The following is a 71,412-nucleotide window of genomic DNA, read 5'->3' as shown; positions in this document are numbered from 1 at the left end:
TAGTATTCTTCATGACACTTTGTAAAGCAAGAGTGGCCCATTTTCTGTAAGCAACAATTCAAACGTATCTATTGTATCAGTTCTTAAGATTATAGAAGAAAGTTCACTAGCGAAAAGGCCTAGAGAATTCCACCTTATAATTTGCAAACCTTAAAAATAATGGTCAGTTTGAATTAAAAATCAGTTTGCATTAAAAAGAGTGATCAGATCAAATTAAAAACAATGATCAGTTTGAATTAAAAATGACTAAATTAAAAAAATGAACATTTTGAATGTAAAATAAACGATCTGTTCGAACTAGAAACAACGATTAGTTTGAATTAAAAAAAAGAAAGAAAAAACCATTTCCAACAAATAGAAATGTGGAAGTGTGAAGTGCAAACAATGACGTGTCCGATGTTCCAAAAGGGATTGAATGCAAAAAATCGAGGAAGTTCAATAAACCCATGAAAATCCAAATGTTAAAAGTTCTAGTCGTACAATGAAAGAAGTCCAAAACATCATTGCAAAAATATCAATTCAATTTAAAAAATATCATTCACTTCAACGATATAAACCATGCAAGTTTGGGGACTATGGTACCATAAAATTACAAGAACCATATAAAAAACAAAATAAACTTTAGTACAAATACACACATATATCAGTATGAGTATTCTGTTTTTCAGACGGGAAAACACACTCAGTACAAAACCATATGGACATCAGTTCAAGTATTCTTTTCTTGGAATCTTTCAAAATTACTCTCCGAAGAATATATTAGTACAAACGCACACATAGATCAGTACAAGTACCCTGTTTTTTATGACGGAAAAACAGCACGATGAGTCTCACCGTAATCCAAATTACTCTTCAACGGTTGCGAATTTGAGAAAATGTTCAATATGACTAAGTTTCGTATTTTTGATATCTTTCTAATAGTATATTATTTGCCTCATTTCGACCAACTTTTAAAAAAAAATCGTGTTCGAAATCAAATTTGACCGTATTCAAATTCTTTTTTAAACCGTAAGGAATTGGAAAAACATTTCAATACGAAAAAGTTGCAATTTTTTCGTAGCTTTCCAACGCTGTATTATTTGTGTCAATCCGACAAACCGTTTGTAAAAAATCGCGAAAATACGTTTCGCCCAGAATTTTACCGTTTTTCAAATTACTTTTAAATCATATAGTATTAGACAAAACAATAGATATATGGAAGATGCGGATTTTCACAAGCTTTCCAACGCCATATCATTTGCTCAATTTCGACAAACCATTTGAAAATTAAGTCCAAAATACGATTCGCGTATTCGGTTTTGAAAAAAACGGTTTTTTCAAAACTTCTCCTAAATCATTTTTTTTTGCAAAAACAAATTATAAGATTGTAATGTGGATGTCAAGAGCTTTCCGACGATATATTACACGCCCCGTTTCGACAAAAAAAATTGCAAAAGAATTTGAACTAAAAAAACGATTTTTAACAGCAACACAAAGCATCAGTTCAACCGCTCGAATTTCATCAGTTCAACCGCTTAAATTCATCAGTTCAAGTAGGGTAACAGAATAATATTCTGTTACGCGTAACAGAATAGCCCAGATGTATATATATATATATATATATATATATATATATATATATATATATATATATATATATATATATATATATATATATATATATATAGAGAGAGAGAGAGAGAGAGAGAGAGAGAGAGTCTAGATTCACTCATTTTGGTCCGTATGTAGTTCATATTGGAATCTTTAAAAGGGCTTATATTTTTAGAAACGAAGAGAGTACTACTAGATTTTGATCACATAGTCCACACAACACTACTGGACAAAACTGATCAATCAATAATATTACCATATGTTTTTTTTGCCTTTCTTAAATTATAGTATATTGAGAAGAGGTATTGAATTGTAAAAAAGAAAGTAAAGAAGTGAGGGTTACCTACCTCTTTTGTGCACAACAGGAAGAAATCAGTTTAAGAAATTCTGCTTGCGAATGCAAACATATGTCAAACGCGCCTAGAACTATTGTTGGCCTGACAAATTAAATAGCACATGAATGTCATTGTTCACCCTATTATGAATTTTAGAATGACTAATGCATAATTTGTTGTTTTCGCTGTTTCTTAGGAACATGAAAATTGAATCCTAAAAACAATGGATTTTCCATGTTCTTTCTCCTGCGTAGTAATGTCTACTATGCAACTTTATTCTTGTAGACGCGTATTGGATCTCCAAGCGCAGAGTTTTATAGGACAGTAGCAATTTTCCCTCAAGTGGGTGACATAAGGTTTATCAATCCGTGAGAGGTGTAGGATGAAAATGGTCTCTCTCAAACAACCCTGCAACCGAATACAAGAAATCTCTTGTGTCCCCAACACACCCAATACAATGGCAAATTGTAAAGGTGCACTTGTTCGGCGAAAAGATGGTGATAAAAGTGTAATATGGATGGTAGAAATGTATTTTTATAATCTGAATAAATAAAAACAGCAAGGTAGCAAATAGTAAACGGGCACAAAAACGGTATTGCAATGCTTGAAAATGAGGCCTAGGGTCCGTACTTTCACCAGTGCAACCTCTCAACAATGCTAATATAATTGGATCATATGACCATCTCTCAACGTGCAACGAAGAATCACTCCAAAGTTCATATCTAGCGGAGAACATAAGACGGAATTATTTGTAGGGTACGAAACCACCTCAAAACTATTCTTTCCGATCAATCTATCCTAGAGATCGTACTAAAATAACACGAAGCTATTCTTTCCGATCGATCTAACCAAGAGTTCGTACTAAAATAACACCAAAGTAGATTTAGATTCATAATATTCAATCCAACACAAAGAACTTCAAAGAGTGCTCCAAGATTTCTACCAGAGAAACAAAGGCAAGAACATGCATCAACCCCTATGCATAAATTACCCCAATGTCACGTCGGGAATCCGCGAGTTGAGTGCCAAAACATATATCAAGTGAATCAATACGATACCCCATTGTCACCACGAGTATTCAATTGTAAGACATATATCAAGTGTTCTCAAATCCATAAAAATATTTAGTCCGCTAACAACAAAATCTCAAAGGGAAAAACTCAATTCATCACAACAAGATAGAGAGGGGAAAACACCATATGATCCGACTATATTAACAAAGCCAGCGATACATCAAGACCGTGACATCTCAAGAACACGAGAGAGAGAGAGAGAGAGAGAGAGAGATTAAACACATAGCTACTGGTACAAACCCTCAGCCCCGAGGGTGGACTACTCCCTCCTCATCGTGGTGGCCGCCGAGATGATGAAGATGGCCACTGAAGATGATTCCCCCCTCCGACAGTGTGCTGGAAAGGGTCTAGATTGGTTTTCGGTGGCTACAGAGCCTTGCGGCGGCGGAACTTCTGATCTAGGTTAACCCCGAGGGTTTTCAAAATATTTGTGAATTTATAGGGTAAAGAGGGGGTGCGAGAGGCCATCGAGGTGGGCACAACCCACCTAGGCGCGCCTGGGGGCCCAGGCGCGCCCTGGTGGGTTGTGCCCCCTCGGGGCACCCCCTAGGTGCTGCTCTGGCCCATCCTGGGTGTTCTAGTCCAAAAAACATTCTCTTAAAAGTTTCGCGGTGTTTGGACTCCGTTTGATATTGATTTTCTGCGATGTAAAAACAAGCAAAAAATAGCAACTGGCACTCGGCACTGGGTCAATAGGTTAGCCCCAAAAAATGATATAAAGTTGCTATAAAATGATTGTAAAGCATCCAAAAATGATAATATATGGACGCCGATAACGCCCACATGTGTGGGCGTTAAGGGGTCTGCCCACACGTTTTGTGTGGTGTCTAACAGAATCAGCCCACATGCCTGCGCGTGGGCAAAACAAGTAATGCCCACACGCCTCTTTTTTTTCCTCCCGATCGCTCTCACACGCCTACGTGTGGGAAAAATAGATAACGCCCACACGCCCGTACGTCAGCCCTCCTACCTCATGGTCCCGCACGCCCCGCGTGATGATACGTCTCCAACGTATCTATAATTTTTGATTGTTCCATGCTATATTATATCTTGTTTTGGACATTATTGGGCTTTATTATAAACTTTTATATTATTTTTAGGACTAACCTATTAACTGGAGGCCCAGCCCAGAATTGCTGTTTTTTGCCTATTTCAGAGTTTCGCAGAAAAGAATATCAAACGGAGTCCAAACAGAATGAAACCTTCGGGAACGTGATTTTCGAAACGAACATGATCCAGAGGACTTGGACCCTACGTCAAGAAAGCAACCAGGAGGGAATGAGGTAGGGGGCGCGCCTACCCCCCAGGCGCGCCCTCCACCCTCGTGGGGCCCACGTTGCTCCACCGACATACTTCTTCCTCCTATATATACCTACGTACCCCCAAACTACCAGATACGGAGCCAAAACCCTCTTGTCATCTTGCTTAAAGCATTACTCTGTTCTTTTGAACTTAATACGCTAGATGCATGCTGGATAGCGGTCGATGTGTGGAGTAATGGTAGTAGATGCAGGCAGGAGTCGGTCTACTTGTCTCGGACGTGATGCCTATATACATGATCATACCTAGATATTCTCATAACTATGCTCAATTCTGTCAATTGCTCAACAGTAATTTGTTTACCCACCATAATACTTATGCTCTCGAGAGAAGCCACTAGTGAAACCTATGGCCCCCGGGTCTATTTTCCATCATATTAATCTTCCGTCAACAAGTTATTTCCTTTTCCGTTTATTTTGCTTTATTTACTTTGCATCTTTATCATAAAAATACCAAAAATATTATCTTATCGTATCTATCAGATCTCACTTTCGTAAGTGACCGTGAAGGGATTGACAACCCCTTTATCTCGTTAGTTGCAAGGATTTTATTTGTTTGTGTAGGTGCGAGGGACTCGTGCATGGCCTCCTATTGGATTGATACCTTGGTTCTCAAAAACTGAGGGAAATACTTATGTTACTTTACTGCATCACCCTTTCCTCTTCAAGGGAAAACCAACACAGTGCTCAAGAGGTAGCAAGAAGGATTTCTGGCGCTGTTGCCGGGGAGTCTACGCAAAAGTCAACATACCAAGTACCCATCACAAACCCTTATCTCCCGCATTAAATAATTTGCCATTTGCCTCTCGTTTTCCTCTCCCCCACTTCACCCTTGCCGTTTTATTCGCCCCCTCTCTCCGTCCTCCTTCTCTTTCTCTATTTGCCTGTTTTTGCACGTCTCTTGTTTGCTTGTGTGTTGGATTGCTTGCTTGTCACGATGGCTCAAGATAATACCAAATTGTGTGACTTTACTAATACCAACAACAATGATTTTATTAGCACTCCGATTGCTCCTCTTACCAATGCTGAATCTTGTGAAATTAATGCTGCTTTGTTGAATCTTGTCATGAAAGATCCGTTTTCCGGCCTTCCTAGTGAAGATGCCGCTACCCATCTAAACAACTTTGTTGATTTGTGTGATATGCAAAAGAAGAAAGATGTGGACATTGATATTGTTAAATTGAAGCTATTTCCTTCTTCGCTTAGACATCGTGCTAAAGCTTGGTTTTCGTCTTTGCCTAAAAATAGTATTGATTCGTGGAATAAGTGCAAAGATGATTTTATCTCTAAGTATTTTCCTCCCGCAAAGATCATCTCTCTTAGAAACGATATCATGAATTTTAAGAAACTTGATCATGAACATGTTGCACAAGCTTGGGAGATGATGAAATTAATGACACGTAATTGCCCTACACATGGTTTGAATTTATGGATGATTATACAAAAATTTTATGCCGGATTGAATTTTGCTTCTAGAAATCTTTTAGATTCGGCTGCGGGAGGCACTTTTATGGAAATCACTTTAGGAGAAGCTACAAAACTCCTAGATAATATTATGGTTAATTATTCTCAATGGCGCACTAAAAGATCTACTAATAAGAAAGTGCATGCGATAGAAGAAATTAATGTTTTGAGTGGAAAGATGGATGAACTTATGAAATTATTTGCTAATAAAAGTGTTTCTTCTGATCTAATGATATGCCTTTGTATACTTTAATTGATAATAATAATGAATCTATGGATGTGAATTTTGTTGGTAGGAATAATTTTGGTAACAACGCGTATAGAGGAAACTTTAATCCTAGGTCGTATCCTAGTAATTCCTCTAATAATTATGGTAATTCCTACAACAATTCTTATGGAAATTTTAATGAGATACCCTATGATTTTGAATCTAATATTAAAGAATTTATTACTTCGCAAAAGAATTTCAATGCTTTGATTGAAGAAAAATTGCTTAAGATTGATGAGTTGGCTAGGAACATTGATATAATTTCTCTTGATATTGATTCTTTGAAACTTAGATCTATTCCACCTAAGCATGATATCAATGAGTCTCTCAAAGCCATGAGAATTTCCATTGATGAGTGCAAAGAAAGAACCGCTAAGATGCGTGCTAAGAAAGATTGCTTTATAAAAGCATGTTGTTCTAGTTTCCATGATAATAAAGATGAAGATCTAAAAGTTATTGATGTGTCCCCTATTAAATCTTTTGTTTTTCAATATGAATCTTGGTAATGATGGGACTAAATATGATCCACCTTTACCTAGAAGACGTTCCAAAAATTCGGTGTCTTTAGATCTGGATGCTAAAATTGTTAAAAGTGGGATTGAAGAAGTCAAAACTTTAAATATCAATGAACCCACTATTTTGGATCTCAAGGAATTGAATTATGATAATTGCTCTTTGATAGATTGTATTTCCTTGTTGCAATCCGTGCTAAATTCTCCTCATGCTTATAGTCAAAATAAAGTCATTACCAAACATATCGTTGATGCTTTGATGCAATCTTATGAAGAAAAATTTGAGTTGGAAGTTTCGATCCCTAGAAAACTTTATGATGAGTGGGAACATACTATTAAAATTAAAATTAAAGATCATGAATTCTATGCTTTGTGTGATTTGGGTGCTAGTGTTTCCACGATTCCAAAGACTTCGTGTGATTTGCTAGGTTTCCGTGATTTTGATGATTGCTCTTTAAACTTGCACCTTGCGGATTCCACTATTAAGAAACCTATGGGAAGAATTAACGATGTTCTTATTGTTGCAAATAGGAATTATGTGCCCATAGATTTTATTGTTCTTGACATAGATTGCAATCCTTCATGTCCTATTATTCTTCGTAGACCTTTCCTTAGAACGATTGGTGCAATTATTGATATGAAGGAAGGGAATATTAGATTCCAATTTCCGTGAAGGAAAGGCATGGAACACTTCCCTAGAAAGAAAATTAAATTACCATATGAATCTATTATGAGAGCCACTTATGGATTGCCTACCAAAGATGGCAATACCTAGATCTATCCTTCCTTTTATGCCTAGCTAGGGGCATTAAAAAATAGCGCTTGTTGGGAGGCAACCCAATTTTATTTTTATTCCTTGCTTTTTGCTCCTGTTTAGTAATAAACTAGTAGACTGCCCGTGCGTTTCCACGGGCATGTCAACTTTAACATGGATTTAAAAAATAGCCAATAACAAAAAATAATTATTAAAATCCACTTCACTTGCAATATATTTTGATAAAAAAATTGAAACATTGAACTCTTTATTGTGGACTTCATTACAAATGATAATAACACTTGAATGCCTTTATTATTTATGCTTAAGATTCGATCATCTCATGAAAGTGTGTATTGTTATTATCCATTAATTAAAGACAAACACATGGAGTACTGTGTTCCCTTTAAACAAATCTACAAACCCCCATACCTAGAACATAAGTGGGGACGTGTCCTGACAGCACATCATGCCAGACCAGAACTTTCAACTCTCATTGTGTGGCAATATAAAATGTCCGGAAAAAATACAGCTCTCTGAAATAATGCAAAGCAACCCCAAGATATCGAGGTTCTAAATTGCTAGGAGCTTAAATGCTTAATAATACAATCATATTTCTCCACTTTGAGCCAGTCCAACATGGACTACTTCATTAGTACTCCCTCTGTAAACTAATATAAGAGCGTTTAGATCACTACTTTAGTATTCTAAACGCTCTTATATTAGTTTACGGAGGGAGTACCTACCACCATTCCAGATAACCTGCAAAACCAGAGGTAAAAGACTATACAAATAAAAATTTCAGTTGAGTTGAAAGGCTGAAACTAAAAGCCAACAAATATATGCAGGGTCATTTCATACTGCTATTTTATTCAGCACCAATAACCTCCTTGTCAGCATCATAATATATCATCCAAAATCATATTACCAGTTTTGGGGCAACTTTATACTACTTACAAATATAAAGAATAATATTAACTAAAAAAACCTTGGATTGTAATAGATGTGAAAAATACTTCTATGTTTCAAGGAATCATATGGTGTGAGTATTGTCTGAAAGCTTTTAGGAGAAATAAGGATAGAGAGCTGGTTTGTTCAACGAAACAGATTGGCTCTCCTTACACAAGTCTAAGTTCATCATCATTCATCATTGTTACATGTATAAATCGGGATAACACGCAATGAATAAGAGGAATAAGGATAGAAAGTTGTTAACTTCATCACAATGTTCATTTGCTTATACTTGAAGAAATAACACAACATCTCCTGTGAAAAATTTATTTTTATTGACAAACGAATTCCCTCCATTTGTTAAAAAGATGCCTATTTGGTTCACCTGGAAGGCAAAGGAGAATTTCATAACATGTCTATGGTACCTTGCTAGAAGGAAAAAGATAACGGGTATACTTGGCTCAAAATCAGAATGGAGGATATAATTACAAAGAGTTGTTTGTCCTTTTCAAAGATACAACCTTTGTAAGCAACTGTGTCAACTAATTCGCACAGAAAATATATCATCTGATTCTGGTAATGTAATAGAGCACACTAAATCGTATTTATGAATGCGTAGGAATCTGGACTCTTTAGAAGAAATAGACAGAGCAAATGAGCATGGTCCAATGCAGGTTGTACAACTTCTATTGTACACATGTTTTTATACAAAATTTATTAGAAACACAGGAACAAAATATGTTTGAGTAGGTAACAAAATTTGTTTTAGAAGATGACGACTTCCTAATAATGAAGCAAGTAACTGAACTCTACTAGTTTGTGGGAGTTGAAACGGAGGTACAAGACAAGAATGAAGAAATAGGTTTTATTTCTGTTACTCACAAACTACATGTACAACATTGAGAAGCTCCTTATGAATCAAGCTTACAACAGTGAGCATTGAAAAATCATACTCTCTTCTTGCTAGCCAGTGGTGAGAACACCTTTGCAGCAATTAGTATTGAAATGTGCTCGTTGATAGGTTCATGAAGAATGCCAGCAATGAAAATCTCATCCAGTATATAGACCTGAATATTTCACCATTGGTACCCATGGGGTTAGTCAGTACTAAAAAGAATGGTAGCTCTTGCAAGAAATTTCATATAACTCGATTGCTGGTTCTTCGGTGTCAAAATTTCAGCATATATGTGTATATTAAATCGACCTCACATACCATGGTTATTAGGAAAAACACTCATCATGCATTTTATAATCAATAGAGGCTATCTTTACCAAAGCTGTATTATCATCATTGTAATATCCCAGATTTTCATTTGAATGTTCAAACTATTACTACAATAAAGATGACACAGAAAACCAATAGCCAAATACTTTTTAAAATATGTTTTATAACACAAAATAAACAATAAAAAACACAATTTTAACAGTAGCATAAACATATTGCGCCATGAAGCAAATGTAATCAGTGCATGCACATCACTTTGTTTTCTCTAGCCAAAAACTACGGGTTTTTTTCTGCCAAAAACAACCATACCTCAATTTATTTTGTGGCGCTTTTCCTTCTTATTTTTATGCCTTCTTTATAGTTTCCCCTCAACTTTAATGAATTGGCAGAGCTCTTGCCTTACCCATAAAAAAATGGGCACCATATGGAGAGCTAAACTGCACAACACTAATATATGTGAGTCTCTCGAAGATATCAAGTACAAGCAAAAGTATCAAAAGCTTTCAAGTTTGCGAGAAAACTGATAGCATTATCTGGAAGTTCACCTAGATGGCTAGATCCATGTTAACTTTTGAATTGTTTATATTGAATGTAAAAGGTCCAAGAATATACACAACTGGGCAATGTCACACATTGTCATTAGCTAAAAGGCCGAAAAGATAAACATCGTAGGAAGAAACATTGATGCAATCCTCGAAAAAATGGTTAACACCAAATTTCAGCGGATGCATGCTTGACAAGGAGACACCTCCATTTGAATATGTTGGCAATTAAAAAACAAAACTGCATAGTGGGAAGAATTGATCAGGCTAAGGCAGAAGGATGCAGATGCTGCTCAGGGATAAGTGATTCGGAAAAAACAATCCTCATCGAGGATCTTGCATAGTCTTGCATACATAACTGGAACACCTCTACATATTAAAGGCGATAAATTTTTTTGTATGACAACAAATTCAAATCTAGCCTGAGAGGACAGAGCACACACCAGTGAAAATAAAGATTAAGAACACAAATACTCAAATAAAATAAACCAAAGCACGAATAAGTTGGTGATGGCCCGCTCGTCTTGGCCCATCTATTCATGCAAGAAACTATTAACATAGTTAGACCCAGAAATTAAATTTGTTATAGTTCTGTAGATCTTAAGCACCTAATTTTATGACAACCACCTCCTATAAAATTCTATGTTGTAAGTTCACAATGGCATGGCCCAACTAAAGCTCCTTCTTGTTCTTGTTCTATTTCTTATCTAGCAAACTACCTCATGTCTCCCAAATACTGACTAACATCTACAAACATATGCATAACAAGTTATCACCACATCACACGGGCAGAAGAAAACACATACCTTAGTCCTAGTCGGTGAAGATGTTAGATCTTTGCACGAGTGCCCACGTACCTTGGTGTAGAGCGGACATTGTCATACTTGGAAGTGTTGCTTGGATGGTGTGCTCCCATCAGCCCACATAGCAGGGGCCACTGCTTGCGCCGCGCTCTCGGACACTGCTCTGCCACTGCCGCAACCACCAGCCACAAGCCCCGCCGCGAGCAACCAACCAAGATGCTGAATCTTTCCATTAGTGTTGCATTCAGGTGTGCAGTTCATCTAGTAAATTAAAGACATGGTATAAATTATCATTGAGCAATGCGTGGGCAAAAAACATCAGTTCGTGTACTTGCAATGAAGATTGGGAATTTACAAACTATCTTGCTACTTCACACTCACGACTGGCTTATCTTATTCTTATCACTCATTACTCCTGAATAATATATTGGCGGAAAACAATGAAATAGAAAGTCATTTGATCAGTAGATAGAAGCAGGTGCACATATGTAAAAACACCTCTAAAGCATGTTCGTTTGAAATAAGGAACAACCTTAATACAAACGATGCAAACCTTAAGGCGCGTTTTCTTACAATATTGTCTCGATCTGAGGACCCCAAATTATACAAAGTGCACCAATGCAATTTTCCTAGCTATTTCACGACATAAAGGGTTCCAGAACAACAACAGCAAAGCTACTGAACTCTTGCCCCAGTTTTGGTCCATAGGTTCCAGTCTGCCCGAGATCTCTTATACGTAAAAATTGTCCTAATGGCCCCTCCTCGCATTTCTGTCAAACAAATTCTCATTAAAATTTCTCAAACTCTAGAAGGAATCCATAAACCTGCAAATAAGTGTTCAGACCACACCCCAAGGCATAAACATGGAAGAAAACAATGAACATTCTAGTAATTCAGTTAATGGGCAGTGTGCATAGGGAATCATATTGACTATATGATGTTGTGTCATATGATGTACAAAAAAGCTTGGCAATACGATCAATGGCAGCATACTGATGCCGATGCCACATTTTCATAAAGTTGTCTAGTCTAAACGAACAAGCATACCATGTGAAATTTCTAGTGACACGATGATGTGAAACTGAATTGAAAACATAATTCTAGTACTAAACATAAATTTTAAAATACGTCTACTGAAAGATAAGCAACATCAGATCAATTATCTAAATTGTGATCAAACACTGAAGAGATATATGATATATGATATGATAACAACACTAAGAATGTGAATGTTGTGATGAACTTCAATGTGATTATGCAGTACCTACTGAAGAGCACCTTTGTGACATGGAAGTAACTACCATATATATGTGGCCATCCTTTTTCTTTGAGCAGATCCAAATCAAGCAAAGATATCTGAAAACCACTTGTGTATCTGTAGACATATTTGTAATCGACATATTTATTGTAACTTGATTCTTCACTTTTGATTCTCTTGAATCCATCAGAATGGTCTTCTTTGTGCGGACTTCGTCCTTCATCAACTAAAAACCTGACCAAAAAGATGAATCAGCTTGTACACAAACGTTACATCACTGACAAATTTCCAAGATGAATATATACTCCCATTGTGAAGAGTTAGAACATATCTAGTTAATCCTAACTGAGAAGAGTTAGAACATATCCAAACTTCCTAGAGAGACATGTATTTCTAGGAAGCTTAGGCCAGGTTACAATTATGTACATATGTAATGTCTCAGGAAAATCGAATGAAAATTAACCGCAAGGGAGCTAGCAACCCCACCCTTTGGCTCAACTATTGCACATTGTTGATGCCCGGGGAGGAACATGCTGCCCAGAAATGAAACCTATGTTTTCGTAGAAAAAAAACTTGTTCGTAAGCGTGACTGAAAGTATTACCATGGGTGCGGAATGTGCCAACGCGCTCGGCTCTAGCAACAGCTGGCGAGGTGGTTGCGTGGCTTGGGGGCTATAGCGAGGACATTGGCCAGGATGGCAGGCAAGCGTGTCGAGATCAAGGATGTGGGGCTTCAGCAGTGGCAAAAGGATGGACGTGTGGATTCTCTCTTAGCAGGCGTCACTGTCGACCTGCTAATCAACTTTTTTCTCTTGCTCTAGTTCTGCTATTATTCCGACATGTCATGCTTAGTTTAATTTCCATATCATTATTTGACTATGACTGATCAATTGACACCAGTCCTTTCTATCATCTACTACTTCGTAGTTATTTTTCTTGTTTCTCTGCATCGCTTGCTGCAAAAATTAAAACTTTCAGGTGTAGGTTCACGAGAATGTTAGTAAAATATTCAAAAAATAATTCTCTTGAGCAGTGGTCATACAAAATGTGACATTGTAGGCTGGATTGCTACCTCAAGGTGCTCCAGAGATCTAAAAAAATAAAAATGTCCAAGGATCTTTTACCCATGTGCACACAATTGGGCACACAATCAAAACTTATGACCTTTCATAGTCTGCTGGATAATGGACACGCTCAGATGCTGCAATTCTAACCATTAGCTACTTCTCCCAATCATGAATCTGTTGGTAAAGTAATTATGAGCTGCATAAGCTACTGGATACACAGAAATATAATGCACTTGTTCTTGGAGTAACCTGCAACCAAAACAACCATTCATGCCCATCTTCTTTGAAGTTTGAGGCAGCGGTTGCTCTACTTCAAGTACTGCGACAGTAGAAGGATTGAGATTCTCTATTCTTTTTGTCTAAAACCAAAAAGGAATAAGAAAAATAATATTTGTTCAAGGTTGTTGCAATTCCTCTACTTCAAGTACTTTTCCACATGAAGTTATTGATAAAAAAGGGACAACTTCAATGTTTATAAAGTTAAAAGTACACAATAATAAATAGCTAATTCTCATGCACACCTTTAGCTAAATAACTACACTGACGCAAAGTGGAACCATGTAGCACTGGTCTTACAAACAACTCAATTATAAACTTACCTGGGTCTGGAACTCTTGCTCTATTAATCTACCAACTTCAGCCTCCTCCTCTGCTACCATATTCAATATTTTAATCTCTCTCCAGCAGTTGTGTTAAGTCCATTATCAGACCCTCAACCTAAAGAATGCATCAAACACAGTTATGTCTTCCTCATTGACCCTAACCTTCTTAAGAGAAGCAGTATACTGAATTAATCAAGCACATGTTATGTTTAGTGTTTTCACAGCAAGCCATACACAAAGAGGAAGCATGGGATCATAGTAGGCATGCTTGAACACTTAATAATTTAGCAAGAACATGATTTATTAATCGTAAATAATTTTCTTTAGCCATGTAATCTACAGTTTGTCTTGAACTGCAGTGCAAAAAGCATCATCAATAAACATTAGTAAAATCCTGAAACAAAGCATCATTAATAAACATTAGTAAAATCCTACCCATCCAAATTTATCCGTTGACAATATCTAGCGCTTAGTTGTTAAATAGGTAAAAAAACAACTTGGCTAAGCCCCTAGTGGTGCTGGTCTGCATACCAAGAAGATGGTGTAGTGCTGGTCTGCATACCAAGAAGATGGTGTAGCACTTGAGGCCGCCGTCCATGTCGGCGTTCAAAGTCGGACATTGGTTCGCGCATTGTAGCCACATCAAGGATAAGCAGGCCGGCCACAAAGTCCGTGGTAGTGGTCGTGGGCATAATAAGTTCCGAAAAAAATTAAATGGATAGATCAAAAAATATACATGCCAACAGAGCTCTTTGCATGTTCCATGAGAACAACAATACTGAATTTGTTTCTTTTAGCAAGCCCAGCAGTAGTAGCAAGGAGTTCCACATATATATAATCCACATCTAATTCCTAGTGAAGTCACTTCTACCTAATCACTTAAAAGGTAAGATAGTAAGAAAAGGTGAAGCAAAAGAAAAGCACAGAATAATTAAACATGCAGATTGATTACCTAAAGGATGCAATGTATCTAAAAGTTTGTTGCCTATGCAACTTCTCCATTCTAATTTAGAGGCTTGCTTGAGTTTGGGGAGAAATAGCTTAAAACATGGACTTTTTGGGTTGGATAAAGACCTAAAGTATTGACTTCTCATGATTTAGCCATGTCAGTAAGTTATTCTTGCTCAACCCCTAGGTAGGTGTTTCTCTTTCTAATTTGCTTATGATTTGATAAATCGTGTCTCTTCTGAAGGTTGTAGGAACTCCCAGTTACATGTGCCCTGAACTTATTGCTGATATTCCGTATGGCTCCGAGTCCGACATATGTTTGCTAGGCAAGCATTCCTATCTAACATTCAGTTGCATGTCTTGCTCGCTTGCTCTCTTGGCTAAAAATCTGCAATTTTCAGGCTGCTTCATCTATGAGATGACTTCGCTGAAGCATGCATTCAAAGTATTTGGAAGTAGCTATGTTGACATGCTCTTTAAGTTAGAGCTCCTTCTTTCCAGCAAAAATATAAAAGAAAAAAAATATAGCTCCTTTCATCAAAAGTTGCATCTTAGATGATGTTTTTTCCTAATAGAATATGTAGACACTGGTAAACAAGATAAACGATTCTGTTGCCGCTCCTCACGCCACCCACCGGCCACCATCTCATCATGATGCCAGGTGAGGACATCGACCAAGTGCAGGGGCAGAGCCAGACAAGATAGCTCAATGTGTTGGGGTTTAGCAAGGTGCGGACATTAACTAACTAAAAAAGATTGTAATAAACTCTGATCCTACTGTCAAAACTACTTTCACTGAAAGAGATATATCATGGGGCGAAACATTAAACTGGAATTAATTACCTTCGGATGGTTGCATAATTTCTTAAGAGCAGTAATATATGCCAAAACTTTAGTACTCTTTGCTTCTTCAGATATCAAGCGCTTAACCTGACAGGGTCAACCACAGACTCCTGTAAATATAACTCCGACTACCTTACATGTGCCTACTAAATATTGCTTGAAACTCAGAACGGTACAGAATTTCCTTACATTTTTGGAGTGTGTGAAGTGGTTGTACAGTGTCATCCATAAGGGAGTCAGCTTGCAGCACACTACTTCAACAATCTATACATAAGCAGGGTTAAGTAATGTAGATGAGGCACAATTATATAATGTAAAAAGAAGGAGGTATCACTATAAAAGACAAAATGGATAGCAGGTACACAATTCTTTTTGTGTTTTCTGAATGTGCGATGAACATATCTGGCCAAATATACACCATACAGGACATACCTTTGGTGGCAAGTGATTGGACAGCAGGGCATTCGTTCGTCTCAATATAACTGAATATCATTGAGAAGCCATCAGAAGAATTCACAAGGTAATTAAGCCATCAGAAGAATTCAGAAGGTAAACAAAAACATCTTGGTCGCCATATAGAAAAACATCTTGGTTGCCTCCTCTCTATCTCGTCCCATCTTGTTGCCAGGCATGGAAGAGAGGAGGGAGAGCCGAGGAGCGTGGTGGCCTCTGGCTGTTGCCCGGGAAAAGGTAAAGGTCGCGGCACGATCGCCCGTCGCAATGCCGCTGCTGCTTGTGTGCTTGTTTCCCTCCCTACACCCCCACGTGCAACTCGATCTTCGGCTGCCGCAACCCCGTAGTTGACCAAGTCTAGCGCCCGCACCCGCCGCCCTCTTGTGAATGGCCAATTGATGGCCGAAGGTGGGGAAGGCTTCGATAGTATGATAGTATGATGTGTGTTAGCTGATTGTCAAGAAAAAAATGTGAGTTAGTTGAGACGGCATTATTCTTGGTTATTTTAGCTCCGTGAGTAGCATCTTAATTTTTTTCCAAAAGCCCGTGGCAATGCACGGGCATTTCTCTATCTACCTTTCATGCTGAGCGACCTGCATCTGTGGTCACGACCAGCCAGAGGCGGAGGCAGTGGGGGGCGAGCGGGGGCCAGACCCCCCCATTCCCCCCCCAACGAACTCCAGCGGGGACTAGTACTAATAGTTTAGGCATAATTATCCGGCCATCAGGCCATTAGTGCATGGGCTAAACTCATGTCAAGCCCAAAACGCAAGAAGGGCCAAGGGCCGAGGCTGCAGCCTGCATACTACGCATGTATACGCTGGTAGCATCCACATCTCAATCGATCAACGATGAACGACACGCACGCGACTAGCTTCCTGGAGACCTGGACTCTTTCGTCCGCGACGCGCCGCTAGCCGCTGGCGCTAGGGCTTCATTGACGCCGGCCGCCGGGCGTCGCGCCGCCGTGTTTCGCCCGTCGTCGATTGCTGATTCGCGAAGCTGCCGCCGACCGCGCATCAATCCAGTACAGGCAGCCGCACGGAATCGCCACAAGCCCACACCGAATTCCTAACTGATCCTGTCCCATGATCAGAGAAGGAGGTATTATTGTCAGGTTCATACTACTCGTCAGTTTGATTCAATAAATCAATTGATCAACTGTTAGTACTTACTACTTAGTGGTTAGTGACTTAGTATATTTTGGCACTTGTCACATCAATTCCAGATTACATATCTGCTTTGTACTTATATAAGAACTGCATAGGTCATGAGGAAGAAGAAGACACCACCGATAAGTAATTTTTTCAAGCCAATTGCTTCAAACTCTACAGTTGAAAATGCAAATGCAACCGTGGAGGTCGATGTCACAGAGCAACCCACTGATAACAGTGTCCCCAATCTCAGTTCAGTTGATATGCCACCCCCCAAGCAAAATATTGAGGCATCTGTAGAAGTAGAAGTTCTAGAACAACAAAGAATCGGAAGCACACCATTCGAGCGAGACCCTGGAAAGCGCAAACAGATTTGGGAACTCCCTCTTGATAAGCAAAATGAAGCACGCCAATTCTATATTTCTGAAGGCCGATACATGCCATACATGAGAGAGTATCCATATAATGATGATCCACCAAAACATCGTCGGCGTTTCCAGTACAGTTGGTTCAAGGATTTTGAATGGCTTGAGTTTTCACCTTACACAAAGCGTGCATATTGCTTCCATTGTTTCCTCTTCTCAAGAAAGCCGATTGGGAAGTGCGGCTCAGAAACATTTACTGTTTTGGGCTTTGATAGGTGGAAGAAGGTGAATAATGGGAAAGAGTGTGCTTTTTTAACTCATATGGGTAAAGATGCTGGTTCAGCCCATAACTTCTCAGTTCGTTGTTATGATAATTTCAAAAACAGCATGACTCATATTGATAAGGTGTATGGGAAAGCAACCGCAAAAACGATTTTAGATGCAAGGCTAAGGCTCAAAGTTACAATTGATTCCATCCGGTAAGCAATATTTTTCTTCCATCTTATGTTACAATAATTAAAATATTATATCTTGTAGTATCCTAACAAAACAATTATATGACATGATGCAGGTGGTTAACATTCCAGGCTTGTGCTTTTAGAGGGCATGATGAATCTCCGGGATCCATTAACCGGGGTAATTTCCTAGAACTGGTAAAACTTTTGGCTTCTTATAACAAGGAGGTGAAAGATGTTGTCTTGGAAAATGCTCCTGGAAACGCAAAGTACACATCTCATCAGGTTCAAGAGGAAATTCTTGCTATACTTTCTCGAAAGGTGCAAAGAACAATTAGAGAAGAAATTGGTGATAGCAAATTTTGTATAATGGTTGACGAAGCTCGCGATGAATCCAAGAAAGAGCAAATGGCGTTGGTCCTCCGGTTTCCTGACACTGAAGGGTTCATACAGGAGCGTTTTGTTGATGTCATTCATGTGAATGACACTCTTGCATTGACTCTCAAGGAGACAATTTGCACTGTTCTAGCAGATAACAATTTAAATGTGGAAGATATCAGAGGTCAGGCCTATGACGGGGCCAGTAATATGCGAGGGGAGTGGAACGGATTGAAGGCTTTAATTCTGAAGGCGTGCCCTTATGCATATTACATTCATTGTATGGTGCATCAGCTTCAATTGGCCCTTGTTGCAGCATCACGAGAGGTACATGAAGTGCATAATTTTTTTCAACATGCCAATTTTGTCATAAATGTTGTTAGTGCTTCACCTAAACGCAATGATGAGTTACTAGCAAATCAAGCCACCGAAATTGCACGTGAAATTGAACTGGGGGATCTTGATACGGGAAAAGGGGCAAACCAGATAGGTTCTTTACAGAGACCAGCAGACACTAGATGGAGTTCGCACTTCAAGTCAATTCGGAGCTTGAGGAAGATGTTTGGTGCCACAATTACAGTCCTACGAAGTATAGCGAATGATCGTTCGGTGACACAATATTCCCGTGGAGATGCTGGAGGCGCCCTAAGGATAATTGTTTCTTTTGATTTTGTGTTCATTTTGCACCTCATGGAGAGGATTATGAAAATCACAGATGTCTTGTGCCAAACACTCCAGAAGAAATCTATGGACATTTTGAATGCATTAGATACACTCTCTAACACTAAGGTGCTCCTCGCTGATCTAAGAGAGGAAGGATGGGAACCTCTCATAGAGGAGGTTAAGACCTTTTGTGTGAAGCATGAAGTTGAGATCCCCGATATGAGTCGCAAGTATGTCCCTTACTCCCTTTCCTCTACTGTATAATAGAATAATATTGATCACATATGCTTTACTCTAACACATATACTGTATTTGTAATTTACAGGTATGTTGATGTGACTAAGTCTCGGAATAAACATAATAACATCACGGTGCTTCACCACTACAAAGCAGATGTGTTCAATGTGGCGATAGATCAACAACTGGTTGAGCTAAATGACCGTTTTAGCGTTCAGACAACAGAGCTAATGACACTCTGTGCATCCTTGGATCCAAGGCATGACTCGTTTGACATATCAAAGATTTGCATGCTTGTGGACAAATTCTATCCAGCGGATTTTTCTAGTCAAGAGCAGGCTCGCCTGGAGTCACAACTTCCACACTATCAGTTAGATGTTTGCAACCATCCAGAGCTGAATTCTTCGTCATCACTGGCTGATTTGACCGTTGCATTGCATAAAACAGGTAAAGCCTCTGTGTATCCAATGGTTGATAGATTATTGCGCTTGGTCATCACTCTCCCGGTGTCAACTGCAACTGCGGAGAGAGCTTTTTCAGCAATGAAGATTATCAAGACACGTCTCCGAAGTAAAATGGGTGACGATTTTCTTCGACCTTACATGGTTGTATACATTGGGAAGGAAATAGCTGCAAAGTTCAATGTTAATGAGATTATTGATTTGTTTGATCGACCGGCTGGGGGGCGTAGATCTGCATTCAAACTAGTAGAAATGTAGTCTTTTTATTGTAAAGCTTATACTATTACATGTTTGATATCGATACAATATTCAAGACTTGAAATATTTTTGTGTTATGTCTCATGTGTGCTTCAATGTGTTCCTCGCCCCCCCCCCCCCCCCCATGGTGAAATCCTGGCTCCGCAGCGCAGCCCCGTGCGTGACCACCGCCGTGTGTGCCCGCTGCCGCGACCACTGCACCCACACGGGACGCCGCAACCCCCGGCCACCGCACCGCTATGCCGCGGCCACGAAATCGCTGCCGGCCCACAAGAACATGACAGACTGAATGATATGACATCAATTTGTAATTATTTCGAGCCCCATAATTCAACAGTTCATGAGCAAAGCACAATTTCATGAATAAATTGGAACAAATCCATGGCAGTGGATGGATTATAAATCGAAAAGGAGGTGGATGGGATCCATCTATCAAACTCACACAATACTATTTGCTTGCAGGCCTATTTTCCAAATCAAATCACGCAACAAGAGGAGTTCGCACTGGCGGATGGATTCATTTTTATGTATAGACGAAAACACAGAAATTCAAGACTCGGTCGTGTAGTCAAGCGTATGAGATTTTTGTTCAATCAGGAGGTATGACGCCGTCGGCCACGCTGCTCTGCTCCGCTCACATCAGGCGTGGCCAAATCCAACTCGCTACCTCCGCTCGTTGTGGTTGACAAGCAGCTGGCCGCCATGGATCCCCCGGACATCGCGACGGCAGCAACGCAGGAGCACGAAGCACATGGGAGCGGCGCCGCCGGCGAGCCTGATTTCGACGATTAGGACAGAGGCGGGGCACAACGGGTTGCTGCGTGGACGCATCCAACTGCCATTCACTGGCAAGGAGTCACAAAAACTTAGCGAGGAAGGGGTTTGCGTGGTATGTCACCTTAGTGAGGCTGCTGCTGCAGACGAGAAAAATACGCACCCATGCTGTTCCTCCTCCAGCACGGGTCCTCGCCCTCCTCCGCCGCGGTGGAGACCATCGTTCCCCTTGTCTCTCGTTCGCCGCATCGCCAGCGGAGGAGGCGCCGGCGGTGGCGGTGTGGGATCTGGGATCTCGAGGGGATGGAGAGATGATGGCGGCGCAGCGATCTCGAGGGCATCGAGAGACGACGGCGGCGGCGTTTAATCAGGGACAACGGGAGCCAACGGCGGTGCCGCTTACTCGAGGGGCCGAGAGGACGGTGGCGGCGACGGGAGGGGATCGAGAGGACGACGGCGGCGACGAGAGGGGATCGAGAGAAACGGCGTTCCTCCCGCGGGGTGGTTTTCTTGGTGTGCGTGCATGGGGTGGGGTGGGGAGGTGACGAAAAAAAATCTACCAAGGTTAACCTATGAAAAAACCCGGACGAAAGTGGTAGGACGAAAATTGACCGGCGAAGACTACCAACTGCTCCATTAGGAGTAGAGATAATTTATCTAGCCTCTGTTTTGGTTGTGTTTTTTGTGTTTAATTAGTGTTTGTGCCAAGTAGAACCGTTGGGAAGACTTGACGAAAGTCTTTTCAATCTTGCTGTAAAAAACAGACACTTTAGCGTTCACGAGAATTGCTGCCATTTTTATTGGGTAAGTGCTATTTAGTTAATTCCTTTTGCAGATGATTAATACATAAATTCCTCACGTCCAGCAATTTATTTTAGAATTTTTGGGGTTCAAGAACTTGCGTTAGCTACAGATTACTACAGACTGTTCTGTTTTTGACAGATTCTGTTTTTCGTGTATTGTTTGCTTATTCTGATGAATCTATGGCTAGTAAAATAGTTTATAAACCATAGAGAAGTTGGAATACAGTAGGTTTAACACCAATATAAATAAAGAATTAGTTCATTACAGTACCTTGAAGTGGTGTTTTGTTTTCTTTCGCTAACGGAGCTCACGAGATTTTCTACTTTAAGTTTTGTGTTGTGAAGTTTTCAAGTTTTGGGTGAAAGATTTGATGGATTATGGAACAAGGAGTGGCAAGAGCCTAAGCTTGGGGATGCCCATGGCACCTGATACGTCTCCAATGTATATATAATTTTTGATTGCCCCATGCTATATTATCTATTGTTTTGGACATTATTGGGCTTTATTATCCACTTTTATATTATTTTTGGGACTAACCTATTAACCGGAGGCCCAACCCAGAATTGTTGTTTTTTGCCTGTTTTAGGGTTTCGAAGAAAAGGAATATCAAACGGAGTCCAAACGGAATGAAACCTTCGGGAACGTGATTTTCTCATCGAATACAACTCAGGAGACTTGGACCCTACGCCAGGAAACGTAACAGGAGCCCACGAGGTAGGGGGGCGCCTACCCCCCCCCAGGCGCGCCCTCCACCCTCGTGGGCCCCCTGTTGCTCCTACGACGTACTTCTTCCTCCTATATATACCCATGTACCCCCAAACGATCAGATACGGAGACAAAACCTTAATTCCACAGCCGTAACTTTCTGTATCCACGAGATCCCACCTTGGGGGCTATTCCGGAGCTCCGCCGGAGGGGGAATTGATCACGGAGGGCTTCTTCATCAACACCATAGCCCCTCCGATGAAGTGTGAGTAGTTTACCTCAGACCTACGGGTCCATAGTTAGTAGCTAGATGGCTTCTTCTCTCTTTTTGGATCTCAATACAATGTTCTCCCCCTCTCTTATGGAGATCTATTCGATGTAATCTTATTTTTGCAATGTGTTTGTTGAGACCGATGAATTGTGGGTTTATGATCAAGTCTATCTATGAATAATATTTGAATCTTCTCTGAATTCTTTTATGTATGATTGGTTATCTTTGCAAGTCTCTTCGAATTATCAGTTTGGTTTGGCCTACTAGATTGATCTTTCTTGCAATAGGAGAAGTGCTTAGCTTTGGGTTCAATCTTGCGGTGTCGTTTCCCGGTGACAGTAAGGGCAGCAAGGCACGTATTGTATTGTTGCCATCGAGGATAACAAGATGGGGTTTTCTTCATATTGCATGAGTCTATCCCTCTACATCATGTCATCTTGCTTAAGGCGTTACTCTGTTTTTAACTTAATACTCTAGATGCATGCTGGATAGCGGTCGATGAGTGGAGTAATAGTAGTAGATGCAGGCATGAGTCGGTCTACTTGTCTCGGACGTGATGCCTATATACATGATCATACCTAGATATTCTCATAACTATGCTCAATTCTGTCAATTGCTCAACAGTAATTTGTTCACCCACCGTAGAATACTTATGCTCTCGAGAGAAGCCACTAGTGAAACCTATGGCCCCTGGGTCTATCTTCATCATATTAATCTCCTACTACTTAGTTATTTACTTTGCCATTTGCTTTGCCTTTATTTTACTTTGCATCTTTATCAAAAAATACCAAAAATATTATCTTATCATATATATCTGATCTCACTCTCATAAGTGGCCCTATAGGGATTGACAACCCCTATTTGCGTTGGTTGCGAGGATTTATTTGTTTTGTGCAGGTGGGAGGGACTCGCGCGTAGCCTCCTACTGGATTGATAACTTGGTTCTCAAAAACTGAGGGAAATACTTACGCTACTTTGCTGCATCATCCCTTCCTCTTCGGGGAAAACCAACGTAGTGCTAAAAGAGGTAGCAAGAAGGATTTCTAGTGCCGTTGCCGGGGAGGTCTACGCAAAAGTCAACATACCAAGTACCCATCACATACTCTTATCTCCCGCATTACATTATTTGCCATTTGCCTCTCGTTTTCCTCTCCCCCCCCACTTCACCCTTGCCGTTTTATTTGCCCTCTCTCTCTATCCTCCCTCTCCTTCTCTATTTGCCTCTTTTTGCCCGCTTGCTTTTTGTTTGCTTGTGTGTTAGTTTGCTTGCTTGTAACGATGGCTCAAGATAATACTAAATTGTGTGACTTCACCTATACCAACAACACTAATTTTATTAGCACTCCGATTGCTCCTCTTACCGATGCTGAATCTTGTGAAATTAATGCTTCTTTGCTGGATCTTGTTATGAAAGATCCATTGTCCGGCCTTCCTAGTGAAGATGCCGCTACCCATCTAAATAGCTTCGTTGATTTTTGTGATTTGTTAGGTTTCTGTGATTTTGATGATTGCTCTCTAAACTTGCACCTTGCAGATTCCACTATTAAGAAACCTATGTGAAGAATTAATGATGTTCTTATTGTTGCAAATAGGAATTATGTGCCCGTAGATTTTATTGTTCTTGACATAGATTGCAATCCTTCATTTCCTATTATTCTTGGTAGACCATTCCTTAGAACGGTTGGTGCAATTTTTGATATGAAGGAAGGAAATATTAGATTCCAATTTCCATTAAGGAAAGGCATGGAACACTTTCCTAGAAAGAAAATTAAATTACCTTATAAATCTATTATGAGAGCCACTTATGGATTGCCTACCAAAGATGGCAATACCTAGATCTATTCTTGCTTGTTATGCCTAGCTAGGGGCGTTAAATGATAGAGCTTGTTGGGAGGCAACCCAATTTTATGTTTATTCCTTGCTTTTTGCTCCTGTTTAGTAATAAATAAATTATCTAGCCTCTGTTTTGGTTGTGTTTTTTGCGTTTAATTAGTGTTTGTGCCAAGTAGAACCGTTGGGAAGACTTGGGGGAAGTCTTGTTGAACTTGCTGTAAAAAACAGAAACTTTAGCGCTCACGAGAACTGCTGTCATTTTTATTTGGAAAGTGCTATTTAGTTAATTCTTTTTTAAGATGATAAATAGATAAATTCCTCACGTCCAGCAATTTATTTTAGAACTTTTGGGGTTCCAGATCTTGCGCTAGCTACAGATTACTACATACTGTTCTGTTTTTTGACAGATTCTGTTTTTCGTGTGTTGTTTGCTTATTTTGATGAATCTATGACTAGTAAAATAGTTTATAAACCATAAAGAAGTTGGAATACAGTAGGTATAACACCCATATAAATAAATAATGAGTTCATTATAGTACCTTGAAGTGGTCTTTTGTTTTCTTTCGCTAACGGAGCTCACGAGATTTTCTACTTTAAGTTTTGTGTTGTGAAGTTTTCAAGTTTTGGGTAAAGATTTGATGGATTATGGAACAAGGAGTGGCAAGAGCCTAAGCTTGGGGATGTCCATGGCACCCCCAAGATAATTTAAGGACACCTAAAAGCCAAAGATTGGGGATGCCCCGGAAGGCATCCCCTCTTTCGTCTACTTCTATCGGTAACTTTACTTGGAGCTATATTTTTATTTACCACATGATATGTGTTTTGCTTGGAGCGTCTTGTATGATTTGAGTCCTTCCTTGTTAGTTTACCACAATCATCCTTGCTGTACACATGTTTTGAGAGAGCCATACATGATTTGGAATTTGTTAGAATACTCTATGTGCTTCGCTTATATCTTTTGAGTTATATAATTTTGCTCTAGTGCTTCACTTATAGAGCACGGTGGTGGATTTGTTTTATAGAAACTATTGATATCTCATGCTTAACTTAGATTATTTTGAGAGTCTTAATAGCATGGTAATTTGCTTAAAATCCTAATATGCTTGGTATGCAAGATTAATAATAATACTCTCTTATGAGTGTGTTGAATACTATGAGAAGTTTGATACTTGATAATTGTTTTGAGATATGGAGATGGTGATATTAAAGTCATGCTAGTTGAGTAGTTGTGCATTTGATAAATACTTGTGTTGAAGCTTGTAATTCCCGTAGCATGCACGTATGGTGAACCGTTATGTGATGAAGTCGGAGCATGATTTATTTATTGATTGTCTTCCTTATGAGCGGCAGTCGGGGATGAGCGATGGTCTTTTCCTACCAATCTATCCCCCTAGGAGCATGCGCGTAATACTTTGCTTTGATAACTTGTAGATTTTTGCAATAAGTATATGAGTTCTTTATGACTAATGTTGAGTCCATGGATTATACGCACTCTCACCCTTCCACCTTTGCTAGCCTCTCTAATACCGCGCACCTTTCGCCGGTATCATACACCCACCATATACCTTCCGCAAAACAGCCACCATACCTACCTATTATGGCATTTATATAGCCATTCCGAGATATATTGCCATGCAACTTTCCACCGTTCCGTTTATGACACACTCCATCATTGTCATATTGCTTAGCATGATCATGTAGTTGACATCGTATTTGTGGCAAAGCCACCATTCATAATTCTATCATACTTGTCACTCATGCATCATTGCATATCCCAGTACACCGTTGGAGGCATTCATATAGAGTCATATTTTGTTCTAAGTATCGAGTTATAATTGTTGAGTTGTAAGAAAAATAAAAGTGTGGTGATCATCATTATTAGAGCATTGTCCCAGTGAGGAAAGGATGATGGAGACTATGATTCCCCCACAAGTCGGGATGAGACTCCGGACGAAAAATAAATAAAAGAGGCCAAAGAAGCCCAAATAAAAAAGAGAAAGAAAAGAGGCCATAAAAAAGAGAAAAGGCCCAAATAAAAAATAAAAAAATGAGAGAAAAAGAGAAAAGGGACAATGTTACTATCCTTTTACCACACTTGTGCTTCAAAGTAGCACCATGATCTTCATAGTAGAGAGTCTCTCATGTTATCACTTTCATATACTAGTGGGAATCTTTCATTATAGAACTTGGCTTGTATATTCCAATGATGGGCTTCCTCAAATTGCCCTAGGTCTTCATGAGCAAGCAAGTTGGATGCACACCCACTTAGTTTCTTTTTGAGCTTTCATATACTTATAGCTCTAGTGCATCCGTTGCATGGCAATCCCTACTCACTCACATTGATATCTATTGATGGGCATCTCCATAGCCCGTAGATATGCCTAGTTGATGTGAGACTATCTTCTCCTTTTTGTCTTCTCCACAACACCACTCTATTCCACCTATAGTGCTATATCCATGGCTCACGCTCATGTATTGCGTGAAGATTGAAAAAGTTTTGAGAATGTCAAAAGTATGAAACAATTGCTTGGCTTGTCATCGGGGTTGTGCATGATTTAAATATTTTGTGTGGTGAAGATAGAGCATAGCCAGACTACATGATTTTGTAGGGATAACTTTCTTTAGCCATGTTATTTTGAGAAGACATAATTGCTTTGTTAGTATGCTTGAAGTATTATCATTTTTATGTCAATATGAACTTTTGTCTTGAATATTTCGGATCTGAATATTCATACCACAATTAAGAAGAATTACATTAAAATTATGCCAAGTAGCACTCCGCATCAAAAATTCTGTTTTTATCATTTACCTACTCGAGGATGAGCAGGAATTAAGCTTGGGGATGCTTGATACGTCTCCAACGTATCTATAATTTTTGATTGCTCCATGCTATATTATCTACTGTTTTGGACATTACTGGGCTTTATTATCCACTTTTATATTATTTTTTGGACTAACCTATTAACCGAAGTCCCAGCCTGGAATTGCTGTTTTTTTCCTTGTTTTAGGGTTTCGAAGAAAAGGAATATCAAACGGAGTCCAAAAGGAATGAAACCTTCGGGAACGTGATTTTCTCATCGAATACAACTCAGGAGACTTGGACCCTATGTCAAGAAACGTAACATGAGGCCACGAGGTAGGGGGCGCGCCTGAGTTGAATTGTGGTTGTTGAGACCGATGGTGTTGAGGACCCTACTCACCCTCGTGGGCCCCCTGTTGCTCCACCAACGTACTTCTTCATCCTATATATACCCACGTACCCCCAAACGATCAGATACGGAGCCAAAACCCTAATTCCACCGCCGTAACTTTCTGTATCCACGAGATCCCATCTTGGGGCCTCTTCCGGAGCTCCGCCGGAGGGGGCATCGATCACCGAGGGCTTCTTCATCAACACCATAGCCCCTCCAATGAAGTGTGAGTAGTTTACCTCAGACCTACGGGTCCATAGTTAGTAGCTAGATGGCTTTTTCTCTCTTTTTGGATCTCAATACAATGTTCTCCCCCTCTCTTGTGGAGATCTATTTGATATAATCTTCTTTTTGCGGTGTGTTTGTTGAGACCGATGAATTGTGGTTTTATGATCAAGTCTATCTATGAATAATATTTGAATCTTCTCTGAATTCTTTTATGTATGATTGGTTATGTTTGCAAGTCTCTTCGAATTATCAGTTTGGTTTGGCCTACTAGATTGATCTTTCTTGCAATGGGAGAAGTGCTTAGCTTTGGGTTCAATCTAGCGGTGTCCTTTCCCGGTGACAGTAAGGGCAGCAAGGCACGTATTGTATTGTTGCCATCGAGAATAACAAGATGGGGTTTTCTTCATATTGGATGAGTCTATCCCTCTACATCATGTCATCTTGCTTAAGGAGTTACTCTGTTTTTAACTTAATACTCTAGATGCATGCTAGATAGCGGTCGATGAGTGGAGTAATAGTAGTAGATGCAGGCAGGAGTCAGTCTACTTGTCTCGGACGTGATGCCTATATACATGATCATACCTAGATATTCTCATAACTATGCTCAATTCTGTCAATTGCTCAACAGTAATTTGTTCACCCACCGTAGAATACTTATGCTCTTGAGAGAAGCCACTAGTGAAACTATGGCCCCCGGGTCTATCTTCATCATATTAATCTCCTACTACTTTGCCATTTACTTTGCCTTTATTTTACTTTGCATGTTTATCATAAAAATACCAAAAATATTATCTTATCATATCTATCAGATCTCACTCTCGTAAGTGGCCCTATAGGGATTGACAACCCCTACTTGCGTTGGTTGCGAGGATTTATTTATTTTGTGCAGGTGCGAGGGACTCACGCGTAGCCTCCTACTGGATTGATACCTTGGTTCTCAAAAACTGAGGAAAATATTTACGCTACTTTGCTGCATCATCCCTTCTTCTTCAGAGAAAACCAACGCAGTGCTAAAAGAGGTAGCAGCACCCCAAGATAATCTAAGGACACCTAAAAGCCCAAGCTTGGGGATGCCCCGGAAGGCATCCCCTCTTTCGTCTACTTCCATCGATAACTTTACTTGGAGCTATATTTTTATTTACCACATGATAAGTGTTTTGCTTGGAGCGTCTTGTATTATTTGTGTCTTCATTTGTTACTTTTCCAGAATCATCCTTGCTGTACACAGTTTTTGAGAGAGACACACATGATTTGGAAATTGTTAGAACACTCTATGTGCTTCACTTATATCTTTTGAGTTATATAGTTTTTTGCTCTAGTGCTTCACTTATATCTTTTAGGACACGGTGGTGGATTTGTTTTATAGAAACTATTGTTCTCTCATGCTTCACTTAGATTATTTTGAGAGTCCTACAAAACAGCATGGTAATTTGCTTTAATTATGTTAGGCATTCAAGATTAATAAAAAAATCTTATGAGTGTGTTGAATACTATTAGAAGTTTGATACTTGATAATTGTTTTGAGATATGGAGATGGTGATATTAGAGTCGTGCTAGTTGAGTGTGAATTTGAGAAATGTTTGTGTTGAAGTTTGTGATTCCCGTAGCATGCATGTATGGTGAACCGTTATGTGAAGAAGTTGGAGCATGATTTATTTATTGATTGTCTTCCTTATGAGTGGCGGTCGGGGACGAGCGATGGTCTTTTCCTACCAATCTATCCTCTAGGAGCATGCGCATAGTACTTTGCTTCGATAACTAATAAATTTTTGCAATAAGTTTGTGAGTTCTTTATGACTAATGTTGAGTCCATGGGTTATACGCACTCTCACCCTTCCACCATTTCTAGCCTCTCTAATACCGCGCACCTTTCGCCGGTATCATACACCCACCATATACCTTCCACCAAACAGCCACCATACCTACCTATCATGGCATTTCCATAGCCATTCCGAGATATATTGCCATGCAACTTTCCACTGTTCCGTTTACTATGACACGCTCCATCATTGTCATATTGCTTTGCATGATCATGTAGTTGACATTTTAGTTGTGGCAAAGCCACCGTTCATAATTCTTTCGTACAAGTCACTCATGCATCATTGCTATCCCGGTATACCGTCGGAGGCATTCATATAGAGTCATACTTTGTTCTAGTATCGAGTTGTAATCAGTGAGTTGTAAATAAATAGAAGTGTGATGATCATCATTCTAGAGTATTATCCCAAAGAAAGAGAAAGGCCAAATAAAAAAGGAAGGCCCAAAAAATATAAAAAGGGACAATACTACTATTCTTTTTCCACACCTGTGCTTCAAAGTAGCACCATGATCTTCATGATAGAGAGTCTCCTATGTTATCACTTTCATATACTAGTGGGAATTTTTCTCTATTTTTATCATTTACCTACTCGAGGACGAGCAGGAATTAAGCTTGGGGATGCTTGATACGTCTCCAACGTATCTATAATTTTTTATTGTTCCATGCTATATTATATCCTGTTTTGGACATTATTGGGCTTTATTAAACACTTTTATATTATTTTGGGGACTAACCCATTATCCGGAGGCCCAGCCTAGAATTGATGTTTTTTTGCCTATTTCAGAGTTTCGCAGAAAAAGAATATCAAATGGAGTACAAACGGAATGAAACCTTCGGGAACGTGATTTTCGGAACGAACATGATCCAGAGGACTTGAACCCTATGTCAAGAAAGCAACCAGGAGGGCACGAGGTAGGGGGCACGCCTACCCCCCCCCCCCCCCCGGCGCGCCCTCCACCCTCATGGGGCCCACGTTGCTCCACCGATGTACTTCTTCCTCCTATATATACCTATGTATCCCCAAACTACCAGATACGGAGCCAAAACCCTAATTCAACTGCCGTAACTTTCTGCATCCGTGAGATCCCATCTTGGGGCCTTTTCCGGAGCTCCGCCGGAGCGGGCATTGATGTCTACTACACAACCTTCTTCTTGTAGATGTTGTTGGGCCTCCAAGTGCAGAGGTTTGTAGGACAGTAGCAAATTTCCCTCAAGTGGATGACCTAAGGTTTATCAATCCGTAGGAGGCGTAGGATGAAGATGGTCTCTCTCAAGCAACCCTGCAACCAAATAACAAAGAGTCTCTTGTGTCCCCAACACACCCAATACAATGGTAATTGTGTAGGTGCACTAGTTCGGCGAAGAGATGGTGATACAAGTGGTATATGGATAGTAGATAAAGGTATTTGTAATCTGAAATTATAAAAACAGCAAGGTAACTAATGGTAAAAGTGAGCATAAACGGTATTGCAATGTGTGGAAACAAGGACTAGGGTTCATACTTTCGCTAGTGTAAGTTACCTCAACAATGATAACATAATTGGATCACATAACTATCCCTCAACTTGCACCAAAGAGTCACTCCAAAGTCACTAATAGCGGAGAACGAACGAAGAGATTATGGTAGGGTACGAAACCACCTCAAAGTTATTCTTTCCAATCAATCCGTTGGGCTATTCCTATAGGTGTCACAAACAGCCCTAGAGTTCATTCTAGAATAACACCTTAAGACACAAATCAACCAAAACCCTAATGTCACCTAGATACTCCAATGTCACCTCAAGTATCCGTGGGTATGATTATACGATATGCATCACACAATCTCAGATTCATCTATTCAACCAACACAAAGGACCTCAAAGAGTGCCCCAAAGTTTCTACCGGAGAATCACGAAGAAAACGTGTGACAACCCCTATGCATAGGTTCATGGGCGGAACCCGCAAGTTGATCACCAAAACATACATCAAGTTAATCACGTGATATCCCATTGTCTCTACAGATATCCACGGCAAGACATACATCAAGTGTTCTCAAATCTATAAAGACTCAATCCGATAAGATAACTTCAAAGGGGAAACTCAATTCATTACAAGAGAGTAGAAGGGGAGGAGAAACATAAGATCCAACTATAATAGCAAAGCTCGCGATACATCAAGATCGTATCACCTCAAGAACACAAGAGAGAGATAGAGATCAAACACATAGCTACTGGTACATACCCTCAGCCCCGAGGGAGAACTACTCCCTCCTCGTCATGAAGAGCACCGGGATGATGAAGATGGCCGCCGGAGAAGGATTCCCCCTCCGGCAGGGTGCCGGAACGGGTCTAGATTGGTTTTCGGTGGCTACGGAGGCTTCTGGCGGCGGAACTCCCGATCTATTGTGCTCGCGGATGTTTTTAGGGTATATGGAGATATATAGGCGGAAGAAGTACGTCAGGGGGGGCCACGAGGGGCTCACGAGGGTGGAGGGCACGCCCAGGGGGTTTGGCGCACCCCCTGCCTGTGACCTCCTGGCAGATCCCCCGACGTGCACTCCAAGTATTCTGGGCTTCTTTCCTTCCAAAAATGAGTTCCGTGAAGTTTCAGGTCAATTGGACTCCGTTTGATTTTCCTTTTCTTCGAAACCCTAAAACAGGGTAAAAACAGAAACTGGCACTGGGCTCTGGGTTAATAGGTTAGTCCCAAAAATGATATAAAAGTGTATAATAAAGCCCATAAACATTCAAAACAGTAGATAATATAGCATGGGGCAATCAAAAATTATAGATACGTTGGAGACGTATCAGGCATCGATCACGGAGGGCTTCTACATCAACACCATAGCCTTTCCGATGAAGTGTGAGTAGTTTACTTCAGACCTCCGGGTCCATAATTATTAGCTAGATGGCTTCTTCTCTCTTTTTGGATCTCAATACAAAGTTCTCCCCCTCTCTTGTGGAGATCTATTCGATGTAATCTTCTTTTGCGGTGTGTTTGTTGAGACCGATGAATTGTGGGTTTATGATCAAGTTTATCTATGAACAATATTTGAATCTTCTCTGAATTCTTTTATGTATGATTGGTTATCTTTGCAAGTCTCTTTGAATTACCAGTTTGGTTTGGCCTACTAGATTGATCTTTCTTGCAATGGGAGAAGTGCTTAGCATTGGGTTCAATTTTGCGGTGTCCTTTCCCATTGACAGTAGGGGCAGCAAGGCACGTATTGTATTGTTTCCATCGAGGATAACAAGATGGTGTTTATTTCATATTGCATGAGTTTATTCCTCTACATCATGTCATCTTGCTTAAAGCATTACTCTGTTCTTTTGAACTTAATACGCTAGATGCATGCTGGATAGCGGTCGATGTGTGGAGTAATGGTAGTAGATGCAGGCAGGAGTCGGTCTACTTGTCTTGGACGTGATGCCTATATACATGATCATACCTAGATATTCTCATAACTATGCTCAATTCTGTCAATTACTCAATAGTAATTTGTTTACCCACCGTAATACTTATACTCTCGAGAGAAGCCACTAGTGAAACCTATGGCCCCCGTGTCTATTTTCCATCATATTAATCTTCCGTCAACAAGCTATTTCCTTTTCCGTTTATTTTGCTTTCTTTACTTTGCATCTTTATCATAAAAATACCAAAAATATTATCTTATCATATCTATCAGATCTCACTTTCGTAAGTGACCGTGAAGGAATTGACAACCCCTTTATTGCGTTGGTTGCGAGGATTTTATTTGTTTGTGTAGGTGCGAGGGACTCGTGCGTGGCCTCCTACTGGATTGATGCCTTGTTTCTCAAAAACTGAGGGAAATACTTACGCTACTTTGCTGCATCACCCTTTCCTCTTCAAGGGAAAACCAACACAGTGCTCAAGAGGTAGCACGTGACAGTCACCATGCGCCCCACAATTACCATGGTCCGGACCCTCTTTCATGTTCGTTTAACTGCGGTTGCCATGTTACTGAACTACAGTTGCCATGGTTTCTCAACTGCAATTGCCATCTCAGTTCAAGTGCCCGATGCCATTTTTGGACAACTGCAGTTGTTGCCATGTATGGCCTGGTTTACTATAGTTGCCATGATTTGAAAACTTTAGGGGTTGCCACCTACTAACACTAGGCAGTTGCCATGTATGGTCTGGTTTACTACAGTTGCCATGATTTGAAAACTTTAGGAGTTGCCACCTACTAACACTAGATAGTTGCTGTGTAGTGCTAAAAAGAGACATGGTAAAATAACATGTTCGGGTAAAAAAGAGAGTTGCCATATGCTTATAAGCACACTAGGGCAGTTGCCATGTACCCTACAAAACACATGGCAACTGACATGTTCGGGTAAAAGAGAGAGTTGCCATCTGCTTACAAGCACACTAGGGCAGTTGCCATGTACCCCTGCAAAACACATGGCAACTGGCAGCTTTGAGTCTGGGAGAGAGAGACGGGCGTGTGGGCGAACTGATAAATGCCCACACACCAGCCCCTGTGCATGAGTGAAAACTGATGTGTGGGCGAACTGATAAATGCCCACACACCAGCCCCTGTGCATGAGTGAAAACTGATGTGTGGGTGAACTGCTAAACGCCCACACACCGGAACCTCCGTGTGATGAAAACAGACGTGTGGGCGGCCGGATGAATGCCCACACACCAGGCCAGTCCTACGTGGCACCACAAACATGCCAAAATTCGTGCAACCACAAACGGACGTGGATCCACGTGTGTGAGCGAGATGCAAACGTCCACACATGTGGGCGTTAGTGTTTCCGTAATATATTAGCATGAATACTTCATAAATTATAGATACGTTGGAGACGTATCTCACAGCTTCGAAAAGTCGACGTTTTCAAAAACCTGTCATATAATTGTAATTGAGATAATTAATTTCGTGTCTTCTTTTAAGATATCCACATGACATAAAAGGAGAAAGGTAAACGTGCCATTTGACATGCCTTAATATAGCAAAAATGCAAACATTGGGAGAAGGGATTGTTATTATTCTAATATACATGGTGACCCTGAAATTTGTGATAGTACAAATTGTTTATGATGACTTCTTTTTATTTTGTGTCACAACTTAGAGAATAATTGAGGGCTAGCTTCTTTATGCGTGCTTGTTTATAATGAAACATTTTCTTTGGTCTACATCCTCACATCAAACATAGATGGGCCTACCTGATTTCACAGTGAAATTATCTTGAGTTACTATGATATTTTACCAAGAGTAACATGATAGGAAAACTGTTGTACCAACCTCATGTACGCAACTGTAAATTAATTATGGGTTTTCTAGCGCTATTTTTTTATAAGGAAAACTAAAAGAGAACTTACTGCGTAAATTACCTAGCTCATATTTAAGAAGTCCCCATCTACGATAATAAATAAACAACACAAAAAGAAAATCTAACCTTGTACTATCACATGAACCCATGGTGCTGCTTCTTTGCCTTTTTTATCCAATATATATCACACAATGCACTTTCCCAAGCATCCTACACACTAATTAAAAATATAATATAATATAAGATCAACAGAACACACCATAGAAATTGCAAGTTCTTGATTCAGTGTCTCCTGCTTGGCTGCTTCATGTACATTGTCTATACTTGCCGCTCCTTAATGTCTGAATCAAGTCAGGAAATCAAATTCATAGATAAGTATAACCCAAGTCATGGATGATAAGAGCGTCATGAATGTTCTTCCAAAAGGGGCGCCAGGGAGTAGACCAAATGCAAGGGTTGCTTCTGGAGATTTGAACTGAAATAGCATCGATAAGTGGCTCAAGGTACCTTGAGAATAGAAGTCCAAAAAAGTCAATTTCAAAACATTAGTAGCATGCCTTCAAAAAGAAGTGTTATGTTAGATTTTGTGATTCTAGAGATGGCACTGTCTTGAGTGGTCACAATTTACCAGGCTGCATTAAACAAGAGAGTTTTATGTACTGCTTCTAGATTTCGAATGACTAAGCCTCCCTCTTTTCTGGCTTTTCAGATCTCATACAAAGCTTTGAGGTAAATAGGCTTGATTTGATTTTCATCTTGAACCCCAGTCCACCATAAATCATGAATCACTACATTCATTTTAGCCAAAAAATTCTTGGAGAATAAAATATTTGACATGTAACACACCGGCAAGGAAGTAAACATGTATTTAATAAGAACTAGCGTGGCAGCATGGGAAAGTTTATTAGCTTTGTACTCACTAAATTTGCTTATGAACTTGTCCAAAACAAAATTGTAAGCATGAGATCTATTTTTGGTAGGCATAATAAGAGGTGTGGCCTAAGTGTGTGGTAGAAGCAGTCATATTAACCACTCTAAAAATACCTTTAACAATGTCTCTCTGATCACTAGTTACATTTTTTGCTGGAAAAACAGAAGATTCAGGCTAGTTGGGGGTTTGTACTGCAAGGGCACAGAAATATTGCATAGTATTCGATATAGTTATGGATTCATGGTGAGTTGCTTGACCATAGACTAATAAATCTTCTGCAAACATTAGGATTAAGCTGGAGAGAAATTTGGCCTTAGAGCTATACCTTGCAAATTTCTTTGATGAAGATCCTCATGCATGCCTGAAGCTAACTCATAGATGGCTATAACAAAGAGGTAAGGAGACAAAGGACAACCTTGTCTAACACCTCTAGTGGCTTTGAAATCACAATGCAAATTGTCTAATAACTTGATTTATAAGAGCATTAATCAGGAAATTCCATTCCTATTATCAAAGGCATTAGAAAGGTCTATCTGCAACATAAAAGCTTGTTCTTTCCAGGAGGAGAGACTAAAAGAATGAGTGATTTCCTGAGCAATAATAACATTATTGCTAATTCTCATGCCATCAACGAAAGCTTGCTGGGCATCCAAAATTCAAAATAATAGAACTGGCATTATACATTCACACATGTTGTTAATCTGCATGTATCATTAAACATAATACAACGTAGTTTCTAAGAATTGTGAAATTTAGAACTCAGACGTTATATATTTACATGTTGCAAATCTTCATGTATCATGAAGCATAGTAAAGCAAAATTTCTAAGCAGTGTGAAATCGAACATAATAATGATTAGTCGAGGGTAATCTTGCACTTCTTTATTTCCTTTTATCAAGCCCGTGAGTCTTTAAACTATAAAACTTGTTGTCCGGTAAGTTTTCTCTTTTGGTGGGATGGTTTTAAATAATTTGTTGGGCTTCAAGTCGCACTTGGTAGGGGCCAATTATTCTTAATTCTGATTAACACATACTTCCGATACCTAAAGAAAATTAACACGGGCATACACAGTTAGGTTCGATAGAAATGTTGGAGAAGGAGGGGGGAGGGAGTGGCCCCGGCTCGACCGCCCTTGATTGCGCCCCTATTGGGATGGCACCAAATCTAGCCATATAGGTCATGCTTTTAAAGCCGGCCATACACACGTCCCCAGCCGTCGCCCCAGGTCAGGCTCCAGACGTCCCCACAGTTCGGCCAAATTTCAGGAAACACGCCCAAATTTCAACAAACACGACATATTTCGGCGAAATTTAGACGTTTTTTACAAGAATAAAATGGACGGAAAAAAACCCTAAACTACGGGCCGAAGTAGGCGCTGAGTAGGGCGTAGTCGTCGCTGGCGTCGTCCTCCTGCTTCTCCTCCTTGACACGGCCGGCGCCGCTGCTCGACCCCTCGCCCCGGCGCACTGCTTCACGACCGCGGCGTTCGGCGATCTCCTCCAGGGCGCGGCGCTGGCGGTCCAGCTCCATGCGCGCGTAGTCCTCACGCGCCCACTTCAAGGCGGCCTCTTCTTCGTCGTCCTCCTCGGCGAGAGCAGGCTCTCGCTTCACGGGGGCGAGCCCCGGCTCCGGCTTCACCGTCGCCAGCCCTGGCTCCCCCTTCGGCTTGACCAGGCGAGGAGGGGCCGAGGAGGAGGAGCCATGGCCGCCGTCGTTGATGACGAGGCCGGCGCCGCGGGTGCGCCTACCGAGCGGCGTCTCGGACGGCTCTGGCTTGACGCTGACCAACGCCGGCGCGCCGGAGGAGTGAAAGGAGGATCGAGAGGAGGAGGAGGAAGAGGAGGATCACTAGTAGAAAAAGGGTCAAATTTTCAGCTCATTAGTCACGGTTTGTATTTGAGCCGGCACTAATGTGACCAATAATGCCGGTTCCAACATCTAGGCGGCCGGCGCTCATTAGTACCGGTTCGTGGCGAACCTTTAGTACCGCTTCGTGCCACGAACCGGTACTAAAGAGGTGGTGGCCTTTAGTACAGGTTGGTGGCTCCAACCGGTACTAAAGGTGGTGGCCTTTAGTACGGGTTGGTGGCTCCAACCGGTACTAAAGACCCCCCCTTTAGTACCGGTTGGAGCCACCAATCGGTACTAAAGATGGTGCGCTGCCACCCGCAGTGCACAATGTTTAGTCCCACCTCGCTAGTTGAGAGGAGCTCGCACCGGTTTATAAGCCCCGCCGCGGCTACCGTGTCGAGCTCCTCTCTAAGCAGGCCTTTGTGGGCCTTGACGAGGACATGTATTGGGGGTAGGGTAACATGCCTGACCTAAAGGCCCTACCCATGGACACCGTATACTTTGTACTGGACCCCTGGGCCAGATCGCCGTCCAGATGTACCGCAACTTGAAAGTCACTCGGACGGCGACAACCACTCGGAGCATGACACTTCACTCGACGAGCTCATTCCACTCGACCGTGTAACTCACTCGGATATGCAAAGACCAATAGTCAGCATGACGGTTTTGTAGTGGGCAGGCATTATGGCATTGATGCTCCACCGTGTAACATAAGGGGTGAGGGGTTGCGCACTCTATATAAGCCACCCCCACCACTCTAAGGGGCCTTTTTTGCTTCCACCTCTCTCTCTTTCTAACCATTAGTCTCAGGACATAGCTCAGGCATGGAGATCCGCTCTCCCCTCTCTCTCAAACACACATTGTAATCTTCGGATACATACTCAGATAAAACAAAGCCTCTCCGGAGCACGAGACATAGGGTTGTTATCTCCACTGTGAGAGGCCCGAACTCGCTAAAACCACCATGTCACCCATATGCATCTCCATAGATCATGCTCTTTTATCCTACCCCTCTTTTATTGTCGGAATCGTTACCACGACAGGCCTATTGCAAGTCTTCTGCCCTGTGGGGCCTACTGGGCCGTACGGGCATGCATCCTAGCCCAACTAGAGGTTGGGTTTCTAGTCGTATGCAGGCCGTGCCGGCCTAGTAGGCAGGCTGTTTTTGCTTTATTTCAAAAAAAATACAAAAAAAATCCACGTGGTTGCCCTTTAGCACCGGTTCATGCTGAACCGGTACTAAAGGGGGGGGGGCTTTAGTGCCCACACTTTAGTGCCGGTTACCGAACCGGCACTAAAGGGCCTTACGAACCGGTGCTATTGCCCGGTTCTGCACTAGTGGATGACCATCCCATCATCCTCCTCGGCATCCACGCGCCGCCGCCCCAAGCGGACGGGTACTCGAACAGCGGGTTGTTCCCGCCCTCGAGGTGCGCGAGGACGCCGCTGAGCGTGCGGGCCGGGACGCCCCACCACAGGCGGCGGCCCTCGCTGTTGTTGCGGCCGCGCGGCGTCGGCGCGTTGTTGGTGGAGGCGAGCCGCTCCTCCTGCCGGCGTCTGAAGTACGCGGCCCACGCCGCGTGGTTGCCGGTGGCGTACTCCAGGAGCGCCCGCTCCTCGGCCGTCAGGGACGCCCGCGCACGCCCGATCTCGGTGTGGAAATAGGCGGGCGTCTCGGGGACGGGCAGAGGGGGGACAGGGACCCCGCCGGCGCTGAGCCTCCACCGCGACGGAGCGCGAACGTCGGGCGGCGCGGGGTAGTTGGCCTCGTGGAGGAGGTAGGCCTCCCACTCATGCAGCAAGCGGCGGTCGAAACCGTTGGCCGCCGTCGCGTCGCCGGGGTACCTCGCGCTCAAGGTTGCCGGGGGGAGAGAGAGAGGGGCTCGAACGGCGGAGAGAGAAAGAGGGGACGAAGTGCGGAGGCGAGGAGGGGGAGATGGGTGCCTCACCGGTGCGGCCAGGTTCGCCTTTTATAGCGGCTCGGGGGTGGCCGCGTGCGAACGCGTGGCGGAAGGCGGGGCGGCGTCGCCGCACTTCGCCGCCCGTGAATCAATGGCAGGCTGACCGGCGGCAGCCTTGGCATTGATTCCCCGCGGGAAAACCGAGACGATGAGGACGACCAGCCTTCGTCTCGCTGACGCGCCGGTCCCGCCACTCTTTGGCGCCAAAACGTTCGCGCCGGCGCCCCCCAGCTCGCCGGGTTCGGGTTGGATGCGCCGGCACCAATTTCGGCCCAATCCGACGAAAAACAGACTCGTGAGGGCGCGACTAGGCCGATTTTTCGGCGCCGGTGCTAAAAAACGGACTTGGAGGAGCCTGTTGGGGGCGTGGCTGGAGATGCTCTTCTATGGCCTGGTATGGATGACACTCAGATCCTATAGCTAGAAAAAAGCTACTAGAATTTGTTTATTTTTTAACAGAGGAAGGATCACGAAGGACCCAGACTCATATGATGGGAACTATGCATGGTCTGGACTATGGGGTCCAATCTCAAACAGGGCGAGGACCAATTTGAAAAGGAGCTGACAGCCAGCAGGTTTATCGAGAAATTAATGACTACAACTAACAAATTCAAGAGAGATCAGGATAAGGACTCGGACCACTCAATCCTGTAGCCTCATCAGGATCGTCCTAGCAACACCCCCTCTGCCTCCCATTAAAACATGGATGACAGCAAAATTATGTAATTTAGGGTAAACTGAAGGAAAACCTTTTCTTCAAGTAATCCAATTTTATGGTCTGTAATAAAACCTCTATTTACGTACTAATATCTATTACATATCTTGACGACATGATTTTTTGGACCTGAGATATAATATACTCTCTCCGTCTCAAAAATAAGTGTCTAAACTTTATATTAACTTTAGTACAAAGTTATACTAAAGTTGAGACCATTATTTTGAGATGGAGAGAGTAGTATATATATAGCAAACGAATCCAATTTTATGGTCGCAAGAAATATAGATTCTAGGACGTGAATACAATTTCAAAACATTTAGGAGGTACATACAACTGTATTTAGAAGTCTAGATAATGCTTTGACCATGAAGTTCGATATATCGATCATAGATGCATATGTCACTAAAGTGAATTTCACTTTTACACCATACTTAAATATTTCACATTGTTTTTACAGTCCTAAAAAAATCCATTAAACTGGCTATGGTTTATGATTTCATTCGAAAGCATGGTATGTTTTTTCTTTGCGGGCTATTAAATTCCTGTTACACCCATCTTAATTTATTTTCTGGTATTATTATTATTCCCTTTTGCTTCGAGTCAATGAACTACAATCCAGTTGTTCCACAAATTAAATCGTTGCCAATGTCTACACTTACAAGGAAAGATTACATGCTATGATTGTGGCAATGCGAACAAAGCGTGTTTCCGGCCTTATTCCTTTATGCAACAAGAATGGCAAATACACATGCCATATTCATGTACGGTAAGCAATAAAAACGAAACAAATGAACGTAAAAGAACATGTTGCAACGTCGTTAACTTCAACAATATAAATTAGCATCCACATTTTTACAACATAATAGTAAACAACTACACCAATACAAATCAAGCCGCCTACGGGAGTACAACAATCAACAAAAGAAATACAAACATAATACCAGCGACAATGAATTGACTCATATTCCAGAGCCCATGTAAATGTTGGTTGTTGGTGATGACGGCGAATCTCGGCTACTGTGAAGAAACCAATGGTATCAAGGTAGCGAGGAGAGTATGATGCATGGTAACGGGAAGGGCCGTAGAATCGCACGATGCGCCGAAATAGGCAAGCGAGACGTGTAGTAATCCACAATGTCTAAGGCGGATAGAGAGAAGGACCGAAAGGAGAATGTTGGCTGGGGTAGAGTGGCGACAGAAAGTAGATTGATTGCTATGCAGCAAAAGCCGGATCGGGAGTATGGCACGACATATGCTAGATTTATCATTGCACTGAGATCCATTGACAAATATAGTCATGCACATATTTGACCGAGTTACAAAGATCTACCTGTTGTGTTAATTAGTTCACCTAATTGATAGTCAGATTGTTTTTTATGATTTACTAGTACATCTCTTTATATATTTTGATCCATATATCGTGCTCATAGTAGATACTACATTGTTCAAGGATAGTTGAAGTTCTGGGTTTGTTCCAAGTCAAATTTGTTTATGTTTGACCGAGTCTATAGAAGACTCTTTACCGACAAAAAAGAAGAAGACTTGGGAGTATTTCTTCTAGTATAGATTGATATCACGAAGAAGGTGTTTCCAAGAGATTGCATTTTAATTCTTAGTTATAGGAGTTACTTTGTATTTTTGTTTGGATCTTGTATCCAAAGCAGTGTACCTGTAATAGTGATGAGTAAGAATAAAATTATAAGTGTTTCTAAAAAAATTGAAACAGAAGAACCATAGAGAGCGTGCTTCTCGTGCCTGCATGGCCTTACTGGACATTATGTCGATCTACCTACCATGGTGGAGATCTGCCACGCGGACGTGTCCTAATCTTCTGATTGGCTAGCAATTAATGGTGACGGGCCATGCGTTGGGTGATCGATCGGTGTCACACTCACACGGCTATATATACGGGCGGGCTGCTAGCCAGCTTCAAACTCACAGCAAGACTTGGTAAAGGCGGCCGAAGAAGCAAAGCTGACTAATCTGCAACCATGAAGATGAAGAGATGCATCCTGCTGATGCTCGCACTTGAGGCCGCCGTCCTCGTCGCCGGCCGCCCCTCCGCTGTTGCCGTCTCCAACGACGTGGGCACCATTCTCATGCCGACCGAAGGCAAAGGTACGGCGATGCATGCGTGCGTGAACTCTTTTCTCTAGTCCTTATAGAACCTCATCATCACATGCTCACAGCCGTCAGCTCGTTGAGGGCTTGCAGGGCAAGTGGGAACGGCGGCGGCTTCCAGGCCATGGGATTGCTGCGACAACACCATATGCACCAGGTCCTTGCCGCCAATCTGCATCTGTCTGGACGAGGTCGACGAGTGCGCCTCCACCTGCATGGCCTGCGTGCCGTCCGTCTCAAACCCATTCCGCCGCGTCTGCGGAGACCGGTACTACGGCGACCCCGGGCCCAAGTGCACCTACAACACCGTCGCCGGCGACAACAACGACGACGCCCTCGTAGCGGCGGCGGCAGAGGAGGAGAAGCCGTGGGAGTGCTGTGACATGGCTCTGTGCACCAGGTCATACCCGCCGATGTGCCGCTGCGTGGACGAGGTCGAGCAGTGCGCTGCAACCTGCAAGAGCTGCGGGGTGTCCATCTTGAACCCGTTCCGCCACGTCTGCAACGACTGGTACAACGGCTTCCCAGGTCGCAAGTGCACCGAGGCCGCCCACGCCGGCGGTAATAACTAGCACCTGCGTTGATCAACGCCATCAAGAGTGCACTTGAATTTCCCCTGCATGCAATGTGTTACAAATTACAATAAAATAAAATAAAAAATGGATGGCCGGCTGGCTGGCCTGCTACCGCTACTGCTTGCCTGAATGGTGATCAGACAAGCATGCATGCATGAATAATGACGAGTCGAGCGTCTGCATGTTGAAATATTTCAATTATGAATGGTGTGGTTTTCTTCCCGACAAGTTGAAGTTGCTTACCACATGTCCACCTGGTGAATAGTGTGATCGTTTGATCTCACATGGTCTCGCTAAAACTCTCAGGGAAAATATATATCTCTACTCCTATAAAAGACCCACTTCGTAAGGATTGTGTATCTGCCATCCGTCATTTCTAACCACCTGTCTACATCTAACACATGCGAGGCAAGCTATCATGTTTTTGCAAAATGACCCATGTCACCAGTGGCGTAACCATCGTTGGCCGACGCCCCGGGCCAACAGCCTAAGTTACACTAGCTACAGTGTCCTTATTACTAGAAGTTGCTACAGTCAATGAATGGGTGGATAGCCACGCCGCATGCCATGGCCCTAGTTACCTCGGGCCTGGCTACTCCCCTGCCTGCCATTTTGATCTATATTTGCAAAGAACCCCTTAGTCTCTTTAGAAATCTCCGTTCCTCCCCATCGCATCCAAACATATATGAAAAATAAATTTTGGGCAAAACCTAACATACTTTTAGTGATATATATACCAAAAATAGGGTGATTTTCTCTAGAGTATGTGAAAATTCATTATCCTATCTTGCATCCGTTGCAACGCAAGGGCACTTTGCTAGTTTCTAAAATAAATACCAAGAATAACTATGTTATCTCTAAATCAAGCTGCAAATTTATTTTCTTTTTTTATCAGGATCACACCCCCACCTTCATTTTCGTTAGGCTTTTGCTAATGATCGAGCACCTGATTTTTAATTAATGCCAGTCAAATCCATGGCTGTTGATTTCTTTTTCAAAATTTGTGTGGCTTGGCGGCCATGGGCAGGAATCAACTGGACGGTTTTTCATATATTTTTTTGTTGACTTCGTTCGCTCTATTGGAAAGCCTGTCGAGGGCTGTGGGCCCTTGGCTGAAAGCTATATCACTTTCTCCCTTCAGCTTCTCTTAGTCTCCTTGTTTTTTTGCGGCAATCAAGAGAGCTTTATTAAATCACAGCAGACCTAGGACAATCAGCCATCAAGCTGGTCACTAGAAAGCTAGGTATCACATCGAGCCAGCATTCGGTCACATTCAATGTGCAAGCATGTTTAGCACAGAGATGAGCCGGAACATTAGCCGAACAATTTATATGAAGTACATTAAATAAATAGAAATTGCTAACTAGCTCTCCAATTTCAAGTAAGATTGGAGCCACAATTAAACGAGAATTGTGGCGAGTATTCCAGAGTTGCACCAACTCCTGGCAGTCCAACTCCATGATCACATGTGTGAGTCCTCGTAGGCTTGCGAAACGAGCCCCCTCAAGCATTGCCAATGCCTCCGCGATTAGTGGATCCGAGATCCCCAGGTGCGGCTTAGACCATGCTCCCAGGTATGCATAAGTGGATCGAGCGATGCCACCCGCACCGCTACAATATCTTCAAAGTTGATAGCCCCTTCTGTTGTAATCTTGACAATGCCCGAGTCCGGTGGCTTCCAACCATAACCTGGTAGAATTTTTGCTGCACTACGTGGCAATTCCAACAGAGCTAGTGACACCTTGATGGATCGCAAGGAAATCATAGGATCAAGACCCTCCTGATCATGCTTAATTCTGTTCCGTGAATGCCATATAGACCACATAATGGTAATGATTTTTGGCCGGTCCTTATCATCTACCATTGGGTGACATAGAATGTCCCTTGCCCACGAGCTAGGATGTAACCTGGGCAGCCAAATATCAAACCAAGCGCGGGCTACCGCCCAGAAACATTTGGCATGAGAGCATAGCATTAATGCATGTTGTAGATCTTCCTCCATAGCTAAACAGATGTTGCATCTATTTATTTGTGCAATGTGCCTCAAGTTGAGAGTGTGTTCATCAAGTAAAATTCCTCGTAGAACTCGCCACCAGAACACCCGTACCTTTGGCACCACGTTGAGCTTCCAAAGAGCCTTCCACATCTTTGATCATTCCCTGAAGTACCGGTAACCGACCCTTCCTCTAGAGCAAGACGCTCTTTCTGAGTCACGAGAGTGCGATATGCTGTCTTAACAGTGTAGTTGCCCGAAGCATCAAAAGCCCACGCATAGAAATCCTCACCACCGCCCTCCAATCCACATCAATATTTTATGAAAAATTATAATATGTTTCAAAGAAAGTTCATAAAAATTTAAAAACATATATACGTCATAAAGATAAAAGTTTGACTGGTTCTAAAAAATGTTTCGTCGCACAACAAAATGTCAACATTTATCTGAAAAATCTTTTACATATACTTGAAAAAATGTTGAAAACAGGTATTTGAAAACATATCGTATATTTGACAAACATTTGTCAAAAATAGGTTCCACATGTATACTAAAATAATGTGTATTCAAAAAACTAGACATGTGTTGAAAAATAGGAAGGAAAATACAAAAATCAGTGAAGAAACAAAAAAACCAAAGAAAACCAGGGAAGAAACCGAGAAACGCAAAAAACCGATAACCAAAAATACCAAGAAGAAAAAGAAAAATAATTGAGCCAGAGGAACTACAGTACTGGGCAGGCCCACTACCTCGAGCCTAGAGACTGAGTTATGTCTTGCATCGGGCACGAAATGGTCCTGGCATACCATAGCATGTACTCCATGCGCCCTATAAGATAAGACGTTTTTTGATACTACACTAGTTAGTGTCAAAAAAATGTTTTACATTATGAGACGGGGCTTTCCCATGTTTACCTCACGTTGGTATTTCAATCTAACAGGCCGACCCCGTCTTGTCCTTAGCTGGTCCATCACATCTTATCCCTGCAACCCCTAAAATAAAACATCTTATCCCTACAGATCCGTCAAGAAAAAGAAAAACATCTTATCCCTACAGACATGTCAAAAGAAAAAACATCTATCCCTACAACAGCTCGTTTATGTCTCCCTCCCACCGCCCTCTCTCTCTCTCTCTCTCTCTCTCTCCAATTAGAGTATTATGTATCTTCTCATTTCCGTGTACGAATAATAGATAAATATGTTTTTCTTGGTGTTTCCAAAGAAAGGCAAACTTTCGATTCAAATATTAAAATCATGTAAATTGGTTTTAAAAACAATTTCAATATGTTCAAAATTCACAATTATTATTTTCTGACTATTTAAAAATATTTTTTTGATGACTACTTTGATAAACTATTTAATTTGAAAATTTGTGATTTCAGATATTGGAGAACATAGTTTCAAACATTGAAACAACCAGTTTCATACATTGAAAAAAAAGGAGTTTCAAATATTGAGCCAAACAGTTCCACACAGATATTTCGATAATATGCAATTATTTCAACTATTTCACTTGTCAAAAGTTATATTTCAATTGTTTCACCAATTTCACATATCACAAATATCAAGTTTGCAAATCATTATTTCAATAGGATGCAACCATTGCAAACTAAACTAGTGAAACAGAAATGGTTCAAATCAGGTTAAGCAAAAAAATGCTTAACTAAATCATAAACAAAATCAGTCCTAGGAAAGATGCTTCAAGAAACCCAGGCTCTATTTGGTTTTTTCCCGCGTACTGTACTACATCTTTTTTGTGGTTCAGCCCCTGCAGTAAATTGGTCTGCGTGGCACTGTTTATTTTACCCAGCTTGACCCTCCATCGAGAAAGGCCGGCCCTTCGAACGATCGATTAGCCAGCCCACAAGTGAGGTCCGGTGTGGGCCCAAAAGTTAGTGCATTGGATCCAGTCGATTTCGTTGTCACCTGCAATTCATTCATTATCAGGGTACGTACCCATGCTGCAATCAAGGTAAGGGAGAACGTGGTTCACGTGACTGCATGTACTGATGTACGGCTGTCTGTGATCTGTCTAGTCATCATCCACATCCACGAGGATGGGGCGTCGACCCGTTGGCTGGGCAGCTGAGGTTGCTGCCAGCCCATCCGAGTTCGAATCCCGGAATGGGCGCCCCGTGCTTATGGAGTTTCTCCTATAAAGACAATGAGGGTTAGCCCTTGGGTTGGTCTTATTTTTTTTTTATCATTCACATCCATACATATGTGCACGTGTCCTTATCTGCTCGCAGGCAGCGATGTCCACGCGTTAGGTGATCCATCGGTGTCACAAGGCTACATATACGGCTGGCTGCCATAGCCAGCTTCACACGCACAAGCAAGCTCACTACACACGCCATGGGGATGAAGCGATGCATCGTTCCTAGCATCCTGCTGATGCTTGCATTGCAGGCAGCCCTGCTCGTCGCCGGCGACGTGGGCGACATTCTCCTGCCGAGCCAAGGCCAAGGTGCGCCTGCGTCAACTCCTTTCTTCTCCGGTTCCTGGCTTCTTTCATGCGTCCATGAAGATCAGAAACTGATTAACTGAGGGCTTGCAGTTGCAGACGAAGCAGCCATGGCGGCCAAGAAGAGGCCGTGGAAGTGCTGCGACCAGGCGGTGTGCACCCGCTCCGAACCGCCGATCTGCCGCTGCATGGACCAGGTTTTCGAGTGCCCCTCCACCTGCAAGTCCTGCGGGCCGTCCATGGCCGACCCGTCCCGCCTCGTCTGCCAAGACCAGTACGTCGGCCTCCCCGGGCCCATCTGCAGGCCGTGGGAGTGCTGCGACTCGCCTACGTGCACCAAGTCCAACCCGCCGACGTGCCGCTGCGGGGACGAGGTCGACGAGTGTGCTCCGACCTGCAAGACCTGCCTGCCGGCCAGGTCGCACCCTTCCCGCCGCGTCTGCATCGACAGCTACTTTGGAGCCTTCCCTCCTGCGTGCACGCCGTCAGAGGCTGTTCCGCCGGTGTAACTAGCACGCCATTGATCACGCGATCAACTTCGTCGAGTGTTGTGTAAGAATAAAATAAAAATGGATGGCCGGCTACTGCTAGTAGTCTATATGTGTGGTGGACACATTATACTATGAATAAGACAACATGGCAATGTCTAATTTTAAATGAACGGTGTAGTTTTCTTCAGTTTTACAGGATCTCTTTTTCCTAATGCATCTTCAAGGCGGACCCTTAACCCCACACATGTTTCCGGACCGTGCTGTTTGGGTACTGTTTGTCATTCAACGCTGTCTTGTATCGGTCCGTCAAGCAATTCGGACGTATTATTTCGGCAAATCCGAGACAAATGTAGAAAAAGTTTGCGGAAGTCCGGACATCCATATAACAAATCCAACACAAATATGAAGGAAGGTGTGGCTGGCTGGCTTGATATTTGGCGGAAGCACACAAAATAGTCATTAATAAACTATCGGCGGAAGGCACATATTATATCATGGATGTTTCAAGTATATTTGGCGGAAGGCACACCAAATAGAGTGATTAAATCATTGATGTTTAGATGTTTGGCCGGAAACATGGTTTGCCTTCCGCCAAATAAAAAGCTAGGTGTTTTGTAGGAATCATGACATGTTTGATGGAAGACTATTTAGCTTAGTACTTTTTTTGATGAATTAAATTTAACAGACTGACGTTTATGGCTATGGTTGGATGGCTGGCTCCCGTATCCGTGTCCGAACATCAGTTTTTGCGGGTTGGTGTTGGAGATGCCCTAAGAGGCTACGTGAACATATTTTAAGTGTCACAAAAATTTTGAACACACCAATAGAAATTTAAAAATACATGAAAATTATTTGCGCCGAAGACTGCTTCCTCTTACAACCATCGGCAGCCTGCCGTGAACAAAATTCGTTGGCGTCTCTTGGCCACCATTTTAGCGGAGCAAACTTGTTTAGAATTAGGAGTTTTTTGTAAAATAAAAATTAGGACCTCATAGTAGCAGTGGTTGATAAGTTGTTAATGTAAACCAGAAGTGGCCTGCGACCGCGATCTTCGTCAAATCACCGTCTCGGAGAGTAGCATCCAAGAGCATGTCCGGAGGAGCCTCGTTTGGTCAGGAAGAGTCTCTCAGGCTCCCCGACGGGGTTGACACTGGCTAACCACTTTATCCACTCCGCAAGACAACACGGCCAAGAAAAACTTAGAAAAGGAAATACAAGACTCAAAGAATTTGATCTGTGAACACACCATTTTTCACACGCCTCCCGACAATGCAAAGAGGCATCACTAAGATGAGGGTGAAGAGTAAGTGCTTATTTAACATTGATGATGACACCATTTCCACGTCGGTTCCGAACGGAGACAAACTTTAAATGTATTCCTAACCCTATTACCATCACACACGAAAGGCTGGCTGCCCCCTCCTTGTGAAGCTTTGATGGGGACTCCGGGACTATCCCTGGTGGCCCGACCAGGGACTCGTCAAGTGCGTGAATGAAAAAATGCTCTTCCCAGTCCTAGTTGACAAAACGGAAGTGCTCATCCAGCACGTACTTTTGGCGGAAATGCTACATGGTGGTCTCTAGCTGAACTCGCGCGTCAGCCATCCATGGCGGGGCAGGGGGTGGGTGAGGTTGGCACAGTGAGGACTTCAGTTGTGTGACCGGAACGAAGGGGCACTAGTAGAAAACAGGACTTTAGTTCTAGCCGGATGGGAGCAATAGTCCCGGTCGTGTTAGTATCAGTCCCGGTTCGAGTGGCTAAGACGCCGGTCGGGCTCGGCAGGCATCAATCCTGGTTCGACTGGGACCTTTCACTAGTAGAAAAAGGGTCAAACGTGAAGCACATTAGTGCCGGTTTGTATTTGAGCCGGCACTAATGTATACATTAGTGCCGGTTCCAACGGCTAGCCGGGCCGCTTTCATTAATATCGGTTCGTGGCGAACCTTTAGCACCGGTTCGTGCCACGAACCGGTACTAATGAGAGTGGTGGCAGGATGTTGTCAGACAGGTGCCCCTTCAGCCCCTTTAGTACCGGTTCTTGGCACGAACCGGTACTAAAGGTCGTCCTACATAGACCCTTCGTCCACCCGAGCTCACTCTGTTCTTCCCCTTTCCCCTCTCCTCTCTGTTCTTCCCCTCTTCCTCTCGAGCTCATCACACATTTTGCCCAAAATTTGTCAAGATTTGAAGGCCCCCATCCATTAAATGACCACAAAGGTTAGCAACTTTGTCATTTCATCTCTCATTGCTAGATTAGCTCTTGCAATGCTTTATATAGTGATTAATTTGTGAGTTTAGTAATTTAGGAGGATATATATATATGTGCTAGTATTTGATTTATATGCAATTTGAGGTCAAAAATAACATTTAGTTTGCATATGTAGGTGTGGTTTACTTAGTGCCTTCTAAATCTCCATCATAGCCACCGTCGATCGCCCGCACCGTCCCGTCGCCGGCACCACCTTGTGGTGAGCCTCTAGTTCATGAAATTTTATATAAAAATTGATGTTTGTGTGATTTGGATATATAGTTACTCGTATAATTATCTTACCCGTACGTTGTTTGTTATACATATAGTGCCATGGTTTTGAATCCGTCCCCGTCGGCCTTAGTCCTTGTTATGATTCGGATGTGGTATGTATATTCTCTTTTAAAACTAGTTGCATTTCGTGTTTATGACAAATTATGCCCATCAAGTTGACATAGAAATTTTTTCTAGGAGGTATGTGAACCAGAAATTCCAACCGACCCTATTGCCGAGAGGTTAAATTTAGTTGAAAGAGAAAACGAGTACTTGAAAGAAAAATTGAAAAGAATTGAGGGGGAGAAGATGGAATTGGAGTTGCATGTTGCCGATGTCGTCGATGATCACAAGATGAAGATGGAGAAAATGCGCTTGAAGATTAGAAAGATTAGAAAATATGCCATCGATAATGAGGCTTGGTATTATTATGCTGTTGGATCCATTGTTACCTTAGTTGCGATCTTGATCGTATTTGTTGTTGCATTTAAATGCTTTAGTTAGAGAGTTATTTGTTTGTTGCATTTAAGTGTTGTATGAACTTTATGTATGAACTTGTATTAATTTGGTCTATTCGGTGTTGTGTAATGAAGATGAGCCGGCAATGGATGTACGATGACCGATGCTCTCCCCAGTTCGCTGAGGGCGTGCATACTTTTCTGCTTGCGGCTGAGGCAAACAAGCGGGCGGATGGTTTTATGCCTTGTCCATGTGCTCGCTGTAAGAATGGTCACAATTACTCTACGTCAAGAACCATTCACGTCCACCTGTTTAAGTCCGGTTTCATGCCCCATTATAATGTTTGGACCAAGCACGGAGAAATAGGGTTATGATGGAAGACAATGAAGAAGAATGGGACGACGACATCTATCCTGGCCATGGGTTCCCTGAATACGATGATACAACAATGGGGGAAGAAGCTGAGCCGGTAATGCGGGAAGAAGCTGAAGAAGAGGCATCAGATGAGCCCGTTGATGATCTAGGTCAGGCCATTGCCGATGCAAAGAGAAACTGCGCAAGTGATTTGGAGAAGAAGATGTTGCAGCGCATGTTAGAGGATCACAAAAAATTGTTGTACCCAAATTGCGTAGGTGACAAGAAAAAGCTGGGCACCACACTGGAATTGCTGCAATGGAAGGCAGAGAATGGTGTATCTGACAAGGGATTTGGAAAGTTGCTAGTAATGATAAAGGATATGCTTCCAAAGGACAACGAATTGCCCGAGAGTACGTACGAAGCAAAGAAGGTTGTCTGCCCTCTAGGGTTAGAGGTGCAGAAGATACATGCATGCCCTAATGATTGCATCCTCTACCGCGGTGAGTACGAGGATTTGAACGCTTGCCCGGTATGTGGTGCATTGCGCTATAAGCTCAGCCGCGATGACCCTGGTGATGTCGAGGGCCGGCGCCCCAAGAAGAAGATTCCTGCCAAGATGATGTGGTATGCTCCTATAATACCACGGTTGAAATGTTTGTTCCAAAACAAAGAGCATGCCAAGGCGATGCGATGGCACAGAGAAGACTGTAAGAAAGACGGAAAGTTGAGAGTACCCGCTGACGGGTCGCAGTGGAGAAAAATCGAAAGAAAGTACGGAAAGGAGTTTGCAGATGACGCAAGGAGCGTATGGTTTGGTCTAAGCGCAGATGGCATTAATCCTTTTGGGGAGCAGAGCAGCAACCATAGCACCTGGCCTGTGACTCTATGTTTGTATAACCTTCCTTCTTGGTTGTGCATGAAGCGGAAGTTCATTATGATGCCAGTGCTCATCCAAGGCCCTAAGCAACCCGACAACGACATTGATGTGTACCTAAGGCCATTAGTTGAAGAACTCTTACAACTGTGGAATGGAACAGGTGCACGTGCGTGGGATGAGCACATGGGGGAAGAATTTGACCTAAAAGCGTTGTTGTTCGTGACCATCAATGATTGGCCTGCTCTCAGTAACCTTTCAGGATAGACAAACAAGGGATACCGTGCATGCACGCACTGTTTGGACGATACAGACAGTATATATTTGGCTAATAAGAATGTGTACCTGGGACATCGTCGATTTCTTCCGAGCAGGCATCCCGTAAGAAAGAAAGGCAAGCATTTCAAAGGCGAGGCGGATCACCGGACGAAGCCTCGCCACCGTACTGGTGCTGATGTACATGATATGGTCAAGGATTTGAAGGTGGTCTTTGGAAAGGGTCCTAGTGGACAACCTGTTCCGAATGACGCTGACGGACGCGCACCCATGTGGAAGAAGAAATCTATATTTTGGGACCTGCCCTATTGGAAAGACCTCGAGGTCCGCTCCGCAATCGACGTGATGCACGTGACGAAGAATCTTTGTGTGACCCTGCTTGGCTTCTTGGGCGTGTATGGGAAGACAAAAGATACACCTGAGGCACAGGAGGACCAGCAACGTATGCACGGAAAATACGGCATACATCAGGGTCATGCAAGCTATGCTCTTACCAAAGAAGAGAAGGAAATCTTCTTTGAATGCCTGCTCAGTATTAAGGTACCGTCTGGCTTCTCGTCGAATATAAAGGGAATAATAAACATGGCAGAAAAAAAGTTCCAAAACCTAAAGTCTCATGATTGCCACGTGATTATGACACATCGGCACATAGTTCTTTCTGGGAAGAGAAACATCGTGGGAGTGGATGACAAGACAGACAAGTCAGAAGATTATGAAAAGTTTGATGAAATTGCTCCATTCACAGTGAATATTGACCCGAGCATCCTGTTAAATGATGAAGATTTTCCATGGCTACGACGCAAAAGGACACACGCGAAGAAAAAGTTTCACACCCAAAGATCTGGGATGTGATCGTCTTAACTATCATCATTTTCTTCTGTGTTTCACACCCAGGAGGGAATCTCTGTAATAGTTAGGGTAGCTAGTTATGTGTTTTGGCATTTAAAACGCGAAGAAATTTTATGTGCAAGCAAATTCTTTCATGCATTACTGATTTTTTCAGCTAAATGATCCTGAAATTGAAAAGCATTTCAAATGAACTCAGAAAAGGATGAAAGTTGGCATGGTATCATAATTTCACCCACATAGCATGTGAAAAAAGTAGAGAGGGTTACCGCAAAAACTGGATGCACTTTGTGTACAAAATGGACAATCTGTTTCTAAGTATCAGGGTTTCGGACGAAAACTCATCCGTTACAAAGGCATTTCATTTTTTAAATAACCTAAGCATTACCAAATTGAATATAATGATAAAACACACTAATATTAAACATAAGAAAAAGAATCACTGAAAAATCTATTTTCAAAGTTAAGTTATTCACAAAAATAAATAAAGCAAAAAATAAGAAAAAAAGCCCACCTACTGGGCCACAGCGACCTGCATACGACTAGAAACCCAAATTCAAGTTGGGCCAGGATGCAGGCCCGCTAGCCCAATAGGCCCAACAGGGCATCGCAGAAGAGGTAGGCCCAGTAGGCCTGCTTAAGAGAGAAGCTCGAGACAGCAGCGACGGCGGGGCTTATAAGCAGGTGCGAGTGCCCCTCGGCTAGCGAGGTGGGACTAAACTTTTGTGCCCCTCGCCTGGCAGCGCACACCCTTTAGTACCGGGTCGTGGCACCAACCGGTACTAAGGGGGGGCCTTTAGTACCGGTTGGAGCCACCAACCGGTACTAAAGGGGGTCGCTTCCCGCCGCTTGGGCTAGCCAAAACAGACCTTTAGTACCGGTTGGTGGCTCCAACCGGTACTAAAGGTGGGTTCTATATAAGAAAACACTTCAAAATTTCGTCAGTTTCTCATCTCTCCGTCTGCTTCTTCTCCTCTGCACCGTCGCCCGCCGCCCCCGCCGTCTCCATATCCCTCGTCGCCGCCCCGTCCCCGTCGTCGCCGCCCCGTCGTCCCGTCCCCGTCGTCCCCGTCGTCACCACCGCCCCGTCCCGGCCGCGTCGTCACCGTCCCCGTCGTCGTCGCCGCCCCGGACCGTACGTCCCCGTCCCCGTCGTCGCCGCGCCCGTCGCCATCCCCGTCGCCGCGCGCCCCCCGTCGCCTCTCGCCTCGCCGGCCGGTGAGCGCGCACACACACACACATACATTTCTGTTTTTCAGAAATTGTTAGACATTTTTCTGTTTTTTAGAAATAGTTAGAAATGTTAGAATTGTTAGAATAGTTAGAAATGTTAGAATTGTTAGAATTGTTAGAATTTTTTCTGTTTTTTAGTTATAGAAATAGTTATAAAAAAGTTAGAATTGTTAGAAATTTTTTCTGTTTTTTAGTTATAGAAATAGTTATCAAAAAGTTAGAATTGTTAGAATTTTTTTTTGTTTTTTAGTTATAGAAATAGTTATAAAAAAGTTAGAAATTTTTCTTTTTTTTAGTTATAGAAATATTAGAAATGTTATAGAAATGTTAGTTATATATAGCATTGTTAGAAATGTTATAGAATGTTAGAAACATTAGTTATCAAAATCCAATCATTAAAAAATATTAGTTATCAAAATCTATTATTCGAGACGATGTATTCGAGATTATATCTATTATTCGAGACGATGTATTCGAGATTATATCTATTATTCGAGACGATGTATTCGAGATTATATCTATTATTAGAGACGATGTAATTTGAATACTAAATTGTTTTATATTTCTTTTGGCATAGTTAAATAAAAGCTATGGCGGACAATACCAACAGAGAGGGAGAACAGACCATGTTCGATATAATACGCGGGCGAGATGATGATCAGAATGAAGAAGATTATGACGGCTCCGAATTTCTAAACAACACCGGAGAGGGTGATATGATATTCGATCGCGACGACCGAGAAGATGAAGTCATGAATTGCGACGAAGAACATGTTGATCCTGAAACAACAAACACCGGCGAGGTATATATATTTATATAAGCAGGAATCTGGTGATCATCGCATGTTTTAAATGAGTTGAAGATATATTAACGAATCGATCTTTCTTCTTTCAGCTATCCGGATCGAGCAAATCTTCAGGCAAAAGGACGAAACGAGGCCCGAACAAAAAGTTGAAGGAGGGCGTAAAGTACAATATCGAGGCATTCAAACCTAATGGCGAACCATTAGCGCCTAAGAAGATTGCGGACAAGTTCGTTCGTCAGTGCGGAGTTCTTGTGAAGGACCAACTCCCGATCTCCCTTCAAGAATGGAGAAAGCCAGCAAAGCCACGTCCAAATGTTACTTTTGTCGACGAGAATAAAAAAAACTGCTTTGGGATACTCTCATGGAACATTTCACCCTACCAGATAATTTCACAGATGCAGATGTGCGGAAAGTCAAGGACGCTGCTTTTAGGAAGATGGCGGTTGCATTCAAGAACCACAAGAGAACGACGTGGGAGAAGTACGTCAAGGGAGGAAGGAAGACTCCAGTATTCGAGGGGATACTAGAGAATCAAAGTGCTCATTGGGACGATTTCGTGAAATTTAAGGATTCAGAATTAGCTTCGGTCGAGAATAAACAAGAAGAATGCCGAAAAAAGGATAAGTTCCATAAGCTGGGACCAGGTGGCTACGCGGTGGCAATGCCTAAGTGGGATAAGTCTGAGAAAGAGATGAAGGATGCAAGTGTCACTCCGGTTACTAAGAGCTGGCCCCCCAGGTGCAGGACTTGGTTCTATGCGCATGGGGGGGAGTTGGACCCAAAGACAGGCAATGTTTCGACGAAGGCATGTCTAAACGGAGCCGATGATGCGCTACTTGTTGCAATAGAAGAGGCTCGATCGGGGGTGTTCCAGCCCAACAGAGAGAACAACGAGCTTACGCGTGCCTTGGGAAATCCTGAACACCCGGGAAGAACACGAGGCAAGGGCGCTATTCCGTGGTATGAGGGGTTTTCGGACTGGAACGCCGACTACAGAACCCGTGCGAGAAAGAAGATTGCGGAGGAGAAGAAGAGGAAGATGGAGGAGGAGCAGAGGAAGCGGGACTATGAACGCCTTCAAGGCCTAGAAGCAAGTCAAACGGAATTGGCCGCTAAATTCCAGCGGCAACAGGAGCAGATCGACTCACTTAGCCAGCAAAGGGGGTCTCAGCAGCTGCAGCAGCTAGCGGATGATTCAGCATTGGATACCACCGCCCCATCCATGCCGAGAAGCAGCGTGGGTTCCGCCCCGGGCGACGCACTAGTGCTGGATAGATACCCCGTGGATGACATCACGAAGAACACTAACTGCGAGCTACACTTCAAAATGAAGAACATATCCATGAAGGTGGCGGACGCCGTTGCTTTTTCAAATTCCCCCGATGCAACCTTCCATTGCAACCCGATTCCAGCGGGCTATGCTCGTGTCTTGGTTGATGAGGTGGTGGACCCATATTCGGAGCTACAGCTTGACATTCCTCACTACAAGGATACCTGCTATAAAGCAACATAATTTCTACAACATTTGAACTATATGTTGCAAATTTTTCAATAGATACGCATTATTATCGATGTACCATATGGGTTGCAGATTTGTCATGACCTATACATATGGAAAACAGAGCAAAGGAGAGAGAGACGCAAAAAACAGAGCCCCCGATTCCCCTCATCTCTCCCAGATCGCCGCCACCTCTCCCTCCTCCGATCCACCTCGCCGCCGGCCCTTCCCTTCCCCTCATCCCACCGCGCAGCTCCGGCGGCTGCTGGATCCATCGCATCCCCCACCCACCCATCCCTCTCGCGTCCGATCTCTAGCTCTCTTCACACGCCTCCTCGCCATCTGCGACGGCTAATTCAGGCGACGTCCGGCGAATCCCGCCATCACGAAGCATAGCCCGAGGTCCCCATCGAAACGCAGCGTCGTCCCATGCGACTAGATCCGCTGCTCACGGCTACCCCCGCCCTGGCAAGGGTTTCGGCCGTCGGCTCCGGCACCGGTGGCCAGGTCGTCCTCCTCTGGTACTCCTCTCTTCCGGTGAGTGCATCCCTTCCCCTGGATTCATCCTCTCTTTCTCTTCCCCTTCCTCTAACCTCTATTTTTTCTCCTCTTGTAGACGTGCAGGGAGGAACAGGCTGCGTATGAACTCCATCGTGACGCTACTGACGGTGATGTCAATGGACGAGATGTGCCTCGGCGTCGACGAGCATGCACTGAGGCGGGAAGTGGAAAAGGAATACATCGCCAAGCGAACTCAATGGTACGATGCTGGAGGTGGAAGACGTGGCCAACATGGCGCTGTATGTCGAGTCGGACGAGGCTAGGTATGTGACCATCACTTGGACTTCGAACTATCCCTGGGAGTTAAGGCTGAACCTTCTACATGTGTGTTGCATAACAACTACTAGACATTTGAATATATCCAATGCGACCTCACCCAAAAAGCATCAAGATAATTGATCAACCTGAAACTATGGATTTAGTAACCTCTTCGTTCTGTCAGTTTTCTTGATTATCTATGTCTGCCTGCTGCTTAGATTAAAAGCATTTGTTTGGCAGTGGCGGAGCGTGGCAAGAAGTGAAGAAACCAAGAGGGGGCCATTTTTTTAAAAACGAAATACGCATTACTAGGAGCAGTGTGAGCTGATGGTTCATTCTTTTTCAACACTGCTCACAAACAGAAGTAGACGAGTATATGGAGGTGTTATTTTTCAACCGGAAGTATAGCTGCTACTCACGTATGCAAGAACGACAGACAAATTATTTCCAGCCATAATTCAAGAAAACCAAGACTGTAATGGAGTATAGAATAAAAGCATGCAAAATGAGTACTTCGGAGTCATGCGTTGTGGATCAAGGCATTGACACAGCCGACCCGCCGGCAGCGACATGCCTCGTCGATCAAAGGCATTGGCACAGCCAACCGGCCTGCAGCAATGTCGAGCACGACGGTCACCACGTCGCGGCCTGAGGGACATTCTCAATGTGTTGACCTCGCCGCCGAAGGAGCAGAGACAATTGGTGCGGCACGAGGTCGTGACCGCGATGACCCTGCAGCCCGCGCACACGAGGTCAAGGGCTCGATGCAGGACTCATTGCCGATACTGGAGGAGGCGCCATGGCAGCACCAATAGGTCTTGCAGCATGCTACACGGTATTGCTCCGGCCATCTCTGGCCATGGATATGCCATCAATTGCAGGTTTCCTGCTTGCTATGGTGCACTGCAGGTCATCTTTGTTTCTCATACCAATGGTCACACTCACAGCCACCGTGTTGTAGCCCCTTTTGGCCTCCATGAGGCTCCGCCAGTGTCGTGTCGTATCATAGGGAAGGTTGCATATACGGACAATCGCCACATGCACAACACCAGTCACTGACTTAAACGAGTATTTAACCAAAAACTGCAGGTAGCGGGGCTTGCCGGCCGGTGGGGGCAAAGCGGTGGAGTGCACGTGAGGTGTTTGAGGAAATGCCAGAGAGAGGAGGAAGAAGATTGATGCTGACAGGTGGGCCCATCCTGTCAGAAAGGTGTTTAGAAGAGGCGAATCGGGCGCTTTTCTGACATGGTAGTTTTTAGTCAAAGATTAGACAAAAAGTGGTAGTTTTTCGCACAAAAACGTAAAGTGGTAGTTTTTCTGACATGTCCAGAACTAATGCCAAACATGCATAAATCCATATCTTGAATCTTATGTTCTTAAACAGCAACCATGCATGTAAGGACAAGCCATGTAAATAGGATTCAATCATATTCTAATATGTTTTATCCTTTTTTAGAATTGTAATTTTTTTGATGTCAATTATTCTTTACTGCAGGTAGCTCTCAAACTGTGCAGAGTCAAGATTGATGCTATGGTACCATTAATGATTCCAGCTGAAGATATTTGCAACCTGAAGTGTTACACAAGTTTACTATTGTGCCAATGTGTCATCATGTGTTTCCATGATTTTTGCAAACCTTTAATATATCCCCGGGTTCCTTTTCTTCTATGCTAGAATTGGTTTGGAAAAACTGTATGCAACTATGGCCATGAAATTGTATTAAGAATTATGCAAGGAGTGAGTCATCATTTCTTGAATGGGTTTGCAGTTCTAGCTCTTTGTATAAAAAAAGGGCAACCTGGTGCATGTAGCTCCCGCTTGCGCAGGGTACAGGGAAGGGTCCGACCACTTTGGGTCTATAGTACGCAGCCTTTCCCTACATTTCTGTAAGAGGCTATTTCCAGGACTTGAACCCATGACCTCATGGTCACAAGGCAGCAGCTTTACCACTGCGCCAAGGCTCCCCTTCAGTTCTAGCTCTTTGTATACCACACAATATTGTGTCATGTCTTGATATTATTATAACTTTAATATGATCCAAACACACACAACTTCCTACAGAAAACTTATTATGAATTTTCTTTTGGCAACGTTTATGAAACACAAATGAAGTAAGATGCCAGAAATCAATTGAAGAAATTGATGGAAATTGGTAGAAAATTATCTTTCTAACATTTCAGTATTAGCAAACTGATTCTAATGAGAATAGTAGATTTGTATACGCCATACAGTAGGGTGTGGATTCATTCCTTAAGGCTGGCTTATAATTATGTTCTAATTATAGTTTCTGTGTCAGCCCATTCTCTTTCATTGTATACTTTTAATGATAACAGAGCGACTTCTTTTATAAATTCTTAGCTTCTTTTATAGATTCTTAGTTACTCATGTATGCAGGTCAGCATCAAGGCTATGAAGCGAAAGATCAGACAAAGGTTTTCGCCATGTTTGTCCTTCAGCTTAGTAACTGTACGTCTAGTTCTTTCCCCTATTGTAGTCCTTTTATTTGCACCGTACTTCTTGAAAGATGATAACTTGCAATCATTATTGTAGAGTGGCCGTGCTTCTATTTATATTCCTGAAATAAACTGAAATTTCATTTGCATCTCTATAACTTCATTTTGTTAATAAAAAGGTTTGATTAATTAAGCAGTGCAATTACATGGCTTTATCCTTATTTTCCATTGTATCATGTCTCCACTTCTATCTAATAGGGATCGTAGCTCTTGCTATAGTTGTAAGTTGTGATCTTAAATGTATTTTTTTTTTGATATCGTGATCCTAAATGTACACTTGATGGTGCTGAAATTACAAATGAATTCTCGGCAGTGCATGTTGATATGGCACTTGTGAAAACTGAAGATTTGGTACGGAGTCGTAAAACGTGTAATATTCTCGGTAATGCAGAAAAACAAAGATTGCATTGCCCTCAACCTTTGTATGTGACATATCGTGCCTATATCACTACTTGCATCATGTCAATGCATTCTGTGTTAACAATTCATTTTGTTATTTTCTTTGTAGATTCAAAAGATATATGGCTGATTATATGGTTGCGTGGCAAGAATACTGCAATGATGATGATGGTGTTCTACTGTTCTGGTTCATGATGATGATGATAATGACGACAGACGCTTTTAGTTGTAGCTAAGTTGTAGGGATGTTGTTCCTGTTGGATGATGTTCGTGTTCCTCAGTTAAGTTTTTGTTAAGTTGTAGGGATGTTGATGGATGCTTTCAGTTTAGGTTTTAATGTCAAGAAAATATTTAGATTATGTATCACAATTGGATGAAGTTGCTCATGTAATATCTACTATTGTAATCCAGCAGTTCTATCCAATATATGATTTCGGATTTCGTCCTATGTATATTCCTTTTTTTTCCTCACTTGATATACATAATTATTACCATTATGTGGAACATTAATTTAATAGCTGGGATTATAGATATTCACATTATATATGTACTAGTCGCAAATTCTTGTTACCAAGCAATGAGATTTGGATTCCTGTATATTAAGCACCAACATATATAAGTGTTGTGAAATTTGGTTTTATGTGTTGTACTCTTGCAACGGCTCGTTTTACCAACGAAAGTATAAGCGTTGCATTATGCGCTAGCAACACTAGATAAGGCTACGCATCCCAAACCGTTGGTAAAGACACTAACAACGCATATATGGACTTTTAGATATGAAAAAAACCGTTGCTATAGGGGTGGTCCTATTGTAGTGCCTGGAGGTGACGACGAGCACACATTGGAAGAGGCCATACATCGTGTCATCCTATGGAGAAAGGATTGCATCATCTTTCGAAGTCCGCCACCGAGTCAGCAGACTCCCGCTCCTCCAAGTCCACCAACGCGTGAGGCCACTCCTCCTCCTCCAAGTCCGGCAAAGTCTCAGGCCACTCCTCCCCCAAGTCCGGCACAGCATCAGACGTCCACTCCTCCTCCAAGTCCGGCACAATCTCAGGCCACTGCAAGTCCGGCACAGCTTCAGGCCACTCCTCCTCGTCCAACTCAGCCCCGTCAGCCGTCTCCGCCGCCTCAGCAATCGCAGAAGAGACACCCCGCAGCTATGGTGCGTAGCGGTACGAGTCGAGGTCATAGTACAGGAAGTACAGGCGGAGGCAAGCGATATAAATATGGTCCAAACCTCACTACTCCTCTTCCTGTGAGGGCTTACAACAGGACCGAGGAGCAAACCAATGCCATAGTGCAGGCAGAACTCGACGCCCATTTTGGACCGAAACCGCCACCGCCGCCAAGGGAGAAAGTGCCTGTGGAAGTAGTTGACCACTTCATTCGTATGGCTCAACCACCAGCTCCTAAGCCTGTTGACACAGACTATGAGCGCCACATCAGGAAGTTACATCGACGACGTCTACAGAAGGAGGCGAGTGATGGGGTTATGTACCTAGGGTAGGGTCACGGACCTGTCCCAAGTAACTTACCCTAGGACATCCCTAGAAGAGGTCGCCTTCCAGTCGACCAACGAGGGTTCACTCGACCAACGAGGACACACTCGACTGGCCTGAAGGACTCGACCACGAAGACGCACTCGACCACCAGGAGGTCAAGAGGCACTCTGCACCGCAACGGCCTGTAATTAAGTAGACTTTATGATAGTAAAGGCACTTTATGTGGGGCGTTACCAGTAACGCCCCAGACTTAACTCACCTTAAACCTTCTCCTACGTGGGCTGGCTGGGGTCCTGGCACACTCTATATAAGCCACCCCCCTCCACAGGCAGAAGGGTTCGGCACCTTGTAATCCGTACATTCATAATCCACTCGACCGCCTCCGGGCTCCGAGACGTAGGGCTGTTACTTCCTCCGAGAAGGGCCTGAACTCGTACATCCTTTGTGCTTACAACCTCTCCATAGCTAGGACCTTGCCTCTCAATACCTACCCCCCACTCTACTGTCAGGCTTAGAACCACGACAGTTGGCGCCCACCGTGGGGCCGGTGTTTTAGCGATTTTGTGGAGAAGTTGCGATTCTTCCGAGTATTTTCATCATGGTGTCTGCTGGAGTTTTGATCGAGGGTCAAGAGATCCGTCTCGGCACTCTCACCTTCATCGCCGACGACTCCGCATGGCTCCAAGAGGCTCCGCTCGACGTTGATGCGCTCCCCGTCCGCGGTGCGACGCATTTCCGCGCATGTGTCCGCGGCGTTCTGTTGCGGCAACCGTCGACCCAGTATCGGTCAGTTCCTTCCACCCTCCCGGTCTCCCGCCAGCGCAAGCGCTCAGGTCGGTCGAGGCTTCAGCGATGGGTGAGTCGCGCGGTGGCTCGCCAGTCGACCACTACGCAAGTTGCGGCAATCGAGCCCAACGAATCTCTCTACGGCTTGTTCGATCAGTCGACTGGCTCCGGAGAGACTGCATCCGAATGCGGAAGCAGTGATCCAGCGGCGGAAATCCTGATGGTCAACGGGCCTCATAGCCCTCCCGGCTTCGCCCGCGGTGGGGGAGCAGGCGACGGCGGCGACCCTGCTCGAGGTTACGAAGAGTACCAGCCCGAGCCACTCGACTCTCTGCAAAGAGAAGAGCTTCGCCGCAGGAACGAGGATCCCCTGCGTATTCCTATCGCAGGAGAAACCCCCGAGGCTCGCGCCTTGGAGGAGGCGCGCCTGGCCAATTTGGCCGAGCGCACTCGACTGGAGAACCTTCAGCGAGCACTCGACGAGCGCGCGCGGCAACGAGTTCCCGACACCAGTCGACGTCAACTCTTCCCGCCGACTCAGGTATATCGAACCCCGATTCAGAATTTAGCAACAGCGACCCGTATAGCAGAGTCCATTCAGCCTTCGCAGTCAGAAGCTGGCAGAGGTTTGCTGCAGATCAGAGATCTGCTCCGGGCAGCAGGAGATCAGAATTCAGCCGTGTCTCAGTCGCGCAACAGGATTCACAGTCGATCTGTCACTGTGAATACGGTACAGTCGGCTCACAGCCCCAGATCGCCTCCGCGGCGCGAAGGGTATGAGCATCGGCGAGATCAATATGGCGACAGGCTCGACCGAGATGATAGGCGTCGAGTGCCTTATTCCCCTCCGAGGGGTGGGTCTTACGCTCCTCGGCAGCCAGATGATAGGCGTCAGTACAGTACAGGGCGTAGAGTTCCAGTTGACCCCAGGGAGCCAGGCTTCGACGCGCGATCCATTATCGTGCAAGGGTTGGTCGACCGGAACAGAGCCCATCGTGGTGCACTCGATAGAGAAGTGCCCACGAGCAGTCGAGTACATGTTTCTGGCCCTGAATGTTTCAGCAGAGCTATCAGAGCCGCTGTTATTCCCCCCAATTTCAGGTTGGCGACAGGAGTCAGCAAGTTCACTGGTGAGTCTAAGCCTGAAACTTGGCTTGAAGACTACCGAGTGGCAGTTCAGATCGGTGGTGGGAACGACGAGGTGGCCATGAAGCATTTGCCCCTCATGTTGGAAGGTTCTGCCAGGGCATGGTTGACCCAATTACCTCCTAGCAGTATCTACACTTGGGAAGATCTGTCCCGAGTGTTCGTCAGAACGTTCGAAGGGACTTGCAAGCGACCAGCGGGATTGACAGAGTTGCAAGTCTGCATGCAGAAAACCAATGAGACTCTCAGAGAGTATATTCAGAGGTGGATCACTTTGCACCACATAGTGGAAAATGTCTCTGACCATCAGGCAGTGTGCGCCTTCAAAGATGGCGTCAAAACAGAGAACTCAGCTTGAAATTTGGTCGAACCGGTGACATGACCTTGAGTCGTATGATGGAGATTGCTACCAAGTACGCCAACGGCGAAGAAGAAGACCGACTCCGAAGCGGCAAGCACAAGCCGAGCCAGTCGGAAAAAGGGAAATTCCAGTCGGAAACAGAAGCGGAAGGCTGAACCAGCAGCTCCTGGAGAGGCTCTGGCCGTGACTCAAGGAAAGTCTAAGGGGAAACCAAAAGGATCCTGGAACCCCAAGAAGGTGAAGGATAAAGAAGGGAACGACGTGATGGATATGCCGTGTCATATTCACACGAAGAAAGATGAAGAGGGGAATATCATTTACCCAAAGCACACCACTCGCCAATGTCGACTCCTGATCCAGCAGTTTCAGGGAAAACAGTCTAAGGACAAGGAGAAGGAGTCGGACAAAGCCGAAGACAAAGAGGACAGTGAGGGAGGATACCCGCATATCAACTCCACTCTGATGATCTTCGCAGATGTGGAAAGCAGAAGTCGACTGAAAGTAATTAACCGAGAGGTTAACATGGTTGCCCCAGCGAAGGCAAATTATCTGAAGTGGTCTCAAACACCCATCACATTCGACCAATCTGATCACCCGACTCATATTGCCACCCCTGGGAGGCAAGCTTTGGTGGTCGATCCAGTTGTCGAAGGCACTCGACTGACAAAGGTGCTGATGGACGGTGGAAGTGGGCTGAATCTGTTATATGCAGACACGCTGAAAGGTATGGGCATTCCGATGTCCCGATTGAGCACTAGTAATATGAGCTTCCATGGAGTTATACCAGGGAAGAAGGCTGAGTCTCTCGGCCAGATAGCTTTGGACGTAGTATTTGGCGATTCAAAGCATTTCCGCAAAGAAAAGTTGACGTTTGAGGTCGTGGATTTTCAAAGTGCATATCATGCCATTTTGGGGAGGCCAGCCTATGCACGGTTCATGGCTCGACCATGTTACGTGTACCTCAAATTGAAGATGCCCGGTCCCAAAGGTGTGATCACTGTCACCGGAGATAGGAAAAAGGCAGAGGAGTGCTTTCAGAAGGGCTCCAAAATTGCCGATTCCCAAGTGACAGCGGTCGAGTTCGAAGAATACAAGCAAAACGCAGATCCGAGTGACTTGCTGCGATCCAAGAAGCCCGCCACAGAATCTGCATTCCAGTCGTCCGGTGAGACGAAGCCTGTTCACATTCACCCGACCGACCCCGAAGCAGCTCCGACCCGCATCTCCACAACACTCGACCCAAAATAGGAAGAAGCGCTCATCCAGTTCCTCCGTGAGAACTGGGACATTTTTGCATGGAAGCCCGCTGACATGCCAGGTGTTCCCAGGGGACTGGCTGAGCATCGCCTAAGAGTCGACAAGTCTGCAAAGCCAGTCAAAGAACATCTTCGGCGGTCCGCCGTCCAGAAGAGAAAGGCCATCGGTGAAGAAGTGGCTCGACTGTTGGCGGCAGGATTTATCCGAGAGATATTCCACTCCGAGTGGCTCGCTAATGTCGTCATGGTTCCTAAGAAGGACAAGTCGCTCCGAATGTGCATTGATTTCAAGCACATCAACCGGGCCTGCCCGAAAGATCACTTTCCTCTCCCTCGCATAGATCAAATTGTTGACTCGACCGCGGGATGCGAGAGGTTGTCTTTTTTAGATGCTTACTCCGGGTACCACCAGATCCGTCTGTATGGGCCCGATGAAGTAAAAACAGCTTTCATCACTCCATTCGGGTGCTTCTGCTATATCACCATGCCATTCGGCCTCAAGAATGCCGGAGCCACATTTATGCGAATGATTCAGAAGTGTCTACTCACTCAAATCAGTCGGAATGTGGAAGCTTATATGGATGATATTGTTGTCAAGTCACGAAAAGGTTCCGACCTGCTCGCTGACCTCGCCGAAACATTTGCCAACCTCAGAAGGTATGATATCAAGCTCAATCCATCAAAGTGCACATTTGGAGTTCCTGGTGGCAAGTTACTCGGTTTTCTCGTTTCCGAACGGGGAATCGACGCCAACCCAGAAAAGATTGGCACTATTCTCCGAATGAAACGCCCTGTGCGAGTGCACGATGTCCAGAAGCTTACTGGATGCTTGGCCGCATTAAGTCGATTCATCTCACGACTCGGTGAAAAGGCATTGCCTCTTTACCGACTGATGAAGAAGGCTGACAAGTTCGAGTGGACTCCAGAAGCTGATGCAGCGTTTGCCGAGCTAAAAGCTCTGCTCTCCACCCAGCCGGTGCTTGCTGCTCCAATCAGCAAAGAGCCTCTGTTGCTCTACATCGCAGCCACAGGACAAGTCGTCAGTACTGTGCTAACGGTCGAGCGGGAAGAAGAAGGAAAAGCTCTCAAAGTTCAGCGCCCAGTGTATTATTTGTCTGAAGTCTTGACTCCATCCAAGCAGAGATATCCTCATTATCAGAAGCTTGTGTATGGAATATACATGACCACAAAGAAGGTTGCTCATTATTTCTCTGACCATTCAATCACAGTCGTCAGCGACGCTCCACTATCAGAGATTTTGCACAACAGAGATGCAACTGGTCGAGTGGCCAAATGGGCGATTGAACTTCTTCCCCTTGATATCAAGTTTGAGGCAAAGAAAGCCATTAAGTCCCAGGCAATAGCAGATTTCCTCGCCGAGTGGATCGAACAGCAGCAGCCGACTGAAGTTCACTCGGAGCATTGGACCATGTTTTTCGATGGTTCTAAGATGTTGAATGGTTCCGGTGCTGGGGTTGTCCTGGTTTCCCCCAGAGGAGATAAGCTCAGATATGTGCTCCAGATTCACTTTGATTCCTCCAACAATGAGGCAGAATATGAGGCCCTCCTATATGGGTTGCGCATGGCCATTTCACTCGGCGTCCGTCGCCTAATGGTCTATGGCGACTCAGATTTAGTGGTCAATCAGGTGATGAAAGAGTGGGACGTGAGAAGCCCAGCCATGACTGGATACTGCAGTGCAGTGAGGAAGCTGGAGAAAAAGTTCGAGGGGTTGGAGCTCCATCATATACCCCGACTGAAAAATCAAGCAGCTGATGATCTAGCAAAGATAGGTTCCAAGAGAGAAGCCATTCCGAGTGGTGTGTTCTTGGAGCATATACATACTCCGTCAGTCAAAGAAGATCCTTTCACCGAAGAAACTCCGCAGCCCAAGAGTGCCACAGATCCGACTGAAGTTGAAGTCCCAGCGGTGGTCGACTTGATCATGGAGGTTTTGGTAGTCATTCCCGACTGGACGATTCCGTATGTCGCATATATCTTGAGGAAAGAGCTTCCGGAGGATGAGGAAGAGGCTCGACAGATCGTCCGTCGATCTAAGGCCTTTACCGTCATCAAAGGACAATTATACAGAGAGAGCGCGACTGGAGTCGGTCAGAAGTGCATAACACCAGAAGAAGGTCGACTCATCCTCAACGATATTCACTCGGGGACCTGTGGTCATCATGCGTCCTCTCGGACCATCGTGGCCAAAGCATACCGAGCCGGATTTTACTGGCCCAAGGCGAATGAGATGGCAAAGGAGATAGTAGATAAGTGCGAAGGATGTCAGTTCTACTCGAATATGTCGCACAAGCCTGCGTCAGCTTTGAAGACCATCCCACTCGTCTGGCCTTTTGCAGTTTGGGGGCTGGACATGATCGGTCCTTTGAGAACAGGACGAAGTGGCTTCACGCATGTACTGGTGGCAGTCGACAAGTTCACCAAGTGGATCGAAGCTAAACCAATCAAGAGCCTCGACACCGGTACTGCTGTTAGCTTCATCAGGGAACTAGTATTCAGATATGGAGTCCCGCACAGCATCATTACGGATAATGGGTCGAACTTTGACTCAGAGGAATTCAGAACCTTCTGCAACTCCCAGGGCACACGGGTCGACTACGCATCAGTCGCCCATCCGCAGTCGAATGGACAAGCAGAGCGAGCTAATGGACTGATTCTCAAGGGACTGAAGCCGCGACTGATGCGTGATCTCAAACACGCGGCTGGAGCTTGGGTCGACGAACTTCCATCTGTACTCTGGGGACTGCGGACCACGCCCAATCGGTCGACCGGAAGAACTCCATTCTTCTTGGTCTATGGAGCCGAAGCAGTCTTGCCGAGTGATCTTCTCCACAATGCTCCTCGAGTCGAAATCTACGACGAAGCAGAAGCTGAACAAGCGCGGCAGGACGCAGTCGACCTTTTAGAGGAAGAAAGGGAGATGGCTCTGATCCGGTCGACCATCTACCAACAAGATCTGCGCCGTTTCCACGCCCGAAATGTGAGAGGTCGAGCCTTCCAGGAAGGGGATTTGGTTCTCCGAGTGGATCAGCACAAACCACATAAGCTTGCTCCTTCTTGGGAAGGCCCTTTCATCGTCACCAAGGTTCTCCACAACGGGGCATACCGTCTTTACAACGTCGAGCATAATATCGACGAGCCCCGAGCTTGGAACGCGGAGCTACTCCGCCCGTTTTACACTTAAGTTGTATCACTCGGATGAGTTGCAATAAAGAGCTTCTGTAATTCATGGGTTTAGAAATAATTGTGTCAGCACTTTTTCTTTTTGTCCACATAAAAACTCCCCCTCAGTGGGTGGCTTAGCTGCGAATCCGTTTCGCCTAAGTTTGGAAAAATCCTGTCGAGTGGTGAGCCAGACTCTCACTCGGAGGCTTAGCTGCGAATCCGTTTCGCCTAAGTTATAAAAATCCTGTCGAGTGGTGAGCCAGACTCTCACTCGGAGGCTTAGCTGCGAATCCGTTTCGCCTAAGTTATAAAAATCCTGTCGAGTGGTGAGCCAGACTCTCACTCGGAGGCTTAGCTGCGAATCCGTTTCGCCTAAGTTATAAAATCCCACCGAGTGGTGAGCAATCCTCTCACTCGGGGGCTTAGCTGCAGTCCAAGCACTCGCCTAAGTTTATCAAAATCCTACCGAGTGGTGAGCAATCCTCTCACTCGGAGGCTTAGCTGCAGTCCAAGCACTCGCCTAAGTTATAAAAATCCTACCGAGTGGTGAGCAATCCTCCCACTCGGGGGCTTAGCTGCAGCCTCGTGCTCGCCTAAGTTATCAAAATCCTGTCGAGTGGTGAGCCAGACTCTCACTCGGAGGCTTAGCTGCGAATCCGTTTCGCTTAAGTTACAAAAATCCTACCGAGTGGTGAGCAATCCTCTCACTCGGAGGCTTAGCTGCAGTCCAAGCACTCGCCTAAGTTTATCAAAATCCTACCGAGTGGTGAGCAATCCTCTCACTCGGAGGCTTAGCTGCAGTCCAAGCACTCGCCTAAGTTTATAAAAATCCCACCGAGTGGTGAGCAATCCTCTCACTCGGGGGCTTAGCTGCAGTCCAAGCACTCGCCTAAGTTTATCAAAATCCTACCGAGTGGTGAGCAATCCTCTCACTCGGAGGCTTAGCTGCAGTCCAAGCACTCGCCTAAGTTATAAAAATCCTACCGAGTGGTGAGCAATCCTCCCACTCGGGGGCTTAGCTGCAGCCTCGTGCTCGCCTAAGTTATCAAAATCCTGTCGAGTGGTGAGCCAGACTCTCACTCGGAGGCTTAGCTGCGAATCCGTTTCGCTTAAGTTACAAAAATCCTACCGAGTGGTGAGCAATCCTCTCACTCGGAGGCTTAGCTGCAGTCCAAGCACTCGCCTAAGTTTATCAAAATCCTGTCGAGTGGTGAGCCAGACTCTCACTCGGAGGCTTAGCTGCGAATTCGTTTCGCCTAAGTTATAAAAATCCTACCGAGTGGTGAGCAATCCTTTCACTCGGAGGCTTAGCTGCAGTCCAAGCGCTCGCCTAAACACAGGCACCTTGCTTTGAACCTGCAAAGGACATTTTGAGCCGAAGGCAACCATATTCAAGTGCCAAATTCAAGTTCAAATCGATGTCTAAAGGAACCAAAAGTGCTCAGGCGTCAAGCCTGTTAAAGTTTGTCGGATACAATTCCACTCGGCATACCGAGGCAAATTTAAAAGAGTCGAGCCATAAGAAGTTTTTTACCCCTCCTGTGGAGGGCTGGAAGGTGCGACGAATTCATCAAGGTCAATCCCGTCGGCGATCCGAGTGGCAGCTGCAAGGAAAGTCTCCATGAAGGACCTGAAGTCGTGCTTCTTGGTATTGGCCACCCGAAGAGCCGCCAGCTTCTCCTCTCGTGCATCTTTACAGTGGACTCGGGCCAGACATAGAGCAACATCTGCACCACACCGAGCTGAGGACTTCTTCCATTCCTGCACTCGACCAGGGATCGTGTTCAAGCGGGCCATTAATGACTCAAGGTCATTCTGAAGTGTCTCCTCAGGCCAGAGCGTCGAGTCGATGCGAGATGTGGCGGCCTTCAGCCTGGCGAGATAATCCACGACGGATGCAACGCGAGATTCCAGTCGGAAGATATCCATGGCAACCTCGTCATTTACCGGAGAATTGACAGGGTCAAGGTTTGGCTCCAGTCGGCTGGTTTCTTCTTCAAAGTTTTGACAAAATTCTGCAAGAGTGATCACTAAGTCAAGGGGATAGTCGAGTGGAAGAAACCACAGTCAGAAATATTTGCCAAACATGGGGGTTTACCTTCGAGCATAAGAAACAGCTTCTTGGCAAAGCCACTCAGGAAGGCCTCCAGCGCAGTCTTCTTCTCAGTCAATTTGCTGACTTGATCGGTCAAGGCAGCTTTGTCGGTTCTCAGTCGACTGACTTCTTTGTTGGCAATCCCAAGAGCAGTTTTCAGGTTGGTATTGTCCTGTTCAAGCTTGGTGACTGAAGCTAACTTCTCGTCAGCAAGCTTGATCTTCTCAGCTAGCTCAAGGTCTTTCTTCTGCTGGGCCTCCTTACCTTACCTGCAAGACACAGCATGATCAGATGTTGAAACAAGCAAGAGGAAAAGCAGTTGTCAAGGTCTCACCAAACATACCTTCAGTCTCCTCCTTCGCCTTTGTCAGCTTCTCCTGAACCAGCTTCAAGCTCAGCTCGACCTGAGTGTGTTTCTGTTCTAGCTCTGAGTAGCGAGCCACAAGATCACAGGAGTTCTGCGAAGAACCAATCGACCAAACGTCAAAAAT

The 71,412-nt window shown here is 43.8% G+C and overlaps 4 protein-coding genes and 1 long non-coding RNA gene across 13 annotated transcripts in view; all 5 read left to right on the top strand.

The window, feature by feature from the left end:
* LOC123057671 (uncharacterized) overlaps window positions 1-101 on the top strand; it is a 2,894-nt gene extending 2,793 nt beyond the window's left edge. For all 3 annotated transcript variants that reach the window (XR_006426907.1, XR_006426908.1, XR_006426909.1), the window contains one exon: window positions 1-101. This exon is cut by the window's left edge. This is a non-coding gene — a long non-coding RNA (uncharacterized lncRNA).
* A 16,655-nt stretch (window positions 102-16,756) lies between these two features.
* Window positions 16,757-19,978, top strand: LOC123056660 (zinc finger MYM-type protein 1-like). Its single transcript, XM_044479979.1, has 4 exons — window positions 16,757-17,111; window positions 17,275-18,005; window positions 18,098-19,252; window positions 19,348-19,978. Exons 2-4 carry the CDS (start codon window positions 17,278-17,280, stop codon window positions 19,976-19,978), a joined length of 2,514 nt encoding a protein of 837 aa, XP_044335914.1. The 5' UTR covers window positions 16,757-17,111; window positions 17,275-17,277.
* A 22,300-nt stretch (window positions 19,979-42,278) lies between these two features.
* LOC123057670 (Bowman-Birk type trypsin inhibitor) lies at window positions 42,279-43,264 on the top strand. Its single transcript, XM_044480594.1, has 2 exons — window positions 42,279-42,458; window positions 42,555-43,264. The coding sequence occupies exons 1-2, from the start codon at window positions 42,332-42,334 to the stop codon at window positions 43,031-43,033; spliced, it is 606 nt and encodes a 201-aa protein (XP_044336529.1). The 5' UTR covers window positions 42,279-42,331; the 3' UTR covers window positions 43,034-43,264.
* Window positions 43,265-47,269: 4,005 nt separating this feature from the next.
* LOC123059970 (Bowman-Birk type trypsin inhibitor) lies at window positions 47,270-48,149 on the top strand. 2 transcript variants are annotated; one of them, XM_044482531.1, is made up of 2 exons: window positions 47,270-47,495; window positions 47,586-48,149. In XM_044482531.1, exons 1-2 carry the CDS (start codon window positions 47,384-47,386, stop codon window positions 47,999-48,001), a joined length of 528 nt encoding a protein of 175 aa, XP_044338466.1. In that variant the 5' UTR covers window positions 47,270-47,383; the 3' UTR covers window positions 48,002-48,149. The 2 variants fall into 2 exon arrangements, with proteins under 2 accessions (XP_044338466.1, XP_044338467.1); XM_044482532.1 differs by having other exon boundaries at window positions 47,337-47,495; window positions 47,592-48,149.
* An 8,818-nt stretch (window positions 48,150-56,967) lies between these two features.
* Window positions 56,968-61,027, top strand: LOC123059971 (uncharacterized). 6 transcript variants are annotated; one of them, XR_006427677.1, is made up of 6 exons: window positions 56,968-57,391; window positions 57,471-57,678; window positions 58,763-58,861; window positions 59,169-59,207; window positions 60,069-60,140; window positions 60,696-61,027. XR_006427677.1 is itself a non-coding variant. In XM_044482535.1 (5 exons), the coding sequence occupies exons 1-4, from the start codon at window positions 57,284-57,286 to the stop codon at window positions 59,198-59,200; spliced, it is 447 nt and encodes a 148-aa protein (XP_044338470.1). In that variant the 5' UTR covers window positions 56,969-57,283; the 3' UTR covers window positions 59,201-59,207; window positions 60,069-60,490. The 6 variants fall into 6 exon arrangements, 3 of the variants coding, with proteins under 3 accessions (XP_044338468.1, XP_044338470.1, XP_044338469.1); XR_006427676.1 differs by lacking the exon at window positions 58,763-58,861; XM_044482535.1 differs by lacking the exon at window positions 60,696-61,027 and having other exon boundaries at window positions 56,969-57,391; window positions 60,069-60,490.
* Window positions 61,028-71,412: the final 10,385 nt, after the last annotated feature.

The sequence above is a fragment of the Triticum aestivum genome, chromosome 3A (assembly GCF_018294505.1).
Source record: "Triticum aestivum cultivar Chinese Spring chromosome 3A, IWGSC CS RefSeq v2.1, whole genome shotgun sequence".
NCBI classification, from domain to species: domain Eukaryota; kingdom Viridiplantae; phylum Streptophyta; class Magnoliopsida; order Poales; family Poaceae; genus Triticum; species Triticum aestivum.
This window is presented reverse-complemented; position numbering and strand designations above follow the sequence as displayed.

Coding starts and splice junctions, on each gene's coding strand:
- LOC123056660 (XM_044479979.1), top strand. CDS start 17,278: ATGAGGAAGAAGAAGACACCACCGATAAGTAATTTTTTCAAGCCAATT. Junction 18,006..18,097: donor GTTACAATTGATTCCATCCG/GTAAGCAATATT, acceptor GACATGATGCAG/GTGGTTAACATTCCAGGCTT. Junction 19,253..19,347: donor ATCCCCGATATGAGTCGCAA/GTATGTCCCTTA, acceptor TGTAATTTACAG/GTATGTTGATGTGACTAAGT.
- LOC123057670 (XM_044480594.1), top strand. CDS start 42,332: ATGAAGATGAAGAGATGCATCCTGCTGATGCTCGCACTTGAGGCCGCC. Junction 42,459..42,554: donor CATGCCGACCGAAGGCAAAG/GTACGGCGATGC, acceptor GAGGGCTTGCAG/GGCAAGTGGGAACGGCGGCG.
- LOC123059970 (XM_044482531.1), top strand. CDS start 47,384: ATGGGGATGAAGCGATGCATCGTTCCTAGCATCCTGCTGATGCTTGCA. Junction 47,496..47,585: donor CCTGCCGAGCCAAGGCCAAG/GTGCGCCTGCGT, acceptor GAGGGCTTGCAG/TTGCAGACGAAGCAGCCATG.
- LOC123059971 (XM_044482533.1), top strand. CDS start 57,284: ATGCGACTAGATCCGCTGCTCACGGCTACCCCCGCCCTGGCAAGGGTT. Junction 57,392..57,470: donor TCTGGTACTCCTCTCTTCCG/GTGAGTGCATCC, acceptor CTCCTCTTGTAG/ACGTGCAGGGAGGAACAGGC. Junction 60,141..60,695: donor TGTCCTTCAGCTTAGTAACT/GTACGTCTAGTT, acceptor TTTTCTTTGTAG/ATTCAAAAGATATATGGCTG.